The sequence below is a fragment of the Malus domestica genome, chromosome 10, assembly GCF_042453785.1.
Source record: "Malus domestica chromosome 10, GDT2T_hap1".
Lineage (NCBI taxonomy): Eukaryota > Viridiplantae > Streptophyta > Magnoliopsida > Rosales > Rosaceae > Malus > Malus domestica.
Window position 1 is genome coordinate 10,318,345 of NC_091670.1, and position 72,089 is coordinate 10,390,433.

At 37.4% G+C, this 72,089-nt stretch overlaps 1 protein-coding gene and 4 long non-coding RNA genes across 5 annotated transcripts; 2 read left to right on the plus strand and 3 right to left on the minus strand.

The window, feature by feature from the left end:
- Positions 1 to 12,152: 12,152 nt before the first annotated feature.
- Positions 12,153 to 12,874, minus strand: LOC139189040 (uncharacterized). Its single transcript, XR_011572515.1, has 2 exons — positions 12,666 to 12,874; positions 12,153 to 12,572 (listed from the first exon to the last, which is right to left on the minus strand). It is a non-coding gene; the product is annotated as an uncharacterized lncRNA (long non-coding RNA).
- Positions 12,875 to 29,537: 16,663 nt separating this feature from the next.
- LOC139189041 (uncharacterized) lies at positions 29,538 to 32,572 on the minus strand. The gene is made up of 2 exons (XR_011572516.1): positions 32,431 to 32,572; positions 29,538 to 29,946 (listed from the first exon to the last, which is right to left on the minus strand). It is a non-coding gene; the product is annotated as an uncharacterized lncRNA (long non-coding RNA).
- Positions 32,397 to 33,485, plus strand: LOC108172553 (uncharacterized). The gene is made up of 2 exons (XR_001789120.3): positions 32,397 to 32,534; positions 33,070 to 33,485. It is a non-coding gene; the product is annotated as an uncharacterized lncRNA (long non-coding RNA).
- A 6,274-nt stretch (positions 33,486 to 39,759) lies between these two features.
- Positions 39,760 to 41,029, minus strand: LOC103440403 (glycine-rich RNA-binding protein GRP1A-like). Its single transcript, XM_008379079.4, has 2 exons — positions 40,696 to 41,029; positions 39,760 to 40,395 (listed from the first exon to the last, which is right to left on the minus strand). Exons 1-2 carry the CDS (start codon positions 40,945 to 40,947, stop codon positions 39,994 to 39,996), a joined length of 654 nt encoding a protein of 217 aa, XP_008377301.3. The 5' UTR covers positions 40,948 to 41,029; the 3' UTR covers positions 39,760 to 39,993.
- A 27,310-nt stretch (positions 41,030 to 68,339) lies between these two features.
- On the plus strand, positions 68,340 to 69,578 carry LOC139188785 (uncharacterized). Its single transcript, XR_011572074.1, has 4 exons — positions 68,340 to 68,601; positions 68,685 to 68,782; positions 68,866 to 68,963; positions 69,139 to 69,578. It is a non-coding gene; the product is annotated as an uncharacterized lncRNA (long non-coding RNA).
- The last annotated feature ends 2,511 nt before the right edge of the window (positions 69,579 to 72,089 follow it).

Below are 72,089 nucleotides of genomic sequence, written 5' to 3' on the forward strand. Positions count from 1 at the left end.
CAATTTGATCGTTATCCATGAACGAACCTGATTTTGGTTGGGCAAATTGTGGTTGGGGTTGTGTTGGTACGTATAGCCTTGGAAACATCCCAGGGGGTGGTGGTCGAAATCCTCCTTGTTGTGGAAGTTGTTGAGGCTCCCTCTATTTCATGTTTGGATGATCTTTCCAGCCCGGATTGTAAGTATTAGCATATGGATCATATTTGGGCTGGTTTTGGCCTTGAAACCCAATGGCTTTGGCACTTTCCCATCCTCAATTCTCAATCAATTAAGGGCATTTTTCAGATTGGTGTCATTGTATAGAGCACATGCCATAAATTGTGTTTTCTTGCACTTTGGGTCTTTCAACAACCTGTGACATAAGAAGAGTGAGATTAGCCAATTGAGATTGAATTTCAGAAATTACACTTACCTCATTCACATGTTGCGGCCGTGGGGGTTCTTTCTGTCCAACTCCTTCGTATTGTTATGCATTCAAGGCTTGGTTGGCAATTTGGGTCTTGGCAGGTGTTTTGTCAACCAAAGCTCATCCCGCTGAGGCATCTAGCATTTGTCTTTCAATGGGAAGAAGTCATTCGTAGAAATATTGAAGGAGAAGCTTTTCTTTCATTTGATGTTGAGGACATGATGCAACGAGAGTCTTGAAACGCTCATAATACGCTGGAAAGAATTCTCCTTGATTTTGTTAAATGCCACTAATTCTCTTCCTCAAAGAATGACTCTTGACGTTGGAAAGAACTTCTCTAAGAATGCTCTCTTCATGCTTTCCCAAGAAGTGACTGTTCCAGATGCCAATTCATACAACCAATCCTTAGCCTTTTCCAAAAGAGAGAATGGAAAAGCAAGTAAATTAAAGACTTAAATAAGTTTGCACAAAATTGGGGGAAAATATGGGTGAATGGCTAGCTACAAGGTCCTTCTCCACACATGACACGCTTGCATACAAAACGATTTCCAATTGCTTTTCCATTAAACCATGAACCTCAACACCCCAGATTAACCGTGAACAGCACTAATTAACCCTCAGATTTTCCTTAAGTCATTGAATTGCATGGATAACACATCGGCAACCAAATTATTCTTCAATAGTTCCCTACATGAACAGCATAATAGAGATACAATAAAAAATCATTAAGCTTTGTGAAAATCATTAAGCTTTGTGAAAATCATAAGCATTGACAAGGCATTCGTAACTATAAACAGCATGATACTCCTGCCAGGAATCTACTTGACACGATTGTGACTAGCAACCTCGACTACTTATGAATATAAGTTCATAACATTTAGGTGAAATGATAAGCTCATATTTATATATATTTTACATCAAACTCACTTGTCTTTTCTTAGTTAGCTCCGTATATTTTTGAGCTATTTACTTTGTTTTTGTGTTTTCTAGGATTTGTCAATCAAAGAAAAGAAAAATAGCACAAGTGGGATTTTAAGTAACAAATTTGTCAAAACTGCCTGTGCAGGTCAACTGACTTTGGAAGCAAGTTGTGAACAGCTCAAAATGAATTACAGAATGAGCTTTATATGCTTGGAAAGCTACGGATGTCTATTTTCTGGAGCATTTCGTGGATTGTTAATATCATTTTTGTAGAAGAAATGATCGTTTTAACACTGAAAGGTTCAGAAGAGACTGAGCAGTTTGTAACTGCAATGAAAGCAATAAACCCAATAAATCTAGCAGCCAAAACTGATGCAGCCAAGAACAAGCCAGTTGATACCTATTCAAATATCAGAGGAAATGGAAATAAAGATGAGGATTAAGTGGGAGAAATTGGCATAAAGGATACCCAAAGAGTTACAATTGTTTTACCATTTCCTCTCACTTATTGCCATCACTAAATGGCTGTTAGTGGGTGAGTTAAGGAGAAGAAAATGGGGCAGCAAGTTAAAAAGGGGAAAGGCTGCAGGTTGCAGGTTGAAAAAAAAAAGAGAGGAAAAAAAACATAAAAGAAAGAGGACAAGGCAGCTTTGCGGAAAGGAAGGAAAGGAAGAAGGAAATCTTGGCATTCTCTCCTCTCGGTTTTATCTTCTCAAACTTATGTCTTTCTTTTGGTTTTATTTGATAATAATGTGTAACTAAATTTTTAGTAGTTAGGGGCTGTTTTGAAGCCCCGAATATGACTGCAAGTTTGTTATGACATTTTGTTTGAATTACTTTTATGAATGGATGAAAATTGATTCACTACTTGTCTCATTGATGAATTCTTTATGTGTTTTCTACGGATGCATACTTAGTAAGCATATCTAGGATTCTAACGCTATGAATATATGTGTGCCTGCTCTTGTCGAATGAGGACCTACATATGTTCTAAAGTAGTACTTGTTAATTGCGATTAACATGTGAACCAATTTCTAGGATAAGTAAGACAACACCAGTACTTACGATGCCTAGTGATGACTCAAACTCTTTTCGTTCTTAATGATTTCTACTTGTTAAATCTATGAACATGCCATTCTAGATTGCATGCTAGGGACTAAGTTAAGTTGAAAACGCCATTCTCTTAACGTACTACATAAGAAAGAGTAATAGGTTGATTTATAACATTGAGCCAACTTGAGCATCTTCATCCTGAAATAAAAGGAATTTGAATGAAACATAACATGTTTGCATGATTATTTGGTGGTGGATAGCAATTCCCCTAACTCGTTTTTCTTAATTTGTGAACTACTTAAACTTTGTTTCTGTCCTGTTTTCGTTTGATTTAATTTAAATAGCAAATCAACTCCACAAATCCTAAAAATTTGTGTGAGTGTAGCTCTGTGTGTCTAGTGTGTTTATATAAAATTTCATAGACTTTAGATAAGTGTAAGTCAGTCTAATAATTATTTTTCGGTGGCTGGTTAGTAGGGACAGCAACCAGTTTTTGTGACATTTTAAGTAGTTAGATAAAACAATCTTCTGCGGGAAAGACCCTTATTTTCATATGCTACAATTGACAAATCTTAGTGTTATTAAGGAAAATCAATAGGACATTTGTGTGCTACTTTGTGGTGTGCTTTTAATTCTATCATGAAACTCCCTTATATGCTAGCTTCAAATTCATGCATGCAAACTAAATATGCATCCTTAATCCACAAACAAGAACAAGTTCTGAATCAAACAATTAAGTAAATTGCATTCACGATTTATAGAATCACAACTGGAAGTAATCAATTCATATTGCAAATATATTCATGGCTTTGAATTTCCCCCTAGCGAAAACGAGTTTAGCTCCTCATGTTCGCAAAACAAAGATAATTAAACTTAAACATTGAAAACAAAAGATGGATTACATCTAAGAATGTTCCAGCAATCCAACTTGAATGGCAAGCACATCCAAGGGTCCTCCTTCTTCTTTGTTGCAGCACAAGGTGTGGGTGAAGGTTTGAGTGATGAATTGTATGAAGGAATGGTTGAAAGTATGAATGGTAGTGAATGGATGATTGAATGGTGCGGCTAAGGCATTTATTTATAGGGGAAGGAAAGGACACGGCTGGGAATTAATTTGGGAAGAGTTTAAGACTCCAAATCCTCCAAGAAAAGGGTAACAAATCAGAATCCCAAGAGGAAAAGGGTAAGTGAGGTGCGGCAAGGAAAAAAGGAAAGGGGAATCCCTTGCCGTGCAAGGGAAAGGGTTTCTAGAGGGCATTGGTGCGGCATCCCTTTGCGGCTGGGATTAGGTCTTCTAGAACCTAACATTAAGTGTCCAAATATATTTGGGAACCCTCCTTTCAGCTGTAAGTTAGTTGGATTAGGATTAGGAAAGTGCTGGAACAAAATAAGGTAACTTAACTAATGTTTCCTCTTTTCTTGTTGATCTCCTTATCTTCTTTAAATTAATTCTTCTTTCTCTTTAACACATTCCTAGCCTTTTCAGTCTTCAATTTCATTCATCCACCTTGCTCCAAACATGTGATATCCATTCCAAGCCCAAAAATGCTCTAAAAGGCACCAAAATGCACTTTCTTACTACTTTAGTCATTTGGATCTACAAACACACGAAAATAACTTAAAATACTAAAATAACTAGGAACTAATAACATAAATGCAAGAAAAAGCTAACTAAGTCATATAAATATGCTCCTATATATATATATATATAGATTAAAAAAGAGTGTAGGAAATGGAGGGGTTCGAGAGTAGGGGTACTGGGAAGTATTCATGAGGCTACCTCTTTTATGCTTCAAGATCTCAATTAATTGTTGTTTTTTCATGGTTAAGAGCAATGGGGAATTTTTTTGTCATTAAGGGTATATTAGTACTTTTACATTAAGTTTTGGTTAGAATTATCATAAAACTAAAATAATGGCTATAATTCTTTATGGGATCTAAAATATGTTTTTCCAAATTTCCCCACACACACACACACACACACACACACACACACATTTATATATATTATTTCATCGTCAGGCTCACTAATTTTTGGGGTTAGTATTTTTAATCTTGCTTATGGGGTTATGCTGCGTTTGGCTACTGTGGAATTGTACCTACTCAATTGAAGTAAAGTTTGATATTTATTTACTTGATGACTTCTAGGAATAGTGAAGATCTAAAAGATAAATGGAGAATTAAATCTAATATTCATTTCGATTAACTAGTTAATTAAATAGATTAATGTCTAGTGAGTTTGTAATTTGTTTCTACAATTAGGTCAAGCAAATGCAGTTCTGTTTCAGAAACAGCAGCTGTTACAGTAAATAAATCTAATATTCATTTCGATTAACTAGTTAATTAAATAGATTAATGTCTAGTGAGTTTGTAATTTGTTTCTACAATTAGGTCAAGCAAATGCAGTTCTGTTTCAGAAACAGCAGCTGTTACAGTAAATAAATCTAATATTCATTTCGATTAACTAATTAATTAAATAGATTAATGTCTAGTGAGTTTGTAATTTGTTTCTACAATTAGGTCAAGCAAATGCAGTTCTGTTTCAGAAACAGCATCTGTTACAGTAAATAGCTCAATTGTTTCTGGTGGATTGGTGCTCCTTTTCATTTCTTTTTTTGGTTTAGGGCAATGTCGTAGATAGACACCTACATTGTAGTGGACCTAGATATACAACAGGAAGATGAGTTAATTTTGTTTCTCTAAAAATTCAGCGTCGTTATTACTCAAATATAAACTGTTAGTTGCAGATTTTTGTAGCATTATTGCAACTTCATATCCTTAGTTTATGTAATTTGTCTACTTGGGTTGACATAGAAAGACCAAAAAATTAAACACAATTACCTATCAGATACGCCGTGGAACAGTATCCCTACTTTCATATTCAGCTTCTCTTACCTTAGAATATTTGAAACCTTGCAGAGTGTCACCTCAACCTTTTTTCTTCCCTCAACTCCATATGGAAAAACTTGAATGAACAAAAACTCCCTAGCTAGGAATCGGTACAAGAATTATTGAAACATAATTAATTGGACAATACATAAGAAAATTTTAGTTGTCAGTTATAAAAGAAGGGTTACAAAATAATAGCAGCAAGTTCTCATCTAAAAAATGTAGCTCGGATTGAGTAAAACATTAACATGTGAGAAAGCAACTTCTGGTTAGAAAGCTTTCCATGTAGGACTATCCAAGCCATCTTCAAGCCCCAACTGGTATGGATCTCCAAAGGGCAATGCAAGAATCATATGTCTGTAAAAATATTTTTCAAAACACTTCTAATTAGGCTACAATCTTTGTTAAAATTTGTTTTAGCACTCGTCCTTCTTGATTTTATTGTTTTTGTGCTTAAACTAGCAATGGTATATACTATATATAACAGAATTTAAATGAATATGAATAAATACTCGGATTGTAAAATAGTGTATAATAGTAGTGCTCTTTATTAATTAACTCACCGGGGTTAGTTGCTAGGAATCGTATGGCAACCCATTCACCAGACAGCACACCCACGGTATTTCTTTCAACGGCGTTGATCAAATTAAAGTTTGCAGAGTCCTTATTCCGGTCAAAGTTCCCGAACCGTTACCCAACAACAAAGAAATTAAATCCATGCAGATGAAAGGGGTCGCTTTCGGCGCCCAGAATGCTTGTGTCTTGCATGACCAACTCCGCCCTATTGTTCTATGGAAGTACCATTAGTTTTGTACTACCATAGTATCATTAGTTAGGATGCCTGTATAGTCAAATGGAATTATAGGACTGCTTGGAAAGTCAGGGCTCTCGTTAAGTGGAATTACAGGACTGCTTGGAAAGTCAGGGCTCTAAACCCCATTCGATTGCCTGGAGAAGTTCGCTTGAAGTAGAGCAGTCGTTGTGTTGAAGGAATGAAGTGTGTCCCGATGGGTTTAGGGTGTATCTCTAGGGTAAGCTTTTTTTTTTGGTCAACGATCTCTAGGGTAAGCTTAAGGCTATATTGTTGTGAATCAGTTTTTCCTTAATTTAAGGGAAGTGACTGATTAGTGTAAAGTAGATAAAGCTTTTCCTTGATCTAAGGAAGGTGACTGATTGGGTTAAGTAGGTTAGCTCTAGTTGGCTGTGATAGACAGCCTTCTTTTATTCCTCCTAGTCAGCTGCTTGCAGTAGCTAACTATCCGGACCTCTTCTTCTTCTCCTCTCTCATATATAACTTGTCACTTGTACATTTGAATATATGAAAATACATTGAAACTTAAAGCTAGAAAATCTACACGTTGGCATTGCAAAAGAAACGTTATTAACTGAAGCTGCAAACATTGTTCCATTAGATCCCCGAAAGGTTTGGTTATTGTTGCTGCAGGGGTTCGTTCCAAGGCCTATTGTGAAGAAAAAGTGTTTGTTAACCTTATGGGGGACATTAGCAGGAAATTGTGCATTGGCTAATTATTTGTATCATATTTACGGATTGAAAACATCTTTTATGTGAAATTGAATGACACACATATCCCAGTAATCAACCTTGGATGCTAATTTTAGATTTTAATGCCATTACTAGTTTAAATGAAAAAGTAAGGGATCAACGAGTAGTCACAAACTACATGTTACAATTTGTGGACTTCCAGAATCGAGGAGCCTTTCAAGTCTTAATGCTTCTTGAGTTCCTTTTACGTGGACTAATAGTCATAAAGATAATATTGTTATCTTTGAAAAGCTTGATAGAGTTATGGCCAACTCTTAGTGGTTGTATACATTCCCCAAGTATAGGGTTCATAAGGCCATCTCCAACCGAGGGTTGGCCAGAGGGCTCGTTTTAGCCCTCTGGTCCTCCAAGATATTAATATTTTAATGAACAGTACAAGGCCATATTTGCCTCCATCTCCAATCGAGAGCCAAAGGGCCATATGACTCATTTTAGCCCTGTCACAAAAAATCGTCTCCAACCAAAGGACATAGGGCCAAACATAATTTATTATTTAAAAACTACAAGTTAAATTCAAATTTAACAGCTAAGTGACATTAGCATGATGTCAGCTAGCAGTTGGTAGCTGACTTCATGCTGACATTAGCTAGCCGTTGGATTTGAATTTATTTTTGCTATAAATAGGGTGGATATTGGGCTATAATTCACACAACTTTGAATTCAATCTATTTCAATTCAATCTCTTTCAATTCAATCTTTTTCAATTCAAGTTTGCCTTTTAATCCAAGAACTAGTAGTATCTCTATAAATGAGTACATGAGGCACTATAGAATGATACGTTCTCGTGCTACAAACAAGTACCTACAACAGGATCTTGTTGCACATCTTTGGGCCAAAAGAAGCATGGAGTAGGCGTTTAAGTTTTATGTTTTTAAAAATATTGTAAGTTTCATGCTGTTAAATGTTTTTTTTTATGTTGTATAATTTGTATGTTGGTTAATGTTATTTAATGTTGTTTCATATTGTTTAATGTTGTTTCATGTTACTTAATTTAATTTAATGTTGTATAATGGCTTAGGACATTATAGGAAAAAAAAATATAATTTAAAAAAAATATGAAACAAATTTTGTGAAATAACAGTTATAGGAAAAAAAAATAGAAGTTAAAATAAAATGAAACAAATTTTGTGAAATAGAAGTTACAGGAAAAAATGGAATTAAAAAAAATATATGAAACAAATTTTGTAAAATAAAAGTTATAGAAAAAAAATAGAATTTAAAAAAATATTAAAAATAGAAGTTATAGGAAAAATTTTGTAAATAAAAAATAATAATAAAACTGTAAAAAAAAAAAATCAAATGCACAGCTAGCTGACGTCAGCTAGCCGTTGCATTTGAATTTTAGCTTTAGCATTGGCCAGCCTCGAGCTGGCTAGCTACATGCAGCCAGCCCTCCAGCCCTTTCAGATTCCATGGGGCCCTCTCAGATTCCACGAGCCCTCTGGCCTAGCCTCGGTTGGAGACGGTTTTTTGGTTATTTTCGGCAATTTGGCCCTCTGGTCCCTTTAGTTGGAGATGGCCTAACTTTCCTATTTTTGGCTCTAACCATAGCCCCGTTAAACTAACTTTTTTGGACAAGACTGCTAACTTCTAAACAAATTTCAAATTTGAAGCTATTTGGCTTAATGATCCTGATTGTACTAATTTGGTTAAAGAAAGTTGGTTGGCCAATTTCCAGGGTCATCTAAACGATATGTTCAGAGCTTGTGATAATTCCTTTAAATTCAAAGCGAAAGCATGGAGTAAAAATATCTTCGGTAATGTGACAAAGAAGATAAAAGAGCTCCTAAGTGAACTGGCAACTGTTCAGGACTGTATGAAGAATCCTAATAGGAATGATTGGTTGGAGAAGGAAAGGAAATTAAATGATTCCCTTGTTGCTTTGTACATGGATGACGAAATTCTCTGGGCTCAAAGACTTAAGGCTAACTGGTTGCAGCTTGGGGATAGAAATACCAGGTACTTCCATACCTAAATCACTATAAGGAAAAGAAGAAATGAAATCATAAAAATTAAAGATGATCATGGTAACTGGTGGGAAAAAAAGGTAAACGTATGGAGGATCTATTTATTCAAAAGTTTAAACAAAGGCTCACCAGCACCATTCAAAGTCACAGAGATAATAAGGTGGATGAATCCATAAGTGTTCTAAATCCTGTATCTCAGTAGAACAACAATTTGCTCATAAGGCCTGTAACTGAGGCTAAAAATTTTTAGGCTGTGAAAGCTATTGGGAGCTTAAAAGCTCCTAGTCCTGATGGTCTCCACGCTATCTTCTATCATGAATGTTAGGGTCATGTTAAGGGCTAGTAAACCTATCCTTAAAAATGGAATGAGATGGATTGTTGGAAATGGTAAAAACATAATGTTTTGGTCCCATAACTAAATTTTTCCTTTCCCATTGTCCACTCCTATTCAAGATCAATTAATAAACTCTTTAAATTAAAATATGAAAGTTAGTGATGTCATGGTAGAGAAAATATAGAACAATGAGTTAATCCTTCCAGTGCTGCCTAACGATGTAGCAAATAAAATTTTTGCCATCTCTAGCCCTTTAAATGATATGGAGGATGAGTTTATCTGGGACCATCTTTTAATGGAAATTTATCAATTAAATTAACTACTTGGATTCAAATTGATGATGCTCACAGTAAACTTTTCAACGATTTATTCAAGAAAGTGTGAAAACTTAGTATTCCACATAAAGTTAAATTTTTTGCTTGGTTGCTTATAAGAAATAGATTGTCTACTTACAAGAGATTAGATAAGTATCATCATAATGGCCAAACTCTTTGCCCTTTATGCAATATTGTAGAGAATGATCAACTACACTGTTTTGTTTACTATAATCATGCTTAAGAAGTTTGGAAGCTTTGTAATAACATGCGTCCACCGCCACCACCCCCCCCCCCTTCCCCTCCCATTACCAATATGAATGATTGGTTAGTGGGGATGTTAGCTTTAGATAAAATGATCTTTCTGACCTTAGAAAAATCTCAATTCTTTGTTGGCAAATGTGAAATGATAGAAATAATTTTGTTTTTAAACAGATTAAACCTTATCCAACTTTCTGTCTGATGACAACGACTATAATTGGAAAAGATTTCCTAAAGGCTAATTTGAAACAGAAACCAAGCAAGACTAAGCAACACCATTAGATGGAAAATGCCTACAGAAGGCTTTTATAAGCTCAATTTTGATGGGTCAGTGGAGGACACTTTTGCTGCTATGGGTTTTAAAATAAAAAATCATTAGGGGTGTGCTCGCTCGACATCTTGGACCAATCACTATCACCATGGAAGAAGCTTAGGCTCTCCGGGATGCTCTGGCTTTGGCCAAATAACGTCAAATCAGGAAAATTGTGGTCGAAAAGGGACTCAAAGGTTGTCTTTGATGCAGTTTTTGGAAAGTGTACAGTACCATGGAGAATTAAGTCCATCGTTTAGGACATTAAATGGCTTACCTCATCGTTTGAGCTAGTAGAATGGAACCATTTCTACAACGAAGCAAACTTCATGGTGGATGCTATCACTTCCCTTGAGCATAATTGTACTAATTTATATATGTGGGATGGGTGTGTTCCTCACCAAGCCAGAAAAAAAAAGCTCTCTTGTATTATTCTCGAGGCCTTGGGTGTCATTGAAGTTTCTATTTAATTTAATCTTCTTTCTTCCTAAAATAAATTAACACAAATACATGTGTGAATGACTATATACAATTGATATAATATGGTCATGTGCATGGTCTAAAATATCCATAATATCCCGATATTTCCATCGAAATTTCCGTGTTTTTGGACTACAGATATTTTTTTGGACTACCGATATTTCCGATATCATCGATATTTAGACCTTGCTAAGTCACTCATGTATCTTACCATGCAATGTATAAAGTGTAAAATATTGTACTAATTCATTATATATAAATGATTATGGTGTGTTTAAACTTCTTTCATTAATTACTACATATTTTCTACACTCACAATGTTTGCCAGCTCGCTATCTAATCAACTTAAATCAGTTATACCTATCATGCAATGCATTTCCTTCCAATTTTTTGTGTTAAACTAATAGATAATTGACTAAATAAACATCGTGCAAAGTTTCAATAAAAATTTCCAATTTTTTCTTATAATTTCCGTAGTTTTTATTCAATTTTTATCGATATCGATAATATCTCGATATTTCCATCGAAATTTCCGTGTTTTTGGACTACCGATATTTCCGATATCATCGATATTTAATACCTTGGTCATGTGTGGGAAAAATTAGGAATTCTCAAAGGAATGAGCTAAATATAAAATAACAAAAGGAAAGGAAAAATAATGCAGATCAACGGCCACCAATTTAATAACGGAAGCACAACACAAAATTTAAAGACCATCAGAAAAGAGGTAATCGGCTTAGTTGTACTTGAAAATGATTGTTATTATGTTGCTTTGGGCTTTTGGATGATGGGTTATGGTAAAGCCTCGTTTGGGCCAAAAGTCTTATCTTGGACTATAATAGCCTATTTCACTTCAGTTGTTAATTACTTGCGCCCAAATCTACTTGGACCATAACATGTGTCTTAATTGTTACTTAGTACTACAGTATAGTGATATTCTTCTTTACTTGTAAGTGACAGGTCTTAGATTCGATTCTCGCTAAATGCAAATTTGAACCACATTATTGCTAACTCATTGTGAGGCTTAGCCCACTCCCTCACCCCGTTAGTGTAGATAATATCGTTTGTTCCAAAAAAAACATATGTCTTTATTTTATCTTAAAGTTTTTCTAGAGTTGAGGAATTGGTTGCAACTTTTGTTTCTTAAATTTTGTGTTCTAAACTCTCTTTTATTTGTCATACATATATACAATAATGTCGCTTTGAATATATTAAGTCATTCCGGAACCTCTTCTAACTAACGAACACATACCTCCTTTCACTCTCCCTATTATCAACTTATCACTAGGCAAAAAGAGGCGTCACATTTGGTTTATGACTAATTGTTAAATTGAGCAATGAGCATTGAAAATAGCTTATTTTCAACAGGTAAAAAAGACTAACCGTTATGCCTCATGTAAATACAAGACCAGGACCGACTGTGAGATTTTGGAGGCATGAGGTAGGCCAATGAAAGGGGGCCCTTGTGTTCTTAGGCAATCTTACGTTTTTTTTTCCTTTTATTTTTTATTTTTTATCAATTAGGCAATCTTACGTTGTACGTTGATGTACGTTGCTTTTTGGGTTAAAAATCACTAATTTATTATTATAGAATGCCTTAGATGATACAAGACTTAAAAAATCACAATAATAAATTATTGAAAAACACATTAATTTCATAGTTTCTATTTGATTACCTTAAATCGCAATCTTGTAGATCTTGTGAGATTTGATTTCCACCAATAGAATAGAGAGATTGAAATTTGAAAGAAAAGAGAGAATTGCAAGAGACTTTGGGTGCGTTTGTTTGGGCTCGTTAACTCTTACTGGACTCGCGTGGATTATTTCCACCGCTAGAAGTCTTAGCGAGACCCAGAAACCCATGAGACTGCTAAGACATTCGTTGCATTTTCATCTTCTCGCCTTCCTCTCTGCATCGCATCCTCCCTCTCCTCTCTTTGCTCGCGTCGCCAACATCGTATCGTCTGGTAGTTTTGATTCTCCCGTCGCGTCCTCTATGCACTTTGGTCTCGACGTCGTCCGATTCACTCCGAGCTTGCATGCACCCTCGCTGGTAGACAAAGCCCAAATTTCCTGGAATTACAAAATCCATTCAAATCGCAAAACCCACACTTAAAATGCAAATCCCAAAATTGAATTGCAAAATCAAGTTCGTCTGAAGCTCACCATCTGCACATCTTTTTCAATCGTGAAACACAGATTTATGCGGAACAACTTTTCAAGATAATAATAATAATAATAATAATAATAATAATAATAATAATAATAATAATAATAATAATAATAATAATAATAATAAAAAGAGAGAAACAGGGAGAGCTTTTTTGAGAGAAAGTGTTCTTGAAAAAGGGGAGAAATGAAAAGAAACCAGAAAAGAGGGAGAGCATTCAGAGATGGTTCTGGAAAAAGGGAAGAAAGGAAAATGAACCAAAAAAGAGGAATAGGGGTGGGCGCGGTGCGATGGGCTGCGGTGCGGTGCGGTGTGGTTTTGAAGTTAAAATCGAAATGAAATCAAACTGTTTGGTTCGGTTCGGTGTAGTTTTAAAAGGTTTCGGTTTGATTTTTGAGAAAAAAATGTACAATTTAAAATATACATCTATTTATACATAAGATGGTCTTATTTTCCTCATATATTAATTAATGAATATGCAGCAACAACAATGCAGCAAAAAACAGTGGCAAAACTGCAAAAAAAGTGCAGCAAAAAGCAGCAGCAAAACTGCAAAAAACAGAAAAACAGCAACAAAAAACTGCACCAAAACTGGAGCAAAAAACTCAGTAAAACTGCAACAAAAACTGCAGCAAAACTGCACCAAATTTGCACCAAAACTGCACCAAAAAACTGCACCAGGTTGCACTGTCGCAAACTTACAGAGATGCAAGCAGAAGTAACCAGGTCGCATAATTAAAGATGAGTTTCAAGAAGACGAGTTAAGGAAAAGATGAGTTTTAAGAAGATGAGTTAAGGAGATGAAGATGTGTTTCAGCCTTCAGGAGTCGAAGTGCAAAACTAAATGATAATGATAGTCTAGTAACCTAGTTGAACTAATTAAAAGTTTAAAATATAACATTTATTTATTAATTTTATTATATGGTGCGGTTTCGGTTTCGGTGCGGTTTTGAAAACCCAAAACCGAAACCAAACCGTTTTCTTTGCCGCGGTTTGGTTTCGAAACCAAAACCGTTTCAAAACCACAAAACCAACCGTTCGGTGAGGTTCAATTCGATTCGTGTTTCGGTTTCGGTTTTCGGTTCCAAGTGCCCACCCCTAAAGAGGAAGAGCTTTCGTGAAAAGAAAAGAATGTTCTAAAAATAAAAAATAAAGAAAAGAAAAAAAGAAAAGGTTATTTTGCTTGTTAATTCGGCACTGCACCAAATGCTTCACTAAGTTAATTTAGGTTATTTAGTCTAAGCCAGTTTAACTTGGTCCCTAAACTTAGAGCTGGTTTGGTATTGCTATACTTTGAAAAAAAAACTGCTTCTGTTGTGCTATGAGAATAAGCTCATTTTTGCTGCTTCACGTTTTCAGTTTTTTTTTTATTAACAGAAGACACCTCAACATGTTAGTTAGACACCTTAGCATTTGATTAGCTCAGTGGTTAAGTTTTATCTAAATATAACAACTGTGATTTTAAAGACTATATATATTTGGATAATCACTTGTATTTTGTAAGTATTCATGTCAGTAAATACAACTTGCTCTCCAAGATCTTTTCTCTCTCTAACATTTCATTCTCTTTCTTGTTCTTCACACTTTGTTTCCATTGTTGAATCTTTGAGTTCTTGAGATCATGATTTCTCTCTAGTTATCATGGTATCCAGAGCTTAGGTTTCAATAAATCTAAGAGGAGGATCCTGGTTGGTTCATCTGGCGCTGCGATAGCTGTTTGGCGGTGGATTTGGTGGTTGTTTGGCTGGAATTTCAATTGTTGTTGGCAATCGATTTCTTTGTGTTTTCGTCACATCAGGTTTCGATTTCTTTACTGGTTAATGCTACCTGTGTTCGATATTTGTGAAATTTTTTGAATTATCTGTTTGTGTTGTTGAATGCGATGATTCTGTGTTGGTAATTTTCTAAGGCACAAAGCCTCTAAGTAATTGTTTGGGAATTTTTCATTCATCTGATCAATTCAAATTCGAGCACGAAACTCCTTGTTATCTGCAATTTGTATGTGATTTGTCTCCCTGCAGTGATTTTGTTGAAGACTGGACATTTGAGTTTGTGATGAGTTTTGTGGATTGTTCTTTGTTTTCTTTTGGCATGAAACCTGTTGATGTTAATTGTTGGCACGAAGCCTGTTGCTACTCATTGGTGGCACGAAGCCTGTTGATACTCATTGGTGGCATAAAGCCCGATTTATTCATCAATTTCTTGAGCACGAAGCTCTCTACAAAAGTTTTTTTTTTTTTTTTTGTGTTTAGCTATTCGATCGAAAATTCTTTTGAAGCATGGCGATGAATTCTATCAAGATGGACAGTTTATTGGGCATGTTAACTATGCGATTACAAGATGATAATTTTGTGAAATGGTCCTTTCAATTTTGATCTATTCTTGAAGGTTATGACCTATTTGAGCATTTTGATGGTTCCTTTGTGTGTCCGTCGAAGTTTGTGGTTACTAAGGAGACTGGGATTACTACTGAGATTACAAAAGCCGATAAGGAGTGGATTAAACAAGATAGAGCTCTTGTGAGTCTATTACTTGCTACACTTGGTGATGAAGCTGTTGAGTATGTTGTTGGTTGCAAAACTGCTCATGAAGACTGGACGAATCTTCAAGACCGGTATGCTACTGTGTCTAGGGCTCAAATTAATCATTTGAAGACTGAGCTTCACACTATCAAGAAATGGGCTAATAGTGTAGAGAAGTATATGCTCAGACTTAAGGCTTTTAAAGATCAATTAATTGCAGCTAGTGAAGTAACATTTGAGAATGATCTAATTATAGTTACTTTGGCTGGCTTACCTGCTGAGTTCAACATGATTCGAACTATGATTGTAGCTTGTGAGACTCCAATTTCCTTTAAGGAATTTAGGGCATAATTGTTAGCTGCTAAAAGAACTGCTAAAGATCTCATTCTACTTTGACTTTTCCAATGTCCGACATGTATTGCCATGGTGAATCTTCTAATGCTGCTCAAAACTCTTAGAGGTCTTCATAATATTTTGATGAAGGTTATGGTTATGTTGGTCAAAGTCGTGCTGAATCTTCGAGTAATGGTTCCAGACCAAATGGTGGGCTAATTTCTCAAGCTCAATTGCCTCCATTTCATCAATAGGGAAATGGTCATTTTCAAAATCAAAGGAATTATCAAAATTATGGCAGCAATAATGGAAGATTTAATAATCGACCCAGATCTAATAGAGGTAACAATGGCAGATTTTCTAGGAATTCCACCATGCCTTCTAATAATTTTGGTAACAGTGGAGGAATTGGAATGGCAACATTGGTTCTAAGTCTACTCTGATTCCTAAATGTCAAATTTGTAATAAGCGTGGGCATACTGCACCAAATTGCTTCTCTTGGTATTTTGCAAGTTCTAGCACTGTTCCTTCAATTCTAGAGTGTCAAATATGTGGGAAACGAGGGCATACTGCTCTTAACTGCTACCACAGGAGCAATTATGCTTATCAGGATGCTCAACCACCATATTGTCTCACTGCTATTACTGCACAAACAAAACCAAGTTTTGCTTCTTCATAACCAAATTGGGTGCTAGACACAGGTCACATGATAGTAGATTTGGATAACTTGACTCTGGTGGCCCCTTTTGAAGGAAATGAACGAATTACAGTGGGTAATGGTTAAGGACTTCCGGTTGCTTGGGTTCCATTTTCACTCCTTCGAAACTATTAACTTTGCAAATGGTTTTACATGTTCCTAAATTCGTTGCTAGTCTATTATTTGTTGATAGACTGTGTAAAGATAACCATTGTTATGTTATTCTTGATGAGTTTGGTTTTTGGGTGCAGGACAAGGCAACAAAGAAAATCATCGAAAGAGGAAGGAGTAGTAGTAGTGGCTTGTATTACATCCCTCAGCAACATTTTTTCCAGTATTCTCAGCTTTTGGACACTCCACCACATGCTTTTTTAGGGAAGCTTGTGAAGTCTTCTATTTGGCATCATCGACTTGTTCTATAACCACGAGTTCAGCTATTTCATCTGTACTTGATTCCACTTTGCAAAAGTTATCTCATACCATAGTGTCTGTTGTTTTACCAAGGCATTTGAATGAGTTTGAGGAACAATTATCAAATATGGGAGTGCCATCTTTGTCTTCTCAAAGTTCCAGTGTATCTGCCAGTTTAGATAGCATCTCAGCACAAGTTACTACTCCTACTACTACTCTACTAGCAACTTCTTCTTCCTCTCAAGTGTTGCTTATCCATACTCAGACCCCAACTCAAGTATCTTTTTCTTTTCCTGAGCCATGATAGGAGCATATTTATGCAACTTAGTTAGCTTGTCTCTTGGTATTTACTTAGTTTAATTCTAGTTATTTTAGTACTTTAAGCTATTTTCGTGTGTTTGTAGGTTCAAATAACAAAGTTACCAACAAAGTGCTATTTGGAGCCTTTTGGAGCCTTTTTGGGCCAAGATTGGATAGTGCAAGCATGGAGACATAAGGATGGATGTTTTTGAAGATTTGAAGGCTAAAAATCAGCATGTGTGTGTGCAAGTGTGTTGACCTACAACTCCAAACATCCATCAATTACACCCATTACATCCACTCATTACCAAACACTCATCCACTACACCCATTACATCCACTCATTACCAAACATCCATCCACTACACCCATTACATCCACTCATTACCAAACACTCGTCCACTACACCCATTACATCTACTCATTACCAAACATCCATCCACTACACCCATTACATCCACTCATTACCAAACACTCACCCACTACACTTATTACCAAACACTACACATTACCCACTACACCCATTACATCCACTCATTACCAAACACTACTCATTACCAAACACTCGTCCACTACACCCATTACATCCACTCATTACCAAACATCCACCCACTACAACCATTTCATTACCAAACATCCACCCACTACAACGATTACATCCACTCATTACCAAACATCCACCCACTACAACCATTACATCCACTCATTACCAAACATTCATCCACCACACCCATTACATCCACTCATTACCACAACACTTATCACTACCACCTTAATTAGACGGTGGTCCTCCCTAGCCTATAAATACATCCACCCTTCACCATAACAATGGGGAAGAAAACGAGAGAGAACACAATCCACCCATCCACCCTTCACCATAACTCACCTATATCCATCCACCACCATAATTTACCACTCATCCATCAAACCACACCTTGTGCCACAAAAAAGAGAAAAAGGAGGACCCTTGGACGTGTTTGCCATTCAAGTTGGATTGTTGAAGCGTTTTTAGGTGTTTTCTTTCTTTTGTTTTCAATGTGTAAATTTGTTTATCTTTGCTTTGTAAGTATGAGGAACTAAACCCCCCCCTTAGCTAGGGGGAATTCGAAACCATGTTCATGCTTGCAATATGATTTGATTACCTTCAGTTATGATTTCATAAGTTGTGAATTCAATTTGTTTAACTGCTTGATTGATAACTTATTCGTGTATGTTTATTAAGAGTGCACACTTAGTTTGCATGCATGAATATGATGCTAGAGTATAAGGGAGTTTCACCTAATAGTTACAAACTTATATTCACAAGTAGTGGAGGTCGCTTATAAACGATCGCGTTAAATAAATTTTTGGCAGGAGTTTCATGCTCATCATAGTAACGAATGCCTCGTCAATACTTATAGTTTTCATAATGCTTAATGATCTTTGATTGTATCTTTATTGTGCTTTTCACGTAAAAAACTTTTGAAGAATGCTTGAATTGTTGTATGCGCTTTCCTATCAAATTCAATAACTTAAGGAGAACTTGAAGGTTAATTTAAGCGGACTTAATTAACCTGGGGTGTTGAGTTTCATGATTGATCGAAAGAACAACTGAAAATTGGTTTATGTGCAAATATGTCATGTGTGGAGAAGAACCTCTTAGCTAGCCTTCCATCCATTCAATTTACTCAAATTCGTGCAGATTTCATTAGTTCTTTAATTTACTTGTTTTGTTTTCAAATTCGTCAAAACCAAAACCCCCTTTACTTTAAAGTGTTTTGTTAGTCAAAATCTGTTTTGATTTGTGTTTTAGGTGTCCCAAAAGTGTGTTAGAGTCCAAGTCTGCCCAGTTTGTGTTTTTAGGCAGATTGAGCGTTTTTAGCTTGTTTTGAGTCCTTTGAGTTTGTTTTAAATTCTTTGAGTCTAGTTTAGTGTTTTTAACTTTGTTTATATGTTTTTAAGTCAGTTTAGAGGTTTTAGTAAGCCTTCCTAATCCCCGGTTTAGAACGATCCCTACTTGCATTTATACTACAATTTGACAACAAAAGGGTTTAATTTGTGTGTTAAGTTAAAATTCGCATCAAGCCATCTCATACATCTACAGAGTTTGATACTCAAATTACTCATTCAAATCATGAACATGATGTGTCTAACACTGTTGTGCCTAGTAATGTAGTAGTTGTTTCTTCTGATCATAATATGGTTACAAGGTTGAAAAGTAGTGCAATCCAAAGAAGGAACTATGCAGCTTATCATGCATCTTTATCTGATAATGAGTTTACCCTTCTTTCACATACTGATGATGTAGTCTTTTGTGGTTTTACTTCTGTGTTGGATACTCATGATTCTTCTGAGCCTTCTCATTATAAAAAGGCAGTTCTATCTCAGCACTGGCGCAATGCTATGACAGAAGAATTTAATGCTCTTCACAAACAAGTTACTTGGGAGTTGGTACCTTATCCAAAAAATAAAAATGTCATAGGTAGCAAATGGGTGTATAAAATCAAGAAAGATCAAGATGGCAAGATATTGAGGTACAAGGCTCGACTTGTTGCACAAGGATATAGTCAATAACAAGGCTTGGATTATGAAGAAACGTTTAGCCCGGTTGTTCGACATACTACAGTTAGGCTTGTTTTATCTCTTGCTACTATGCATAAGTGGGACTTAAGGCAATTAGACGTGAAATATGCATTTTTACATGGTGAATTACAAGAAGAGGTGTTTATGAAACTAACTCAAGGGTTTCAAGATCCTTTATATCCTAACCATGTTTGCAAACTTCTCAAATCTTTGTATGGTTTAAAACAGGCACCACGAGCCTGGAATGCAAAGTTTACCAGTTATCTTCCTACTTTGAAGTTTCAGTCTTCTCACTCTGATCTGAGCTTGTTTGTGAAATTCTGTGATGGTGATGTAGTAATTCTTCTTTTATATGTCGACGACATTATTATTACAGCAAGCAATTGATGATTTGGCCTCTGTATTTGACATGAAGGACATGGGCAAACTCACTTATTTTCTGGGACTTCAAGTTACCTACAGAGAAAATGGGGATATTTTTCTTAGGCAGTCAAAGTATGTCATTGATCTTCTTAATAAGGCAGGTATGGTGCATTGTAGGCCTTGCTCCACTCCTAGTAAACCTCATACACAGTTATTGAAGGATGAAGGAGAATCATTGTCTGATCCCACAGTTTATAGAAGTTTGGTTTGTGCATTGCAATATTTGACCTTTACTAGGCTAGATATTGCATATGCAGTCAATTATGCTTGTCAATTCATGAATAACCCAATAGAAGATCATTTCTGTTTGGTGAAGCTGTGCATACTTAGGTATTTGAAGGGTACTTTGACCTGTGGCATTACTTATTCAGCTACTGGAAAATTGGAGTTGCTTGCCTATAGTAATGCTGACGCAGCTGATATCAATACTAGACGATCAACAACTAGATATGTTGTTTTCCTAGGATCTAATCTCATTTCTTGGCAGTCAAAGAAGCAAGGCAATGTGTCTAGGAGTTCAACAGAGGCTGAATATAAAGCATTGGTTAATGCAACAGCTGACATTGCTTGGATTCGACTGGTTCTTAATGATCTTCATATGTTTCTTCCTTGTGCTCCTGTGTTGCATTGTGATATTCTGTCTACATTAACTTTGTGTTCTAATCCAGTCTTTCACACTCGGATTAAACACTTAGACACTGATTTTCATTTTCTTCGTGAAAGAGTACAAAAAGGGGATATGGAGGTTCAGTACATTCTTATAGATGCTCAGATTGCAGATGTCTTAACAAAAGGATTACACAATCCTTTGTTTGTTCGTCATTGTTCCAATCTCAGACTGGGTTATCCCAGCTGAGATTGAGGGGGAGTATTAACAAAAGACACTTCAACATTTGATTAACTTAGTGGTTAAGTTTTATCTAAATACTATGATTTTAAAGTCTTTAAATATAGTCTTTAAAATCACAGCTGTTATCCAAATATATATAGTCTTTAAAATCATAGTTGTTATATTTAGAATCATGTTTAGCCTCCCTCTCGGTTGGAGATGTTTTTTGTCACATGGCTATGTTTGGCCTATGGTCATTTGGCCCCTTCGGTTGGAGATTGTATGAAATATGGTATGGCACTGTTCATTAAAATATAATTTCTTAGAGGGCTATAGTGTTAAAAAGAGTCATCTGGCCTTCTTTCGGTTGAAGATGGCCTCAGTCTTTCTACTTGGGCATTTTCTATTATATGGAATTAATTTGAAAAAAAAAAAAACATAAATGCATCCTTCGTGTTTCAAATTGAAAACAATTCACAAAAACCAGTTTTTTTCCCCACTAAGCAAGCAGTTTTTTTTTTTTTTTTTGTTATTTATCTTACTTTTATAGTGTGTGTGTATATATATATATATATATCCAAATAGATACATAAAAGAAATTTGGGGCTAGTAAATCAGAGGTCCTAGGCAGTCGCCTTACTCAGCTTCCCTCAAGGCTAGCCCTATGTCACTATAAGAGCATTTCCAACTGTTGCTTATAAGCAAGGGCAAAGGCAATGCAATTGCCCAAAACACCTCCAACAGGACAATAAAAGAAATAAAGGCAAGTGGTGGACCAAGCCATGCTAGCCCAAATGCCCATGTAAGTTAAGCATTGCCTTCCTCAACAGGCATGGCTGACTCAGCCACGGTCTTTACGTTTTTTCCAATTTGTAACACATGTCCAAAATCAGGGTGTGAGCCAACAAAACCTGCAATAGTAGGCCTTGTTGCAACACTAATTGAAGAGCCTAACGGCTCTATGACGTGGCACGATGAGAGCCGTTGGATTTCCAACAACCTGATGATCTGGACTATTGGATTTTCAATGGTAAAGAATTTAAAAAGTTATCGATGCACCATGTTGCACGTTCTAGTGCGTCAGATTCAACAATAAAAAAAATCAAACGGTCAGGAGTAATTTGATTGTTAAAAATGGAAGGAAAAAAAGAAGAAGATGGCGATGCAACAAATACGGAAGAAGATTCATACACAATTTGTCGAGCTGATTCAACGCATATCCAGGTCTGAGCTATCTCTATTGAGTATATGCAAACATCTAAGTAAGTCAACATAGAGAGTTAAAATCTGGGCAAGAAGCCCTCACAAAAGCATAATCTATTTATCAAAATGGCAATAATATAGCCAATAAGGTAATAACATTTTATTATTAATAAATTTCAAATGTGATTAACATGTTATTATTTGGACCATCAGGTAATTAAAAGTAATCATTGATTATGTAATTTATAATGTTGTTTCATAATTCTTTGCTTTGCATTTGAAATTAAATTATTAGAGTTAAACATGGAGTTTTACTTTCAAAGAACAAACTTACAAAGTGCACACTTAAACACTTACAAGGCATATATAAATAAATAATATATATTTGTGAATAATAATCGCCCTTATCTGCGACAACTCGTCCTTAATTTTAAGTTTTATAAATTTTAAAATAGTGATTTTATGAAAATGCCCTTAGAGGCAAGGATGTTTGACTTTCGTTGACCATTCGAAGTCACAATTAATGTTTCCGAATAGATTTTGAAGCTACGAACGCATAGGCAAAAGCCGTTTGCGAGTTCGGATTATAACAGTATAGTTACGGACATTTGAAGTCGTTTCATTAAACAATAGATTTAAAGGAATATAAACTCCCACCTTGTGGGAAAGAGGCCATTCAGGCTAAAGGGAAGGAACCAATCAGTTAAATGGTGGAGGACCAATCAGAATTTAGGGGGGAGTGAGCAACCAATCAAAGAGAAGGAGGAAAAAAAAGAAAAGAAATGAAGCTTTCCTTCTCGACGACTTGTGCACCTGCACAGGGCTCAACCAATTCCGCCAACTTTCGCCATTTTCCCCATCAAACCGCCATCATCCAACACCTGCAATCCTTTCCACAACCTCCCCTCTACCATCTCCACCCAAATTCGAAGGTTTTTAAGTCCAAAACCGTGTAGAACCTCACCGGAGCACCGGAGGTGCTTGACGGTGATTCCTCCGATCCAGTGAGTTTCACCACCCACCACTACCCTTAATCAACTCCCCTTAGACCCAGGAATAAGATCCAACCAGTGATAGGGGCGTTGGAACACCGGCAAAGTCGAATCGATGAACACCTATTATAGGGTTTCAGACGGGTTCGTGGCGATTTGAGGTTTTTTCGGCCAAATTGGACTTGGCCACATATATAAAACTTGCTCTACTCATTGAGATCTTCATTTAATTGAAATTTGAGAATTTTTAGAAATAGTTTATTTTTCCGGCGAGTTGGGACGGTCGACTGTCGTTTGCAGCGGCATGTGGGCCGAGGCACCCCCTAACCTTCCTAAGCTAAGTTTGATACCCCAATTCCATATGTGAAGTCAGATTGATGAAATCTCATCGTTTGAACATAGTTTTGATAGAGACCGCTACTTGATCCTTGTATGAATTGACGAACCGACCGTTGGATCATCACCAAAATTTAATATATTATAGTATGTAATATTTTAGGATATTAGAAACTTACGGATTGGGAATCCAACTTATGGATCTTCCTAAAATGGATTTGTAAGTTCGTAAAATAAAACGTTGACCGCCACTTGAATTTGCAATTGGTGGAGATCCAACCATTGGATCGTAATGAAACTTTAGTATGATGTTCTAGAAGCATAATGTGGATCTTTTGAAGTTACGGATCAAAAATCTAAGTTGCGGATCTTCCGGATTGAGTTACGTAGGATTATGGACCCTACCGCCAACCTTTGACCGATGATTGAATTTTGGTCAATGGGTTTCAAATCATTCTAGAACGTCCTTAGGGGATGTGTTTTATGTAAGTTACGTGTTCTATCGATAAGAATTCTAAGACGTTATTTGATATTTATTCTAGGCGACGATTGTTCGTGATGCCTCGATATTCGTGCTAGGGAGTTGTAGCCCGGACCTCAGGTGAGTGGGTCTTTTTCTTTTTATAGTGTATAGATAGATATATATATATATACACACACACACACACACACATATATATATATATGGTTGATAGTTTCCACAAATGATTTTGAATTGATTTATGCATATCATGCTATGATTAAATATTGTTATTAAAAACTTTGCATTGTTATGAAATTGTGAAATGCCAAACGATCCTACGGGATGCGCAGGTTTGATCAGGTGAGTTTAATTTGTGATTGGAATTGTTGCACCATATTGGCATGCATAAATTCATTTAGTGCTCATCATTGTTGCACCCCAGTGTTAGTCATCCTGTCCTGGGCCAGGGCACAGCCTTCACGTGTATGTTCACCTCCCGCATCGCACACTTACCTTGGATCCAAGTAGGTGCTAGCCTATCGTATAGACTCGATTAGGCAGTTTGATGCGAAAATTAACTTAACACACAAATTAAACCCTCTTGTTGTCAAATTGTAGTAATAATGCAAGTATGGATCGTTCTAAACCGAGGATTATGAGGGCTTGCTAAAACCTCTAAACTAACTCAAAAACATAAAAACAAAGTTAAAAACATTTGAATAGACTTAAAGAACTCAAAACAGGTTCACAAGACTCAAAATAATTTAAAGACACTCGAAACTGCCTAAAAACACAAACTAGGCAGTTTCTGACTCTAACACAACTTTGGACGAAATTTGGGTTTTGACTTGACTCAGAACACTCTAAAACACAAACAAAACATATTTTAAACACTTTGAAACAAGAAAGTAAAAGGGGGATTTAGTTTTGATGAATTTGAAACAAATAAACAAGTTATAAAACTAGGCAGATTGTAAAACGAATTTAAGAAATAAGATAATGGATGGATTAGTTAGAGGTCCGTTCTTCACACATGACACACTTGTATATGAATTGATTTCCAATTGCTTTTCAATAAACTATGATGCTCAACACCCCAGATTAATTAGATACGCTTAAATTAATCCTCAGATTTTCCTAATTTCATTGAATTGGATGATTGCATACAACAACCCAAAGCATTCCCCACAAGTTCCCTACATGAATTGCATAATAGAGATACAAGCAAGAATCATTAAGTTCTATGAAAATCATAAGCATTGACGAAACACTTGTAACTATGAATTGCATGAAACTTATGCCAAGAATTCAATTAACGCGATTGTGATAAACAACCTTCACTACTCATGAATATAAACTTGTAACGATTAGGTGAAACTCATTTATATTCTAGCATCTAATTCATGCATGAAAACTAAGTATGCATGAAAACTAAGTATGCATCCTTAAATAACATACAAGAATCAGTTATGAATAAAATAGATAATTGAATTGCAATCACAACTTATCAAATCACAATTGGAAGAAATCAATTTAAATCTCAAGCATGTTCATGGCTTCAAACTTCCCCCTAACTAAATAGTGGTTTAGCCACTCATAATTGCAACAAAATTAGAAAATAACAAAGTAGACATTGAAAGCAAGAACGAAGTACACCTAAAACGCTCCAAAGTTCCAAGCTTGAAACGCCAAGGGCCTTTGTTTTCACCACCTTGTTGTAGCATAAGTGTCTAGGATGTGTATGGATATATGGATAGAATGGATTTGCATGACATAGAAAATGGAAATGTATGGAGATGTGTTTGAATGTATGGATGAAATGGAATGGAGCTCAAGGCAAGGGACTTGTGTTTGTGAATGAAGCTCTTTTGATGGATCAAGATTGTCGTTCTTTGGAAGGGGGGTGGTGGATGTATTTATAGGCTAGGGAGAGGACCACTCCATTTCCTTTGCATGTGCAGATTGCATGGGTGTGTGCTGTCCATGTTTCTCCTTTCCTTTTCCACCCATTTTCTGAACCTTTCAGTGTTACAATGCCCATAACCTCTTCTAGAAAAATGATATTAACAATCCGTAAATTGTTCTAGAAAATAGACATCCGTAGCTTTCCAGGCATATAAGGCTCATTCTCTCATTCATTATACGATGTTCGTAACATGCTTTCAAAGTCAGCTAATCTGCACAGGCAGTTTTGACGAATTTGTTGGCTGTCCATGTTTCTCCTTTCCTTTGCATGTGGTTGTGTCTTCTCTTTCTAGCTGTGCATTTCCACTTGATCCAAAGCCAAATGAGTGCAATCATAACCCCATTTGCTGCTGAGTGTTGATGACAAAGCAAAACACAAAACAAGTGCCTTTACTTTCTCATTTTATTAGCCAAATCCGCTTAGCCCTTTTCTAAACCTTTAAGTGTTACAATGCCCATAACTTCTTCTAGAAAAATGATATTAACAATCCGTAAATTTCTCCAGAAAATAGACATCCGTAGCTTTCCAGCCATATAAGGATCATTTTCTCATTCATTATGAGATGTTCGTAACATGCTTCCAAAGTCAGCTAATCTGCACAGGCAGTTTTGACGAATTTGTTGGTTGTCCATGTTTCTTCTTTCCTTTTGCACACACATGCTTCATCATTTCAGCCAAAATCAACACATGTTCTCCATCACATGGCAGCTATGATGTTTGTTAGTTGTAGGTCACACACTTGCACACACATATGTTGAATTCTAATCTTCCCAAAACGTCCATCCTCATGTCTCCAAGTGCATGCAATCCATTTCAGCCCAAAATTGCTCCAAAATGCACCAAAATGCACTTTTCTTGCCAACTTTGTTATTAGGACCTAACAACATACGAAAATGGCTTAAAACACTCTTATAAGCAATAACTAACTAAGTAAGTGCAAGAAAACATGTTAACTAAGTCGCATAAATATGCTCCTATCACAGTTCCGACTCATAGATGACCCACGATTTATCGCTAGCCATCACGTGATCATAGGACTAAAGCGTATATATTTACACCCAGCTTGTCGTACAGGTCACACTAGGTGACTCCGACTCGTGTGCTAGCATAGACTGATGAGCAATAGGTCCATTCATACATGTCACATTAGGTGACTCCAACTGGCACGCTAGTTGATTATTCACACCTGACTTACATTTATTTTTATTGAGATATTGTGACATGGCATGCTTTTGTTGTCACTGCTTTTATGCATTGGTTCTTTATGTTTACGTAGTGTTATTTTCTGGAAACTATACATGTTTTACGGCAAGGGGTTATAATGTTTTCATTGAAACTTTATTTTTAGGCCCACTCATCCTTGTTTTTCATCCCTCCAGGTTTTAGCAGCAGAACTTTGTATCGACGAGGATTCTTGGCAATTCTCAATATAGGTGGCTACCTTTGAGGGTATAATCATTATCCTATCTTACTGTATTTCACTTATGCTCTGACATCACGTGTGAAATGGGTTCATTCTCGCTCATCGCGCACTCTTGTATTTAGGCACTTTTAGGTTTAAATTTATTCACATTTTCCATCACACTACACTTTATAACTTCGTCACCTTCCAGGTGTCGGCCAGCACAACATGATTTGGAGTCCAAGTAGACATTCCGGATCGAGGTGTGTCATTATCCTTGTTGATCTAGTGGAGTTACACAATGACAATTACTTTCCAAAAGGGCAATTGCCTTACTCCAACGAGTGTAACTGCTCTAAAGTATCTCATTTAGCATAAAGAATTATGAGTAAATGGGCTTAAACTTTGGTGCTCTCAAGTAGTCCAAAGTCTCAATTAAAGAGCTTTTCATAGGGTTTATAGAGATTGGCAACCTTCCACAAATCAACTCCTCTTAAATCGTATGTATTGGTTCCATATGAACTTGGTTGGTGTAAGGTTTAAACAAACGTTTTCGAATGATTCATGTCTATGTAGCCATTTGCAATTCACCTCAATCATTTAATCATTTCAAATTCCTCTATTTAATATTGCACAATGCATTTCTAACTAAAGTAGCCTAAATTCATTGGTATTTGATAACCTTCATTCAAATACAATAATAAATCTAGTATTGTCTCTAGCATTGGTTTTAGCCTTCGGGTCTTTCACGTGAGAAGCAGTTATATGAGACGGGTTCATCATTACATGATTTTTTTTTATCTAATAATGTGTTGTTATGTAAAAGTTTTTCTTTACATGGCAACATATTATTATATTGAGACATCATGTCATGTAACAGTAAACTCATTTCATATAAATTGCTCATTTTTTTTACTCCATTATCCTTTTTCGCTTGGGCACCATAAAGAAGTCATCCAATGATCGATGATCATAAAAATTAATAAAAAGATAATCTTTAGAATTAAAGTGGAATTTGAAATGGAATCAAATTTGAATTGAGATCCAAACCTTCGTATTAAACTAGAACAAGTTCACTAAATAAAGGTGAGGCCAACCACCAACCAATATTTATACAAAAATAATCGCATTCCACTCCGACCCTACCGAATTCTTCAGGCCATTAACCACCATTGAATAAACAGTACAGAAAATCATAAAGTAATTATGCTCTTAAACCGAAAAGAAATCGAGAGTAATTAATAATTAGTGCCAAGATATCATTAATATTATTTTTAAGGATTCGGACGCGTATAGTGATATATTCTATCATTACGTCTCTCAGATTCCGCATCGATTGGTGCGAGATATTCTATCGTCAATGTTTCTCGGACACTTTCTTGTTAAACCCATTTACTACAACTAGGGATTAAATTTTTTGCCAAATTACCAACCATATTATACTAAAGTTCTGTAAAAAAATTTGTATCATTGGTAATGATACGATATTTGTATCGTACCATACATTTTTGGAAGATAATAGTATTCAAAATCATTACCAATTATATACCATACTGTAACACTACTATTAATATTATATAATTTATTTATTCATTTATATATATTTACGTATTATTATAATTATATATGCACTTTATATTTTTTTTCCTAGTCATTTATCCAATCATCTCACATTCTAACCTCTACTTTCCCAATAAAAAAACATAAGCCTTCTTACGCTGCGACTCTTCATCTTTTCACTCATCTAGCCACCGACTTCATCTATGTTGCTCTAGTTTCGGCGACTGTCTCTCCGGAGTCCACCTCATCTTCTCCTTTATCAAATTGGGATGTCTTTCTCCCTGGCTTTGTCTATCAAGTTAATTTTTGTTTAATTTTAAAGAATGTAAAGATGAAATTTAAGAATCTTTGTACTATTTTTTTAGGGATATTGGGTTCTTTGAGCAATTCTTCCATCTGTTTACTTCTTTGTTTCTTTAATGAATCTTTATAAAATTCTCATAATTAAATAAAAAAGTTTTAGAAACCCAAAAGGAGTGACCCAAACACGTTTGGGCCTTGAATTGGGTTGGAAAAAAAATCAAATTTTGGCCCAAAAGAATGACCCAAAACAAAGTGGTAATTACCATTACCATATCATGTCAACCGAACTATTTGGCATGCCGAAATTTGGTATATCGAAAGTTTGGCACAGTAATGATAATAGATTTTATCATACCAAAAGTTTGGTACGGTAATTGATACATGGGTTTTGGTACGATAATTGTACCAATACCACCCCTAACTACAACTATCCAATCAAAGACTAATCCCGTTTCATGAGAGAATTATGACTAATATCAATTTCACGAGAAATTTTTCAAGGTGACAGGAACCCACATAACCATGGACACTTTATGTATCCATTTAATCGGAGGATGTCACATGCCTAACCGAAGAATCTACCTAATTTATTTTTAATGAAATTACGCTGTCTGTTCTATTAATAAATCCACAAGGTTTATCTTTTAAAATGTTAATTAAATTAGAACTAAAACAGAAAAATAAAAATAAAAATCTCCAATCCAAATAACCCCGTCCCCGGCGAGACACACCACCCCCGATCCCACCACCACCACCTCTGATCCCGTTCAAATCTGGTACCGCCACCACCTCCCTCTCTTGCTCTTCCTCATAGACGAACAATAACAGGCACAGTGGCAGACGTCGACGCTATTCTACCCCTCCCCGAACCCATGCGGACCATCTTCCTCATTGTCATCTTCATCAGCATGATTTTCAAGTTTTTCTTTGACGTGCTATCTTTGCTTCTTGTTGGGTTTTTTTGTAAGATGTAATCTGAAAATCAACAAGTTACTAGGATTACAGATATAACAAATATAACTACAATAAATCAATCAAACAATTAAAGGGAAATAAACTTATCTTCCAAAGCAGAGGAAGAAGACGCTATGACTGCTAGGGTTTCATAGGTTGTCTTCTACTTCCAGTACTTCAAAATGTCTCTCTACCGTGAATAGGGTTTGGCATGATTGAGAGTACAAGCATATGGAAGCAGGAACTTAACTGTGGTATTTATATCATTAGGGTTTTCATCACATCCGACCTATCATTGGCTATGAAGATCTACCCTATCTCTCTAGTATTTAAGTCCCACCATGATACGATACCTTTGTAATAAATCTATCAGATTTCCTCTAGGTTAATTGCAAGGGACAAGACTCCATAATCCTTATTAGGTTAGGACTATCGGATCACTTTGGTTGCTAACCACTCGATAGACAATTGGCTTACAACAAAAAGATCCAATACAACATTCATTGTCATTCACAATCTTATATTCTCCCACTTGAATGTCAATAATTCATCCTAACAAAATAAGAACTCATTGTGATCACTGAGTCTTCATAAGTATGCAATAACCTTTCCTAGCAACCTGTCACTTTGAATCGAATGCCGAACCAAAGAAAAACAAAGAACAACTTGGTCTGTTCCTTGCACTCCAAGATCACATACACATTCAACTTAAAGCACTTTGTTGCTAACAAAGTCATGGTGTCAAGAGCTAATAGTCAAAACATTAGCTCACAATAGTCAAACTGAAAATATGAAAATATATTTCAGTACAAAAGTAGTTCACAAAAGAACTCAACAACGTTGGTAACAACATCCAACTTCTCTGTCAATTTAGAATATGATAAGAGAACAAGTAAAATATGACATACTATTTACAAAATCAGAACCTCTTATTAAAACTTATGAACAAAACTTAAACAAAATTTACTCTTAAAATATCAGCCACTAACACTTCAAAATTTTAACACAAAAGGTAATCTCTTACTCCCACTGATTAGTAGAGATAAACAAATTATTACTCCCACTGATTAAGAGAGTAAAAAAAAACTTTATAAATGCCTATAAAATGAAACTGACACCTTTCAAATACTCCCATTAGCAAAACATTAGTCATGGGATCTAAAACATAAAATTTGTGAGCTCAACATCTTTATTTTAGATATTTGTAGGGAAGTGATTCTCGTGACTGAAAAACTATACAAAATTATTTGGTCAGTTTTGTTCATCTAACAATTGACAGAAATAGAAAACTTTAACTGAATGTTTTCTAATGCATCAAAAGCATATAATTCTAGAATCATCTTTGGATAGAAACTAATTATATTAGGTTTGTATAGCTAAAACATAAAATACAAGGGCAAATGTATATAGCTTCAACACTTTTGAGCAGATGAAGTATATGCAATCTTGTCAATTTCATGTTTCACCATACATTGATTTATAGTTGTACTGAAAAAGAAAACACTTTTGAGCAGATTAATTATTCATCAATAACATATAAATCACAAGTCCAATTTCTTGAACAACATACAAGAATTAATAAGCAAAACACTTTTGAGCAGAATATACTCATTAACCCTTCTTGAATTTCCTACAAGATTAGTTGCATATATAACAAATAAAATATAAATAAGTATGATAATGTACGTTTTATCTACCAAAACTATGACCATTAAAAGCATGCAAAATTGATGAGTGTGAAGCCCATAATACATTATTTCTCCCACTTGGGCAAACACTCAAAATTGCAAGATTAAACACTAGAGAAAGTGATTTTCATTTAACAAAATATATGCAAGTTGAATCAATCAAGATCAAATACATAATTTTTTTTTTTAAAGTAGGTTAGAATTAAAAAGTTCCATAAATAAAAACTTATGCAATGACTACAAATTTTATTTTATTTTAGTGTATGAGAGAAGACTCACATATGTGTTAAAGATTAGGTCATCAATTAAAATGAAACCTAATAAGAGAATCTGTTGATGCACAAATATCAGCGAGGACTTTGGTACAACAGAAAGTGTCAGGTTTGTGACCTTCGCTTGGTTGCTTCGATCACTTTTGAAGATAAGTACGTAAATGAATAGGGACAGGGAAGCAAACACAAGATGTACGTGGTTCACCCAGATCGGCTACGTCCACGGAGTAGAGGAGTTCTCATCTACGATGCATGGACACGGGGAAAACTCAACGTATCCCGTATCTGACACGCAGGGATACGGATACGTACAAAATACGTATGGATACGCGCCCGATACGTATCGGAACGAAGGTATACGTTCTTTATTACCAAGATACGCGTATCATATTGTCGAGATACGCGTATCATATTTTTCGGATACGTTTCAAGCAAAATCAGAGGATAATCAGAAAAAAAATCCAATAGATCCGCACAGAATCGTGATTGATTCGAATTAGATAACTTAAACGATTGTTTAACTAAAAACCAAAACGATTTCGAACCTCAGAAATCAGACTCATCTGCAATTGCTCCGTCCGTCCGTCGTCTCTATCGTCTCCGTCTGCAACTGCTCCATCGTCTCCATCGTCTCCGTCTGCAACTCCTGGTGAGAGCCTTCGACTTTGTTTTCACTTTGTTAATTTTGAAGCTCAATCTGATTGCAGAACCCCTCTGAAATTGAAAGAAACATGCTGCTCTGTTTTTATTCGAAGCTAAAAGCCCCATTTCTGCTTTAAGCCATTGACTAATTCAATGTATCTGTTATGCAAAATTGAAAAAGCCAAAACCCAATTTTGCTTTCTGTATAATATATTATTTTGATCTTCGAAGATCAATCAATGGGGTCAGATGGTGTGCAATCAGTAATCACTTATCTGTTATACAAAATAATATTATATACAAAATACTCGTGCCCACTTTTGCTTTCTGTATATAATATTATTTTGTATTTTGTATATTATAAATAATATACTATTGTGCTTTCATGATATTTAGATTATAATATTTTATGGATTTCATGATGTATTTTTTAATCTCTTAAGTTAATATAAATTTCTCGTGTAATAGTCTCTGTCTATACAGTGGATTGACTCTTATTGTTTATATATTTGATTCTTACAATTTACATGTTGATAATTTAGGAAAATGAATCATCCTGATAATCATGCGAATGCTAATGTCAACCTAGTTGAGAATGTTGAAAATGATCATGGTACACTATGGAAGTATGTCAAAAAGCTCGAAAGAGTGGAAAATGGAAGAGGAGGTAGTGTGTTTCAATGCAACTATTGTCAAAAGATTTTCAGAGGATCTTACTCTAGGGTCAAGTTTCATTTGTTAAAAGTGTCTGGAAATGGGATCGTCTCTTGCAATAAGGTTACTGATGAAGCTCTTGCAGAAATGAAAAAGCTAGCTCAAGAATGAGGGACTCTTTCTTTTTATTTTTTAAGTCGTTTGGATGTTCTTTTTAGTTTTTCAAGTTTGAAGACTAATTTGTTTAGTGGATTATCTTTTAAATGTTTGAAGTTTATCGAAATAAATTTGAACTTGAATAGTATATTTGAATGCTTATTTTATAATATTTAGATATATTTATTTATTTATATTATTTTTAATTGCCGTATCCTTGCCGTATCGTGTCTTCATTTTTAGAAATTTGACGTATCCCCGTGTCGTGTCGTATCGTATCTCCGTATCCGTGTCCGTGTCCATGCATCATAGGTTCTCATTAATTGTGAAGGGTTTACACAAATACATAGGTTCAAGCTCTCATTTTGTGAGTTCTAGTGAATAGTTTAGTACAAAATGACATTAGAGATTATTGTGGGAGAATGATCCCTATTTATAGAAGAGAGTTTCTAGTTTTGTTCTAACATTGACACGTGTTGTGTTGTGATTGGCTTCTGATGTTGACACATGTCGAGCTGTGATTGGCTTCTGATGTCGACACGTGTCGCATTGTGATTGGCCTCCTGGTTGAAGGGAAGCTCTTCTGGTCCTTGACGGTATAACGTTGACCGGTGCTCAGTAGTTTCGGGATTGGTCAAGTATGGTACAAACAAAATCCAAACTCAAAATTTATGTTTTAATTCTAAAACAAAGTCGAGTAAAATAAACACTTAGATATCTCAACAACAACAATTTTTTTTTTTAATAATTTTAATCCAATTTAGAACTCACAGAAAATTAAGGCAAAAGATTGGCAAATTTACCTACTCATTCTTGATTCTGCGAGATTCATCATGGAATTAGTCGAGTTGTGGAGGATCGAACCAACTCCAAATTGCATGATTGTTACACCTTCGGGCAGAAACTAATCATGCAAAGAAAATACCTGCATAGCTAGCCAAAACATAAAATACACAAAATACATATAGCTTCAACAGCTTTGGCCAGATGAAAATATGTTAGAAGTACTTTATGATATAATACTATTTTATAATTGGTGAGTGATTTCCTGAAATTCCCATTGGGACAAAAGTATTCACCATATAAATTAGAATTCTGATTTTTCAAAATAATCCTTTAGAACAGTATTAAATAACCGTTTTGTTGGATATTCAATGATTCTCAAAAGATTCAATCAGACACAAAAGTATGTCATTATTGACATTGAACAATAGAGTTCTCGAAAGAGGAAACATGGTTATTCAGGTATTCGATAGAGACCAAAATGATCAATTAGTAAACTAATGCCACTTTCCAATTTTCTCTCAAAAGACAATCATCATAATCAGAATTGATGACCAAACAAAACATTGGTTTAAGCAAAACAAACCAATACATCTTTAAATCAAAATTTAATCAGTGTTGTCTATATAAAATTCATTAGTATTGAGAATTTGCATATAATAAGGACATATCGGAACCATAACCTTGTATAATAATCGGTACCAATAGATGTGCACAAATTAGTGAAACAATATCACATAACAAAACTAGTTTTGAAGTACCAAAATTCAGCAGTACTACTTTAGTTTGCAAATTCACTAAAAACTCAATTCTCTTTAGATTGTCCTGAAAATTTTCAAGTATGAACTAGACATATATGACTACTATTTCGAAAAATTTCATGATTTTTAAAATCTTATAAGTGAGCCAAAAATGAATTCGAAAAGAGAGGTGCTACAGCATTAATATGTGTATTTGATATATCAAAATCTCCTTTTTAAGATAAGAAAACAATTTAAAAATGACACCAAAATGGCCACGGCATTAATATGTGTATTTGAGAAATTTCCCAAAAGCACTTGAGTCTCAACTTTGCAATTTTATGTTTGAAGATAAAAGTCACAAAGGACAAACGTAGCAAACATAAATTGTAATATTATATATATTATATTAAACGAAGGATAAATTAGACTTATTAATCCAACAACTCATATTTGATTTTAGAAAAGAAAGTCTCAACATTAATTGGTCCCAACCATCAGTCATAGAAGCATAAGAGAAAATCAAAAGTTACCAAATTCTTATTCCTGAAGAGGGATGCTTCCAGGCATAACGATAGATGGAAGCGTAAATCAACTTAATTAATATGTATGGGAAAGTTAGTTTGCAAAGCAGTTGGACTTTATATTCAAATTAGTTTAACTAATCAACTAACACACCAAAGTGGCCATACCATTATTCTTGTAAACCATTACTCAAAAATATGCAGCAAACTGGAATAAATGAAATTAAATGCAATTGAGGAAAATCCTCAAAGCCTCATTCTAGGCATTAGGAATGAAGGCCGAGAAAACATAAAATGTGAACATGATATAAGATCACAATGGCTCACTCAAGTTATCTCCTAATGGCAAGTGATTCACATTGAAAAATCTTCGAAAACAACCAAAATTTTAAACCTGATCATTGACACGGTGCGCTAGGAGAAAGAAGCATGCAAAATAATTATTAACTTAAAATGGGATTCCAAAACAAGGAACCCTAACCACTGCCCAGGAGCAACACAAATGCCAACCAAGCGGATCAAAACCAATCTTGATATTAATCATGTTAAAAAAAAATAACAATAGTTAAATTATTTATATGCATATGTGCCAAGCCTTCGAACTTTAAATCCAATGCAAAATTATATATATATATATATATATTTGAGGTATAGCCATATATAAAGCAATCAAATTTGCTTCTTAATTAATCATTATCTCGACATGGCTAAGAAAACTTATCGTTAAGTTTTCCCATGAAAGCCAAAACAAAACCTTTTTTTGATAATTACATGAGAATCATGAAGTTAGAAAAGTAATTATAAAAATACTCTAAAATTAAGCGGAAGCCTCAGGATCGATAAGTAAAAGACCTTTAACTAAAACACAAACTAATTGTGCCTTCAGTTTGTCAAAAATTTGTTCAAACAGATTACCTTTAATCCGAACCCTCAAGCTTTGCAAATTTCTTGGCAGATTTGTATCTACAGACAAAATAATACAACTACACGCAGAAGTAATTTCTGCAAATGGGTCAAATTAAAAATAATAATAATAACATCTAAATAATTATTTGCAAAGCCAATATGATAATCAATCCACATATTGAATTATCAGCAATTAAATCAATGAATCGTATTATTTGCAGAAGCTTTACACATTGTAAAGGATAAAAGTGATGGCATGATACGTTACCATTATATTCAAAACCAACCATGATCGAAATTCTGAATCTTAGACGAGTTGAGTGGCTCTGATACCACATGTAAGATGTAATATGAAAATCAACAAGTTACTAAGATTACAGATATAACAAATATACTACAATAAACCAATCAAACAATTAAAGGGAAATAAACTTATCTTCCAAAGCAGAGGAAGAAGACGCCATGACTGCTAGGGTTTCACAGGTTGTCTTCTACTTCCAATACTTCAAAATGTCTCTCTACTGTGAATAGGGTTTGGCGTGATTGAGAGTACAAGTGTATGGAAGCAGGGACTTAACCATGGTATTTATATCATTAGGGTTTTCATCACATCCGACCTATCATTGGCTGTACCAATCTACCCTATCTCTCTAGTATTTAAGTCCCACCATGATACGATATCTTTGTAATAAATCTATCAGATTTCCTCTAGGTTAATTGCAAGGGATAAGACTCCATAATCCTTATTAGGTTAGGACTATCGGATCACTTTGGTTGCTAACCACTCGATAGACTATTGGCTTACAACAAAAAGATCCAATACAACATTCATTGTCATTCACAGTCTTACATTTTTCTGATAGGGCATGAACTTGCAAGGCAGACGAGCACAGGAGTCGACTCATTGAGTTAATGGCGGCACGAGTTAGAGATTGTAGTGGGGAAGACGGATGAAATAGAATTTGGGAGGAGCGGGGAAGACAGATCGGCCGCCAGGGAGGGGCGCTGTCATTGTGGGTTGTTGGCTCGACTGTCGAGATTTCTATTATTTAGTTTTATATTTTATTTAATTGATTTTCTTAAAAATTAAATCAGGTAGACTTTAGTGGGGCACGTGACATCCTCCGATTAGATGGGTAAACAAAGTGTCTATTGTCACATACAAGTATATGGATTATGATGATCTCCCATTCTCTTTCCATTCCCTTCCATCATTCTTTTCATATTCTCTATTTTGTCTTTCTCTTTCTATAAAAATAATAATAATAATAATATAAGATGTTGATGTGGCTTAACCGTGACCATTCAAATAAGAGGGGAGGGTAAAAAAAAGGGAGTATTTTTGCTCATCACCATTTAGTGTGGTATATGCTCACCACTTTATTTATCACTATTAGATGAGTTTGAATTTCGAAATTGGTGTAGTAGATAGGTATAAATCTCGAAATTCAAACTTATCTAATGGTGATAAATAAAGTGGTGAGCATAAACCACACTAAATGATGGTGAGAAAAAATGCATTCTAAAAAAAAGAGGGGAGAGAATCCTTCTCCCAAGTATATACCACCAATGGTGCAAAGGAGAAAGGACAATGTGAGGAAAGCTAAAATTTTAAATTAAATTTACAAATTAAATAATGTGTAACAAAAAAAAAAATTAATGTGCTTGAAACACAAAGTTGTACACCATGTGTCTCTAACAAGTGGTGAGATTCTTGTGTTGAAAAAATAATAACATAAAACATAAAATTTCCCACCACTTATATAATAACACGTGTACCACTTGCATTACGGGCATAAGGAAAAATTGCTAGTGTCACCAATAGGTGCACGTTAATCAATACTTACATAATAATTTAATCATCAACTACATCGTTTGGTTTAAAAATTTAGTATCCTTAACATTATCCAAAGAGAAATGCTAAGAGACTCAAAGGGTGAGATTCTGCAATTTCACGGTTTGATGTTGATTTGCATGTCAATGTATAAAACAATGTTGATCCAATCACACACAAGTATATACCACCAACGGTACAACTAAGGAGAAGTTTCGAACGATCCCGCTACATCAGGACCCTTTTAGAGCATGTTTACGTACACGTAATGGGAATCAAAACATGAAATTATATTCCGATTACGGACCATTTCTATGTTTACTAAATTTTAAGGAATCAAAAATATAGTGGGACCCACACAAAGTTTGGAATTCAATTCCTCACTTTGGAGGAATTGGATCCCTTGATAGTAAGTGGTATTTGAGTTTCGGAAGAATGAGGGAATGGGGAATCCATTTTTCATACCCATAATGCCCTCACATAATTGCTGAAATTCCAATGATAAAACAAGCACAGGTGCCCAGCGCTAGTCTGTTTCCTTCTCCCTCACTACCGCCCCCTTCCTGTCTTCCCAAGGCCACATACCCACCATCATCTTCTTAGACAACAACGACAGCCATAAAACAAGAATAAGCGAAAGCTGAAGAAGAACCCATTTTAGTTTTTTTTTATTTTAAACAATGCTAAAAACCAAACTCCGGACATTCAAATCAACATGAAATACCCCGTAAACTAAACTTCAAAGAAATTACATCACCACAACCAACACTTCCCATAGGCCTCAAACCAACCGTGAATTTCAAATTGTTGAAAGATGATTGAGGCAGAGATAGAGAGAACGGTTGGGTTGGGGTTTGGGTTAGTTTTTTATTTTTAATTTTATATCAATTGACTTGATTTCCTGTAAGTTTTTATAAAATATTTATTTATAATAAAAGACATTCTAGTAATCATACAAATTTTCATTCCGATCAAGTGAATTAGTAAACAACTTACATTCAAACAAGACCATTTATACTCTGATTCCAGATTTAATGGAAATCTGGATTTCAATTCTCCTCAATTCAATTCAATTCCCCCTCAATCCAATTCTGTCTATTTTGATTAAGGATTAATAAACGAACCCTTAATGTTGAACAAAAGTCAGTACTTTACATTAAGCTAGAACTAAAAAGGCTACTCCTAGTAGAAGTGACAGAATTATTGTTGAGTACGTAGCAAAATTATTAAGCATTTGAGCTAGAACTGTTCGTACATTTTTTATCTGGCCTGGTCGAGCAGTGGTACAGCTACAGAGTACTAATTTATATGCCTAACGTTATAAAACTACAATAATATTTCTCAATTATTTTATAATTTAATTTGTTGACACTTCTCAACTGAATTATGAAAGCACCGCCGCGAGCCCAGGGACAAGATACCTCGAGTCCTGACGCATTCAGGTATTGTCGCATAGATAATCATAAGTAAAGTTCCACCAGAGAGAACCAAATTTGACGAGTTCAGCGGCTTATACTTTTATGGGTATTTGTAGTATGATTTTCTTAGATTTATTATTTACATTAAACGTATTCGTTTAAATTTTTTAGATTAGTGACCGATTAAATATTCAAATTTCAACTCAAATCAGAGATATATGAGAACGAACAACTTTTTCTCAAACACCATTTTTTGTTCTTTGGGAACCAAAATACATGGAAAAGTAAAGATAGGAGCAGCTTCATCGATCAAAATTATCGAGCACAAACACACACACCAATACCATCGAACTACCCGGAAACCAGAACCAGAACAGACCATGACCCTAAAACACAACCAGAAAACGTTAACACTAACATCTCAAAGTCCCAAACCACCTATAACACTAATCTAACTCCTCCAGCTGCCGCCTTCAGCGCCACCACCTCCTCTGGAGTAGCGAGCACCGCCACCTTCACCGCCTCCATAGCCACCCTCACGACGACCACCACCACCTCCGTATCCACCGCCACCACCTCCACGGCTGTACCCACCACCACCGCCTTCACGGCGACCGCCACCTCCGTAGCCACCACCACCACCTCCGTAGCCGCCACCGCCGCCTCCGCGGCTGTAGCCACCTCCGCCACCACCACCACCGGATCCGCGAGACTGAGCCTCGTTGACGGTGATGTTGCGGCCGTCGAGGTTCTGGCCGTTCATGCCTTCGATCGCGTCCCTCATCGCCTGCTCGCTGCCGAAGGTGACGAAGCCGAAGCCCCTGGACCTCCCAGTCTCACGGTCGTTGATGATCTAAAACCACAGAAAACACAGATCGCATCAGATCCACACATCAAACACCAAGATCACATAAAACAATCACAAAAAAATTCAAAAAATAAAAGGAACCGATCGATCGTCAATCTTTGGGAGAGAAAGATTGAGATGAACGTACCCGATTTTGTGAGAGTAATAATAAGAATCATAGATAGTAACAGAGAATCATAGATCAAGTAACACAGAGAGAGAAACAGAATCAGATCAGAGAGAAGAACAGAACGACAGATGGCCGAGGCCGAATCGGGTCAGATCCGATCTCTCCGTCAAACGGACCTTCGATTCGATGATCTCACCATACTGGGAAAAGGCCCTCTCCAGCGCCTCATTGTCGGTGGCCCATGCGAGCCCTCCGACGAAGCAACGGAACTCGATCTCGGCAGAGGCCATGGCTACCAGTAACCCTAGTGACAAATGGGACTCGAATTTTACGTCGAAAGAACAAGAGAACAAGAGAGCACGAGGGCCAGCAATCCCCCAACCCTCGTTAATATAGGCCCTCGGGCACCCTCGACTAGGGTTAACCATTTCCTTGGTGTTTGGTTACCAGGGTTTAAGGTCCAAGCCCAGCGTGTTTGGCTACGCGGTTTACAATTTCACCATACTGAATTTATCTACACGTCGTCGTTTTTGGTTTGTTTTGCGTTGAGGATATTTTTATCCCTTGTTTGGTGGGGAGTGTTATCGCCGTTGCCAAACGGGTAGAGGATAGAGTCGTGTCTTTCGGTTTGCGGAAACCCTGGTTGAAAACGACAAATATAATGAAACGAGGGGACGGGTTAGCTGTAGGGTCCGCTCGTCACGTGACAGTGGATTAGATATTTTAGTGACGCGAAAAATATCTTTTGCATGGAAGTACGGCCTTGCCCCTTTCTTTTGCGTAAATTTCCGTGCCTAGCCACAGCAGTTGGTATCTCCGCCGAGCATCTGACCAATTTTTTTGTCTTTTAATACTGAGAGCCCATATCGATATCTGGAAATTCTTAAACGGATATGTACGATATTTTTCGCAGAACAATCAAATTTAAAAATTGATATGTCATTAAATAAAAATAATTATATTAATTAATATTTAAGTAATATTCTGTTTTTTCAAACTTTAGTAAGAATTAGGAGTGGACAAACGGGTCCTAGATCCATGGGTTGGGACGGGTATAAGCGGTTTGGAACGGGTCCAAAAATTCTAAATAGAAAACAGGGCGGGTCCATGAAATTAGCGAGACAGGACAGATCCAAAATTTTGAGGAAACGGACCCCCGGACCGGACCGTTTCCACCATTGATTTAATACCACTTAAATCTACACCGTTGAAATTGAGTTCCATTTCCCAACCCCATCATAGATTCACAACACATTCTCTCTCTCTCTCTCTCTCTCTCTAATGGCGTGTTTACATAGGCGGAAAGGATATGGCGGAATGGGAATCATTCCCCATTCCTGATTATTGCTCTGTTTACCAACCTAAGCGGAATGAACAATTCTGCGAGTCCCACGTAAAATCAGGAATTCAATTCCTGATATTGTCGGAATTGGATTACCTAGAAGGAGGTAGTATTTGGATTCCGGGGAGAAGGCTCCATCCGGAATCAATTTTCCTTCCCAAAATGCCCTGCACCTTCAGTCCTCCGCCATCCTCTCCAGTAGCTCTCTGCTCATCCGCCACCTCCTCTCGCTCTACCACCTCAAAATCCTCCTCCATAGGATTCGGCAAAATAAAATCAACCCAAAAATAGCAAAGCATACCCAAAGCAAAAATCAAATCTTCAAAAAAACCGAACCCAGTTGCCAATAATAACAGAAAATTCAGCAACAAAAGGAAATGGAAATGACGAAGAAGAGAGCGGTACCAGAGAGGTCGAGGGAGAGGAGCGGGTTCAGGTGAGAGAGACTCGAGCAAGACCCGAATTGGCGCTCAGGTTTGTGGAGTCCCACGCTGAGGCACAGGCCCCGACGCTCGCACGTCGCCGAGGAAGGTGATCTCTCTGCCGGGATGAGGCTATGAGCCGTGGGTTGTTGATGATGCCAATTTGGATGAGGACAACAATGGGTTCTCTTATCTGGGTTAGTAGATAAGCACGGGACTTCAACTATAAAAATCCAAAAATAAAATAATAAAAGTTTTACTAAAAAATAAAAAGTAATAATTGTTCTCTCATCTGAAAAAAAAAAATTGAAAGAATAAAAGATTTACTAAAAATAATTAGCATATAAAATTGATTAATTAAACTAGGGGTATTTTAGTAATCACAATAGTTTTCATTCCGATTCATGTGAATTAGTAAACAGTTATGTAGGTCAATGTCATTCATACTCCGATTCCTGCTAGTTTTAGTAAACAACTTCAAAAGGAATTTGATTCTGATTCCATCTCATTTATATTCCTCCTCAATTCAATTCCTCCTCAATTCAATTCCTCTCAATTTAATTACGGATTAGTAAACGTGCCTTAAGTCTCAATCTCATATTTGGATAACCCTTTGTTCCTATCTTTCTCGCTCATCTCTCCCAATCCCAACTTGATGTCTCTGTCTCCCGACTCCGGTCGTCGAAGATGGTGTCGACGATGACATGAGGCTCCAGATCGGAGATGCTCCAAGGGACCTGAAGGATAGTAGAGATCGAAGATGGACGATGATGGCGCGACGACGATAACGAGCTCGTCGATGATGGTGGGCTCCAGATTGACGAAGATGACGCGAATGACGTGTTTTCCGAGGACGGTCTTGGAGAATACAGTGTTGAATGTGGGTTTTTGGACCTCTGGACTTGACTTGAAGTGGTTTTTGACAACATCAAAGAACCTGGTCCTAGACTATCATCACCCATCACCGTCGGTGCTACAACCACCACCCACCACCACTATCGAGGACAATATCATCCTTGCGAGTTCTGGGTTATGTTATGTTTTTTTTGTTTTTTGTTTTTGTTTTTGGCTGTTTATATGCTGATTGCTATTTCTTTTCAATTTTGATGTTTTGATCATTGTTTGGTTTGTTTTGTCTGTGTGCATGATTAATAGGGTTTGATTTGTTGTTTTTGCATCTGGGTTTGCTTTGATTTATTGCTTGTTGTGCAGCTGTGCTACTTATTCTTGTATGTGGTGAGGAAGACGACCTTAAAGAGGTCGTCCTTTTTATGGCTAAAAGAAAAAAAAATGATATTGGACCCGTGGACCCGGCCCGTTTCAACTCGTTTGGAATGAGTCGGGTTAGGTCCGATTCCCAATTCTGAAATCTCATTACCCGGCTCGGCTCGCCCCGTTACTATTTACCACAGGTAAGGTCTGGTTTGTTGATGCACAAAATTAGAGGTCTTGGAACAACGTAAATCCGACCGTGAATCTGCAAGAAATGTAAATAACACAAGATGTATCGTGGTTCACCCTAAGGTTTGGGCTACGTCCACACTGATTATGTATTTATCTGAGAGGTGAGGGAGAGAACCTCTGTAATGAGAGGAGATGTGAGAGGGGTGAGAAGGCTCCATTAATGGCCTCTTTTAATTGTGAGGGTAACGAGTCCTTTTATAGAACAAGGGCCCCTCACTTATTACATATTTGCCCCTTCCTTTATCACATAATTACATTTAAATCCCCCGAGTATTTGTACAAGATCTAAATACGAGGCCCTAAATATGGTATAAACAGTAGTCCCCCAAGTCTTCAGTCAAGAGAGTCTTTTGGCTGGAGACTTGAAATTCAGTCCATATGTGGGTCGAAGTAACTAGATGTTGTCTTGAACTCAATGCTCGATATGAGGCGGTGCTCAATCTGAAATGATGCTCAACTAGAAGTAGCACATGCTGCTCGACTGCTCGGCTCGTGGCTTATGTTGCCTTGGTTGGCTCGGCTTGTGGCGTTGAAGGTGAAGGAGTCCATTTTATAGAATAAGAGGCTCGTTCCTCAATACATAAATGATGGGCTAGAGTTGATGCTCGCGGCGAGGCGGTTGCTCAGTAGGCGGCGATGCTCTCTAATGATGGTGAATGAGTCCCTTTTATAGAATAAGGGCCCGCTCCTCAATACATAACTATGGGCCAGAGTTGATGCTCTCTAATGGTGGTGAGGGAGTCCCTTTTATAGAACAAGGGCTCTCTCCTCAATACATAAATATGGGTGGTAAGGGAGTCTCTTTTATAAAACAAGGGTTCGCTCCTCAATACATAAATATGGGCTAAAGTTAATGCTCTCTATTGGTGGTGAGAGAGTCCCTTTTATAGAACAAGTGCTCGCTCCTCAATACATAAATATGGGCTAGAGTTGATGCTCTCTAATGGTGGTAAGGGAGTCCCTTTTATAGAACAAGGGCCCGCTCCTCAATACATGAATGATAGGCTAGAGTCCCCCAAGTTTTTTCATGAAGCCCAGTTGAGGCCCAATATATGGTATATAATGTAGTCCCCCAGGTCTTTGGTCAATAGAGTATGTTGGCTGGAGACTTCAAATTGAATCCATGTATGGGTCGAAGTGGCGATTGTTCGGAGGCGGTATTTGTATACCCTGCACTGAAGCTTTGTAGGTGAAGCTTTGCAGGTGAAGCTTTGCAAGTGAAGCTTTGAAGCTAGAGTTCTGTAAATGAAGCTTTTGAAGCTAGAGCTTTTGTAAATGAAGCTTTTGAAGCTAGAGCTCTATAAATGAAGCTTTTGAAGCTAGAGCTCTGTAAATGAAGCTGTTGAAGCTAGAGCTCTATAAATGAAGCTTTTGAAGCTTAGAGCTCTGTAAATGAAGCTTAGAGCTCTGTAAATGAAGCTTTTGAAGCTGATTGACATGAGTGATGCTCATGAATCTTTATGTTGATTGACATGAGTGATGCTCATGGATGTTGTCATGAGTAATGCTCATGAATGTTAACATGAGTGATGCTCATGAATGTTGACATGAATGATGGTCATGAATGTTTATGTATGATTGTCATGAATGATGCTCATGGATGTTTATGTATGAATGACATGAGTAATGCTCATGTATAATTTGGAGTACTGGGCGTACTTTTGATCACCTGGTTGGTGGCATGAATGAGAGTACGGGTTGTACATTTCATCACCTGGTTGGTGTCATGAATGGCTAGTTGCCAAATGATTTTCGAGTACGGGTTATACATTTCATCACCTGGTTGGTAGCATGAATGGCTAGTTGCCAAATGATATTAGAGTACAGGTTGTACATTTCATCACCTGGTTGGTGGTAATAGCGACAGGTTGCCGAATAATTTTAGAGTAGTGGGCGTACTTTTGATCACCTAGTTGGAGCTATTTTGGGCTTATAGGCCTTCGCTCTCTACACAACATTCTAGCCCATTTATTTTGGGCTTTGCTGTTTTTTTTTTTTTACTATTATTACCCTCTGATGAGGTTTATACATATTACCCTCTGATAGGGTTTATACAGATGTCTCTGAAAGATAAAATAAATTACATCATTCTGGTGGGGTGTTTATTCCTTGCTTTTTGCTTTCTGCTTTTGCTTTCTGTTTTGCTTTCTCTTTTCCCTTTTCTCTTTTGCTTTCTCTTTTTCCTTTTGGCAGATGGCAGACAAGAAATGGAGTGCAGTATGGATATCAGGACATATGGCTGACATAATTTGTGGGACCTCATAGGGTTGGCTAGCCTTGGCCGACCCTCCTTCTAGCGCAAAATATATGACCCGTTTGGATATCAAGACAACTCATATGCCATTGTATTCCACTTCTCTCCACCCGCCTTTCCAATTTCACGCATTTGCTTGACACCTGGATTTTGCTTTTGAAAATCTTTACGATAATCCTCCTAGAAATAGAAGAAAGCAGTTGGCGGTGATGCTGTTTTTGAAAATCCTTACGATAAACACTTGGATTTTGCTTTTGAAAATTCTTCGGTATCTTGGAATCAAGTCTTGCACTTTTCTTCTTTACTGAAACGATTCTCTTTCCCTTCGAGTTTATGCTGCTTAACCTTACTGACCTCATTTTCCCCTCACTTTGTTGGACCTTCAACACCATTTCCCTAAAAGAACCAGTCGGTGGAGGAAGAAAACAAGAGTGACTGTTGATAGTTGTTAGTTTTCTTTGCCGTGTTTCTTCGCTTTGGGCCTTACGACGTCGGTGAGGTGGTTCGGCGAGAATGAGTGGGCAGGAAATGGGAGGGACGTGCTGGTCTGCTGGGTTTGCCTAGAAGAACGTACAGAGTCAGAGGCACTCCTTGAGCAATACCGCAATAAACTTATTAGGGCCTCCAAGCGCCACAGCATCACCATCCACTTTGGTCCTCGAAGGTGCATCGACGTGATCTTGTTGCTTTGGCAATGGCGCAGGACCAGGTTTCACTGCATCTTTCGCATCGGCGCAACCACAGTCTCCTATAGTGTTCCCAATTTTTACAACACCAGCAACAAGAGGAAGAGGGTTATTTTATGGCAGTTTTCCATGGAGGGTTTTTTTTAGCAGAGAAACGCCCAAAAAAGGCAGAAGTAGGCGGCAGCAGCAGCAAAAGCAGTTTCTTCAGAGCGTTTTTTTTTTTTAGGGTTGTGTTTGTTGCAAGAATTCAAGCTTATCGGCAAGGATGTACCCCCCCAGAAGCATGATTCACGGTAGAGGTTATGAAGTTTTCATGGTGATGAGATAGAAAAATGAAAGAGAACAGACATAACTTTTCGTGTCGATTCCCACAGACGGCGTCAAATGTTGATGCACAAAATCGGAGGTATTAGAACAATGTAAATCCGACCGTGAATCTGCAAGAAATGTAAATAACACAAGATGTATCGTGGTTCACCCTAAGATTTGGGTTACGTCCACACTGATTATGTATTTATCTGAAAGGTGAGGGAGAGAACCTCTGTAATGAGAGGAGATGTGAGAGGAATGAGAATGCTCTAGAAATGGCATCTCCTAATTGTGAGGGTGATGAGTCATTTTATAGAATAAGGGCTCCTCACTTATTACACATTTGCCCATTCCTTTATCACATAATTACATTTAAGTCCTCCGAGTATTTGTACAAGATCTAAATATGAAGCCCTAAATATGGTATAAACATAGTTCCTCTAAATTTGGGCTCGGCCCGTGCCCACCCCTAGTAAGAACATCTCCAAAGGAGAAGGAAATGTCAAATTTTAAACATAAAATTTGAATTTGACAGCCTATGTGGCATTTTGACATCTTTCAAAATTTTACTCTTCACCCGGTATGTCAAATTAAATATTATTTTATTACACTATTTTCTTTTCTTATTATTTTATTAAACTATTATTTTCTGGGTTTGGAATGAAGACTCCAGAGTCCCAACCCACCCCCACTCCTACACGTAGAGAAAGAGAGAGAGAGAGCTCCCATTTCCTTCCAGAGACAAACGAAAGAGGTAAGCAAGCACACACTCAATTCTCACCCTCTATTTTCAATTACGTATTCTTTGAATTTCCATCCAATTTTAAGTTTTAACCAAATATCAGATGCTTTTCCATTCATCATGACGATGTCTGGTCTGATCGATTCCCCTTTTCCATAAATACTGCTTGGTTGCTGAGAAAAGCATAAGAAAAGTCATCAAACCAAAAAAAAAAAAAAAAAAAAAGAGCTTAAGAAATTAAATTATGGATTGTTGACTTTATATAGGGTTTTTGGAAATTAAAGTTAAAGCCTTTGAATGGTTTCAAGAATTTTTATTTGAGGTATCCTTTAAGTATTCTCCTTTAATTTTTCTCTGTTCAGTTTGGTTGTCAAGAAAATTAAAGCGTCATCGCCTCTTTCTTCGTCTCACCTTTCTTCGACTCCTTAACGAAGAGCTCTACCAGCTTCCGGTTGTTTGGCTTGATCAAACCGTTTGAAATTCGGAGCCTTGGCGGGTCCTGGGCTTGGACTTGAGATGGGTTGAGAGCTTGAGAATGGGGGCGAAATGGGCAAATGACAGCTTGGGAAAAGAGTGAGAAGGGGTAGGGGTGTTGATGAAAAGGGTGCCCATGGACGTCATTGAAGGAGGTGAGAGAGGAGAGTTGCAGATATGATAAAAAAAAATTAATAAAAAAATGTTTGACGTTGCTGTCAAATTTGACAGCAAAGGGAGAGCTGCCATTTCATATCATGCCACATCAGATTTGGCTTTTCAGTTGGAAAGCATTGCAACTGTCTTTTTTTATTGTTATTGTTGATTTGGACATTTTGACATCTCTTTTGGAGATGCTCTAACAATTCAATCACCAAACAACAACATTATTTGATCTGGTTAGCATTATCTAATTTGTGTCATCACATAAAAGAATAAATTAAATTACACTAAACTATCTTAGTTTTCGGTCACACTACAATTTCATACCTCATTTTTTAAATGTTGAAATGTCATATGTCAACTTATGAATTCGTTATTATGTCAAACATCTGTTACAAAATCTGTTAAGTAAATCGTTAAGTGATGACATGATAGCAATGAGCTTCACATTTGTGCTAACGTATCACCTATCTTATGCCTCGTGGCCAAACAACTCATAAAAAAATATTTTAATTATAAAGATATTTTTTTGTCAAAATTATTAAAGATAATTCACTTCATTTAATACTTTATTTTAAAAAAAAAGAAAACAAACCCACATCCTGAGTTCTTACCACACACCCCCACCCACATTCCTTTCCCCTCACCCCTCTCTTTGCCTTCCTCTTTGTTAGCCGTAGCCATTTCTCTCTCTAGCAACCTACATATCAATGGAGGCTGGTGGGAGGCGTGGTGGTCCTCGATGGAATTGAGATCCTTGTAATGGGATTTTGAGTTTTTATGATGGTAGGGATTAAGGTTGTTCGAGAGGGTAGTGTCGACAAGCTCGAGATCGAGTCAGTTGCCGAAAGGGTGGGGTCGATGAACTCGTGGTCGGGTTGGTCGCTGAGGGTTTTGAGGACAGAATAGGTATAGAAGACATCAGAGACAACGTGTTGAATGGCGGTAAGGACCCTGGGATCGGAGAGGTGGGGCATCTGATTAAGGATGGGGGCTGATCGGAGGGATGGGCGTCGAATTTTGCAGAGGTTGGGAGGGAAACAGTAAAAACAAGGAAAAAGAAAAAACGAGGGAAAAGGAAGGGAAGAAAGGAAAAAGAATTGTTTGAATGTCAGTCCACGTGTCAATCAGTAATTCTCGCACTTGCCACGTCAACAGTTAACAAAGAAAATTGATAGAAAAATTGACGGAGGTCCGACATTGTTACGAATTCGTAAAATAAGGTATGCCATTGCAATGTTTAAAAACTGATGTGGGAGATTGTAGTATGACCCAAAGTTAAGGTAGCTTAGTGTAATTTACCCAAAAAATAATTGACTTGGAATTAGAATACAAAATGAAATGGGAATGGGTACTTTTATACCCAAAGTTAAGGTAACTTAGTGTAATTTACCCAAAAAATAATTGACTCCGAGTTAAAATACGGAATTGAATAGGGTACTTTTATACCCAAAGTTGAAGTACGATATTGTTCTTGATAAACTAACAAATAAGAGTAAATTACATTTTACTCCCTCAGGTTTGGAGTCTATTGCAACCTCATACAATATCTTTAAAACATTTCAATTTCATACATCCGTTAGAAAATCCGTTAAGTAAACCGTTAAGTGATGACGTGGCAAATATGGGATCCACATTTGTGTTGACGTGGCTGCCAAATTTGTGCCATGTGACAAAAAATAATAATTTTTTATGCATTTAAAAGATAATAATTTACCCTAAAATAATTTTTTATGCATTTAAAAGATAATAATTTACCCTAAAATAATCAATCAGATTCAATTTGACAAGGAAAACAAAAAATACAGGGTGGAAAAGGTGTTGGTATTCAGACCATCTTCGTATAAATCAAAATAAGAATAAAAAGATGAGAAAAAAGATGGTGATTTGATTTAAAGGCAGCAACCGCATAATAAAAGAAACACAGAGCAGAGAGAGCTTTTGCACGAAGAGGTCGTTTGTGATTCAATTTAAGATCGAGTTTATAAATATATTGAAAAATAAATAAAGTATATTTAGTAATTGATCCTTATTTGTTAAGAAAATTAAATTAATAGTACATCTAATATTGTACCCTTTTTGATTATTTTATACAGTCACAGCTGTTTTACATAAAAATTTACTAAACACTATAACACCGCTTTATTTGCTAAAATCATTTTTATTAAAAAGTTTATCAAACACTCTACTACTCTATTTCATAGTTATTTATTCTCACACTACATCAAAAACAGTTTTTTTCAAAGCATATTAATACCAAACTAGCCCGTAGTCACCCACATTACATAAATACATCTTGCATCTGGGCCTTTGTGGGCCGTATGTATGACTGTCAGTTTTAGACTTTGGATTGGTGCAAAATGAATGCTCCTATGCAAGTGGTAAATTATCCTGGTGTTTAGAGTCTTTCTCCTCAACTTACTGTGCTTCAAATTTAAACCCTCATTCCTCTCTTAATGCAGATTAGTGTAGATATATAAAATAAAAATTATAAAAATGGATCCTCCTACTAGCCCAAATTGTTCGCCACTTACAAGTATGCTCTTTTGGGTTTCTAAATTCCAATCACAAATGGGTGTCCATACATAATTAGCCCATTAAACAAACAAAGCCTCAAATTTGTGCTGGCTGGCGAGGGTAGCTTTACCTATGTAAAAGAGGATGCTCCCAACTGGCTAAAGGGTTTAGAAAACAACTCATTGAAGCCTACCAAGGGGAATGATAATGAATTTGGGCCTTTGGGCCATTTCACTATGGTATGGTTCAGTGGTTAGAGAGGTTGAAATAACTTTGTGAGTTTTTCTAAACGGCGGAAGTGTGGACTACCGTAGCGAAATCACCAGCTGGTGCCTTTGTGAGTTTTTCTGGCCCGCGGAAGTGTGGATTGCCATGGTGAAATCACCCGCTGGTACCGATTATCTTTCTTCAACCAGTCACTCATGCAAAATGAAGATGCGGGAGAGAATTTCCATCATCGTAGATGTCTTTTTCACAGGTCTGTCATTACGTGAGAGCAATGATAACACAGTTAACCAAATATAATTCTTTCACCATCTATATTTGATGAAGGTGAGTACTCCACAATGAATTCTTTCACCGTCTATATTTACTTTTCAAGTTCTCAGCCACTATCTATCTATATATGTTACTTTCAACTTCAACTCTTTGGTAATATAATATGGTGCCATATCAGCGCCACCTGAAACCCTACTAGTTAAAAACATTTGTTTATGTGCAACTTTTGTTCTTACATATTATTAAACTCCAAATTTGGTTCACAAACATACAAATATACTAAACTCCAAGAATACTTGGTAAACGAGTTTGACCTTAAAAGTTTTAAGTCCAAATTCATTGTACTTTCAAGGTAGCGGAATAACGTCTGTAACACTAAATCAGTGGCGTGGTATGGCCTTATAACACCACAATTGAGAGATGTAAAATATGCATCTTTGGGCATAAAATGAAATAAAAACTTAAATTTATATATTTTTTTACATCTTTTGATGGTGGGTTTTTTGTGTCTTTGTTTTTTTACATTTTTTTGTGGTGGATCCTGCCACTCCAGTACCGAAAATTAAATGACATCTCAAAAGTACATAATTTCCATTAGAGTAGATATCTGATTTACTTTCTATGAAAACATAAAAGAAAATGTAAATATAACTCTTGCGTTTCTAATTGGATGGTGCTCCATACACCAAACTCATGCAAAAAATCTATACACCAAATGATGTGGCACATTCTACAATTTTTAAACTTTTATTAAAATTATTAAACAAATTCTAACTTAAATTGAACTATAAATTTAATTGGTTTGATGCAAAAATTTAGTATGTCTGACGTTATTCTTTCAAATTTGCATCTCCTCGTTGAAGTTGCTCTTAAAGCTACTAAATTTGATCACACAATCAAGAGATTCAAGATAATGACATCTTAATATAGATCTCGTAGTTGTTCAATCTCCTTTAAAAAATAAAACGGAGAGACATTATTGTTTTAGACTTTTGGTAAAAAAAAGATAACAATTCCATTTAGTTATTAGTTGGGATCAAATATGTATTTGTATTTGATTTGTATGTTTCATAGGAGTTGACCCTCTCAATTTCTAATTTATTGAGATTTTACCCAATGAATAAAAGATTTATTATATTTTTCATTTTTGTTACAATACACAATGATTAAGTTAGATACTATAATTGAACTAGGATAACTCGATCCCATTGAAATAGGAAAAATAATAAACTGGGGCAATTGAGTGAGCAGAAAATAATGGGGCCATTCTCAGTATATAATAGAGATGTTCAATGTATCTATAACACATGGCGGTATGCCACATGTTATCATATAAGAGGAGGGATTTTTTTTTTCAAGTATCTCTCTATTTGTATAATGTCATATGACGTATGTGCCTATGTTCCGGACTTAATGAAAAATCTCTCATAATAATTTAAGGATTCAGTAGTTGTGTTCTTTTCCTTCAAGCATTGTGCCCTCATGGGTGAGTTGATCAATTTAAAGCATTCTTATTATTGTTTCTGATAAACCCTAAACATATTTTTAGGAAAACGTAAATAATTTACATTACGAAAAAACGCTTGTAATAAGAAACGTTCAATTTTTCGTTCTCTTGCTATAACTAAGTGATCTCTAAGTGATCTCACCTTTATTGTATGATATCACTCAGCACTCAGAGATGCCGCTGAAGTTATAAGCCTCGAGCAGTAAATATGCGAGAAACATGAGTGGTATAGAGATCGAATTACTCTTCACTTGTGGCACACAAATTGCATTTTCCATCCTTAAACTAAAAGATAGTTGAAATTAACACTCAAACACTAACAAAACCACCACCAACCTGCCTTCTTAACCTTCCAGGATAAGAAAAATCATGGCCATAAAAGCTGCCCTCTTAACCTTCAGGTATTGTTTGGTATGTGGGACAAAGTGTTCCGTCCCACGTTTGGTGCGCTAAAAATAGTGGAACATGCTGTCTTGCGGAACGAAATTTGGTTACTTTTTCGTTTCACTTTCCTCCCTGGAATGACTTGTTCCACGCCCATAGAACACAAAATTATAATTTTTTTGGACAATAATACCCCTCGTATTTTTCATTAATTCCACTATCTACCCTCCCTCTCTCTCCCGTAGCATCCCTCTCTTCTACCTTCCCTCTATCCTGTAGCCTCCTCCTCCTCCTCCTCCACCACAAACCCAGCTGCATCTTCCTCGACCTCAACGCTGGGGAGTTCGCGGCGGTTCCTCTTCATCGATTTTTTTTTTGCAAAAATAGGAATTAAAAATGTTAATTAGGAAAAAAATAAATAATTAGTTGGAAGGGATCGATGCAGGAGGAGTTGTGGTTGTGATTGCCTTGGCAGCGCCAACAGCTTCGGCCCACCACTAGCTCATGATCTTGGATTTGGAATTCTCTGAGAAATTGTAAATTACTTTCACAAATTTTTTGATTGGATTTCTAACTTGGAGTCATCGATTTACAACATTTCTGCGCCATATACCCAGAAAACAAAATCTCAATCTGCAGGACAAAAAGATCTTTGCTTATTTGCTGTTAGGTTTGAAAATCTTAGTGAGATAGAGATTTTGGGAAACTTTTGTTTTGTTGGGGTTTGCTAGATCAACAAAATAAAGATTGAAAGTCTTTTCAAAACGGGTAATGGGGAAGAAGACCAGGGAAGAAGAAGATGAACAGTTCATCTTCTTATTTTTCTCTTTTATTTTTTAAGTTTTAATTATATAAAAATAAAAATTATTTTTATTATTAAATATTTTAAATCTACATAGAAATATTTAATTAGATTTATGAGACCTACTTAGATTTTAGATTGGTGCTTTTGACGTAGTTTTCAACTGATGATTATTTATTCAAAAAACTGATGCTTCAGTTCATTTTACCATTTAATCATACCCTTAAATTGAATATGAACAAGTTAAAAAAAACCGTTCCTTTTCGTTCCACGTTTAAACATTGTACCAAACAACAGGCGGAACAAGGGTAAATTAGTCATTTAAACTTTTGGTTCTGTACCGTCATACACTTACCAAACGCAGAACGGAACAATTGTCCCATTCCGTCCTGCGCGTACCAAACATAAGGTTTCGTTTCATCCCATTCCGTCCCGTTCCGTCTCGTCCCGTCTGCATACCAAACGGTAAGAATAAGAAAAATCATGGCCATAAGAGCATTTCCACCCATTGTCTTTGGGCAAGGCCAAGGGCGGGTTCCAGCGGTCCAAATCCAAGAGGGCAAGTGGTGGGCCAAGCCATGCTACCCAACTACCCATGCAATTTAATCTTGGCCTTACGCCAGTAGGCATGGCTGATGTTAGTCACGTTTGGTTTTTTTATTGTGTCTAGCGTGTGTATTACACACGCAAGGGAGGAGAGTGGGCTGACAACATCTGTTGTCGTGGGGCCTGTTGCAGTAGCTCTAACAGAAGAGCCTAACGACTTTATGACGCAGCCTAATGATAATTGTTGGATTTCCAACGACTTGATGATCTAGACCGTTGGATTTTCAATGGTAAAAAATAATTAAAAAACTCGTTCTGCCATGTGGCACGTTCTGGTACGTTGGATTCAACAATAAGAAAAATAAAAACACTAGGATTAATTCAATCAGTAAAAATAAGAAAAAAAGGAATATTTATAATTTTTTTTATTTTATAAATGCCCAACCATCTTATTCATTCGCTTTTATTTTTAATTAAGGGTAAATTACATAAAACTACCTCAACTATGGGTCAAACCACAATCTCATACCTTATATTTCAAACATTGTAATGTCATACCTTAACTTATGAATTCGTTACAATGTCAGACCTCCGTTAAAATTTCTGTCAATTTGGCTGTGAACTGCTGATGTGACAGGTAAAGGACCCACTCACTCACCAACTGGAATTAAAAATAAAAAATTATTAAATTATTAATTTTTTATTAAATGTAAAATTAATTTAAAAAAAAAAAAACACTATCTCCTTCCTATTGGTCCCCTTCATTTCCTCATCTTCATCCTCCTATTTCCTAACCCAAATCCTAGTTGTAGAACCCATTTCTTCTTCCGAGCCCAAACCCCTAAGCAACAGTAGCAACTTGAATACGATTTCCAAAATTTCCTCCTCGACGACGCTGCGCTAGCAAGCGGTGGATCCTATGTCAACCTGTTTGGACCCAAAATGTTATTTTGGGCCGAGCTCAAAAATATTCTTGGCCCAATGGTTTTTATTTAAAGTCTTGTCATGGGCTGGCCCTGTCGAGGTTGGCTGAATCCTGCTACAAAAAGGATTATTTCGGATAAAGGTGAAGTAGTCGAATCCTGGTATAATAAGGAATCTCAAAGCTAAAGTACTAGGGATTAAGAGATGAACCAGGTTTGTTAGAAGGTTTGGTTTAAAGTCCTATGAAGATTAGGATTGGTCGAAGTTTGATCGGACTGGGTTGAGGAGTCCTAATCTGAGTATATCTTTAGTTTGGCCAGAAGCAGGCTTGATGCTATAAATACAAGACACCGCGCAAATTCTCGCTCTCTCCAATTCACACACAAACTGCCCTGTGCAAACTCTCGCTCTACGCGAAACCTCTCAACAACCTTGACATTTTTATTTTCTTTTTCCCGCCGACACATATTCAGTTTGGATAAACAACACTGTGAAGGCAACTGGCGACATCTTCAGTTTCGATAAACATCACTGGAGCCGTAGAATCAGCTGATCAGGGAGCACCTTTAGTTTGGATAAACAACACTATTTCTCAGCCGATTGATTACCTATCTAAGTCTCGGTCGACAAGGATTTTCGAGTCCTTAGTAGAGGTCATCTCATCAGCCTTCTCAGCGAAGTGAGGTGTTACCAAGTTATTACATTCGGCACATTGAAAACCGAATTTGATATTGAACTTCTCAAAACTAGCAGCCTTGTCTTCAGGCTCTAGAACCTGAAGGCTGAGACATGTTCCTTCCTTGGCCGCAGTCGCAAGATCAAGAAGTCAGTAGCGCACCCAACGCAACATCAACACATTTTACTCATCGGTTGAGCTCGGCCGTCGAGTTGGCACGCCCCGCACACAACTGAATAACGTAGTTAGCTTATTAATTACTCGGCCTGTACGCCACGTAGGCTTGATAGTTTTTAGGGTCAACATTTTAGCACGCCCAGTGGGACCTAGTGTTAAAGGGAGGATAATAGAGGATTGATATGTTCAATGATGACATACTTGGAATTCGTCGTCTGATAAGGCCTTTGGGCCAAAGAAATATTTGAAGATTCCTTCGGCCGAGTGAGCAGAAAGAGGGAGGGAAGCCAGTTCCAGGTCCATTGCCTTAGAAGGGTTGAAGCTTGAGACCTCTGACTGCAATGTCGAGAAATATACCTGCAACTAGAGTTAGAAGACCTAGAGCTGGCCGTTTTGATGGGGGTCGATCTTCTTCACAGAAGTATCTGCTAAACACCAATTGAGATTAGCAAGGATGGCCGGGCTGAGAGCCAAGACATGACTGCTGGCCAGGGTTTCGACAACTGACATGTTCGATTTGACATAGAAAATATACTTGTTGTACCAATAGAATAAGAAGGCCTTATGTTCCCCCTTCTTGAGAGCTTCATTTTTTAAGCCGGCGAAGTGGGTAATCAGGGTGTTATAGTTAAAGAAGTTCTTGTGCAGCTTCTACGCGTCTTCTTTCGACGACCTTTGATCTCCTTGCATCAAGGCTTCTACGGAGCGATCTTCGAAGATGGTTTTCAAGTCCAGGTTGAATTTGTACCTGGAGAGTGCAATATCGATTGGGAGGCTTGTTGGAGAAGTGCCAAGTATGGTCGTGATGTCTAACACCGTTGGACTAGGGAGGTCGAAGGGAATAACCATCATGTTGGCCGAGCACCAAAAGCTTATAGTAGCCATCACAAGTTTTCGGTCCAAATTCATCTCTATGGTTGAGAGTTTGATGGCATAAAAAGTGCCAAGAGACATCCATTTGTCTCCAAAGTAGTTGAGGGCCAGACACCTTGAGGTTTAGCCGATTCCCATTTTGACCAATCGTACCTTTGGAACAAGGGTTTCAAGCAGTGTGCCTTCTGCATTTTGATGATAGTTTATGGTAGGGCTGGTTCGGGTCGGGATCCTGAATAGAAACCTCTAACCCGAATCCCAAACTAAAACATTTCAGAATGGGATTTTATATCCCAAAACTGAACCGAAACTATTCATTTCCCGAAAGTGTTTCAGGATTTTCAGGTCACTTTAGGAAAACTTTACTATGGTCTACTTCATTCTACAAAATTTTTGTTTTAGATATTCCTCAAGTCGTTTGAATATTGGTGAGAATGCTCCTGCAATTAACATAGAACCATATCTTATACATTTTCTATTGCAAAACATTTGGAGAGAAGATACTTTGACAAAACACATAGAACCATATCCTGCATGTAGGTCCTGCACTTACCTACCATAATTTGAAACCCACAGTCTTTAAACCCTCACACATTCGACAAAATACTTAGAAATCAAGTTAATCAACATGAAATTTGACCTTAAACACTAATGAACAAAACCTCAGTGAAAATCAGAAACCCTTACCTGGATTTTGGGACTCGATTGGTGTCGAATTTGAGTCTTATTTCCTGCGTCTGCGTGAGTCGATGGAAGACGATGAGTGGCGTGGATTCGATGGAGGAGCGGAGCGGCGGGAGCAAGAGTGGTAGGAATGTGGGTGAGACTGTGAGAGTGTCTGAGTGTAAGTAAGACTGAGAGAAACTGAGAGAGTGAGTGAGAGTGACTGAGAGAGAGTCTGAGAGACCTAACAAATGAACTAACTCAATGGACGGTTGGATTAGATCTTAACAAATCCAACGATTCAAGTAATTTCTAATTAAAAATTAAAAATAAATAAATAATATATATATATATATATATATATATATATATATATATATAATATTTGGTTCGGTTTGGGATTACCGAACGCTTTCAAAGCTGTGGCCAAATCCTAAACCGAAACTTTCAGGATAGGTTCAGTTTCGTGTACTGAATTTTTCGGGAAATTCAGTTCGGGCATTTTTCATTCAAATTTCTAGACGAGTTTGGGATGGTTCGAGATTTTCAGGAAAAAAATTCACCCTTAGTTTATGGGACATCATCCTTGAAAAGTGGGCCGAGAGTTTGATGGAGAACGTTTGGTTCATCCTTGAATCGGATGGTTTTGATGGTATTCCCATCAGTGATGCTTTAGCACTTGTTGCATTCCTCGACGAACTTAGTAATAAATTTATTGGCAGCCATTGAGGGTGAAGGTTTTCTGGGATTGAAAATATGGTTTCTTTTCTGAGTTTGAAGGCAATTGGTAGGAGATTCGAGAATTTTGAGAGCGTAAAATTCGAATGAAGGAGAGTTGAGTATTTATAGGCATTTTGGGAGGAAGATCAACAATTTAGTTTTAAAAATGCGGGATAAAATCAATCGGAGGATTTTGTAATCATGATGAATATTCAAAGAATCCAGGTGAAGAAACTGAAGAACTCGTGGATTGAGGATGCACATTTGCATATGACGGCGAATTTAATGGCAAAGAGACGTTTTGATGGTTGCACATTTCGAATGTCATTATTAAATGCAGACGAGTAAGCTGAGAAATTGCCACATGGCGGAGCATCTGACAAAATTAAGATTGTGCAATCATGCTTCATAAATGCACTTGAGTGGATAAAATATTCGAGCCCTTTCGTTGTCTTTCAAAGATATACTAAGGGCTTGATTTCACTTCTTCAAGGTTGAGACTAGGCCAGAAGTTTTAGGCCGAAGACCTCAGAAGCGAGGGGACAGTGTTTGGACCCAAAATGTTATTTTGGGCCGAGCTCAAAAATATTCTTGGCCCAATGGTGTATATTTAAAGTCTTGCATTGGGCCGGCCCTGTCGAGGTTGGCCAAATCCTGCTACAAAGAGGATTATTTTGGATAAAGGTGAACTAGTCAAATCCTGGTATAATAAGGAGTCTCAAAGCTAAAGTACTAGGGATTGGGAGATGAACTTGGTTTGTTTGAAGGTTTGGTTCAGAGTCCTATGGAGATTAAGATCGGTCCAAGTTTAATCGGATTGGGTTTAGGAGTCCTAATCCGAGTATATCTCTAGTTTGGCCAGAAGCAGGCTCGTTGCTATAAATACAAGACATCGTGAAAATTCTCGCTTTCCCCAATTCAACACACAAACTGCCTTGCGCAAACTCTCGCTCTACGTCAAAGCTTTCAACAACCTTGAGATTTTTATTTTCTTTTTCCCGTCGACACATCTTTAGTTTGGATAAACAGCATTGTGAAGGTAACTGATGACATCTTTAATTTGGATAAACAGTATTGGAGCCGTAGAATCAGCCGATCAAGGAGCACCTTTAGTTTGGATAAACAGCATTGCTTCTCGGCCGACTGATTACCTATCCAAGTCTCGGTCTATAAGGATTTTCGAGTCCTTGTTTGTATAGGTCATCTCATCAGCCTTCTTGGTAAAGTAAGGTCTTACTAGGTTACTACATTCAGCACATTTAAAGCTAAATCTGAAATTGAATTTCGCAAAACTAGCAACCTTGTCTTCAGGCTCTAGAACCCGAAGGTTGAGACGTGTTCCTTCCTCGGTCGCAGTTGTAAGATCAAGAAGTCAATAGTGCGCTTAAGACAACATCAACACATTTCACTCCCCGCCCGAGCTCGGTTGACGAGTTGGCATGCCCCGTACACAACCGAAGGACGTAGTTAGTTTATTAATTACTCGGCCTGCGTGCCATGTAGGCTTAGTAATTTTTAGGGTCAACACAACCTTACAAGGTCGTCCATCTCAAGCTCCGATCTTCTCCTCGCATAAAACCCTTTAAATTTGGAATCTTAGCAACCAGCCATTATTTTCCACCAAATTGGCATTCTCGATAACGCCTGGCAGAGGCGATTACCTCTTGGTCGTCTTTGCTCCCAGAGATTTGGGGTTTAGATTATCGGATAAGGGCCCATTTGGGATTAACGGTGATAATCAGTTTGTGGGTATTGAATTTGATACTGAAATTGAATGGAGATAGGAAAAGGAGATGAGAATGAAGGGACGAACAATAAGGAGGGAGAGTTTTTTTTTCTCCTTAATTAAATATTTTTCAAATACAAAATTAATAATTTTTTATTCCAGTTGACAAAGGAGTGGACTCCACTCCTACCACTTCATCATTTAACAGCCAAATTGACAAAAAATTTAACGAATGTCTGACATTGCAACGAATACATAAGTTAAGGTATGACATTGTAATGTTTAAAACATGAGGAATGCGAATGTAGTTCTCCCTAAAGTTGAGGTAGTTTTGTGTAATTTACCCTTTGATTAATTAGCTTGTTGTAATGCTATGTTTTGCTTTGTATTTGAAATTAAATTATTGGAGTTAAATAAGGAATTTTATTTTTAAAGAACAAAGATACAAAGTTCACACTAAAACACACTTACAAGGAATAAAAATATATATTTGTTATTAGTAATCGCCTTTACGCTTACCCAACGGATGGAGTTACACAAAGACAATTACTTTTGAGAGCGACAATTACATGTTATTACCCTTGCCCTCCTCCAACGGGTGGAATGGCTCTAAGGGCTGCTATCCAATAAATATGTTTGATCATACACATTTCTGCGTAACCTCATAAAGTTTGTACCATAATTGAACCATCTCTCCATCCATAATCTGATTGATGGCAAGTTATGCTATTTTCTAGTGAAACATTACCATGAATATTTGTCCACATGTCTTGCACCACTCTTTATAAGATGTAAGGACACCGTGATCATTGTGATGGGCATATGGTTCCCGTGTGTTGAATATTGGACATTTCCTTTAGAATAAGAAGCAAAAAAGGAAAATATATTGTCACGTTTGAGCTAACTATGTATATTTATGATTTTGTTCGTACTATTACTTAGAGTGATTATGATGGTGTTTAGTGGAGACATATATTAACCACACCTAATAGGAAAATGACATGTGCACAATATGCTCAATGTGATGGTTTTACTCTTGACGTCGTGGGTAGACAACAACATTACCTAAAGGGAATAAGACGTCATATGCCTAAGGATTATGAAATTTTATGCCCACTAATTGACCATGGGCTTTCCCACCTGCCCATAATACGACGTACCATAGGGACATAACCAGTTCAGTGATGGCAAAGCACCGACTCTCCAAAGTGTGCCCTTGAGTATCCAATGCATATGCGTTTACCAACATGGACCTTTAAGACTACTAGCTAGCAGGATTGCAGAGACTAACTTGCATCATTAATGACTGCCTAGTATGCTCTGTAACCTCCCCTCCCAACTGCATGCTAGGTTTTTTTTTTCCTATAAATAATCAGGTCAAACAGACAAAATGGTAATCGTCACTTACTACTCAGAACTCTCCAAAGTTCTATTTTTCTCTCCACTACTTTTCTGACTTACGCATTAGAGGCCTTTTGGCAAATACCCTCCCCATTTTTTCTGGATGTTAGGCTAACATTGTTTCTTCTCTTGTAAGTGAAATTTTGTCAAATCAGCCATGTACGAAATTTGCATCCATAATTGGTGCTTGCATTATGAAAAAAATTGAGTAATACTCAATGCGTGCTTGGATATCTGAGTGAAGAAAGTAAATTCCAAAATCTTTCTTTAGTGTTCTTCTTTCTTCGTTCATTGTTAATCATCGATCACGGCCCCAAACGTGAATGCATCATTTTCATCAATCATAGCCCCCCGCAAACTTTTTATCCGATGACTATGTCGCCACGAATTGGGATTATCGTAACTTCATCGAGGCCTGAAATCATCACCACGGTTGTGGTTGCGACGCCGTGCCATAGCCACGCCCGTGGAGCAACAGTAACAGTAGCAAAGTCAGCAGGCGGGGCGGTGCGGCCCTACCATGTTCTGCTAACTCTCGCCGAATAGCCACCGCCAGTCGGCAGCCACCCTACCGAAATGTTGGCATTGGTTCAGCCGCCTCCTATTGAATGACGCTAAACACACAACACCCCATCCCCTACCCTTCCCTCCCTCGATGGCAGTCCCAATTTGAATCAATTCCGCAGCTCGAGCTGGTTAATCAACTATATTCATAATTGTATTCTATTTTACAATATAGAATACTAGATTTTAATCCTTAAATAAGATGAAGCTTAGAAAAATGTACAAGATTAAAAATTGATTTTAGTCCCTAGACTCTATTTAATGCCAACATATGTATTCAATGTCTCTCTTTTTTATTTATATTTTTATGGTGTTCATAAATTAAATTTTATGAAAATATTATAAGTTTTAATTCTCATTATGGTAGGCATCTTATATAATAAAATATTTTCGTAGAGATTTTTCGGACACTTATGTTTTTGCATTTTTTCTTATGTGTCACTAATTCATTGCAATATATTTAGGTACGAACATTTTGGTAAACTAGGTTAGTATAATATGTTTAGGTACGGACATTTTGATACACTAGTTTAATATAATATATTTATGAGTAAACTGTCGATTTGCCCCCTAAACTTTTACCTAGCTTTCGATTTCCTCCCTGAACTTTTCGATTGGAAAATTAAGGACTCAAACTAATTTTTTAGCCAATTTGCCCCTACCGTTAGTTTTTCAAACATTCCATCCATATTTCTGTTAAGTGAGACCATGTGCACAACATGTGAGGGTAGTTAAGTCATTTCACTCTTAAAAATGATTAAAAAACTGAAAATAATTTTTTTTTAAAAAACTTTCCCTCTATTTTTTTCCCTCTAATTTGTATCCTCAATTTTATTTTTCACTCACTCCTATGCATGAGAAATGACATACGATGTTATTGTCTTCAAAAGTATCTAAGTTAGTCTTTTTCTTGAAGCATGTACTACCATTTTTATTTTCTCTAACAAATTAATAATTTGACAAATGCTCATGGTGTTAAATGTGCAAGAATGCAGTTGAAATATCCATCATTTGATTCTAGGTTGAGTTGTGCACTTTCTTCTCTTTTGTAGTAATTAATTTATTATTTGAAAACATTGTACTTTGAGGAGGCAAGCAAAGCTTTGTGGAACTGTGTGGGTATGATATGCTTTTTTTTTTTTTTTTTTTTTGTGATTTGGTTGGATACTATTGCTAGAAAATTGGAGGAATAGTTAGGATTAGTGCAGTTAGCCGATCTTTGGAGTTTTGATGTTGGTGATTGGAGTAGTTTTTTTCTTTGACTTGTTGTAGTTTTTACTAAATGGCGGACATGTTAACTGTTGGAAACTATTTTTTTAACTCTTCTAACTCTTCTACTAGTAAAGTCTTAATGTCTCTAAAATGAAGCGCAACACGTAACATGCTTATATTAATGCACTGCTTTGGAGACAATAACACCATGAGCATTTTGTCAAATTATTAATTTCTTAAAGAAAATAAAACCATATGTCATTTCTCATGCATAGGAATAAGTGAAAAATAAAATTGAGAATAGGAATTAGAGGGAAAAAATAGAGGGAAAGTTAAAAAAAAAAATATATTTTCAGTTTTTTAATCATTTTTAAGAGTGAAATGACTTAACTACCCTCACATGTTGTGCACATGGTCTCACTTAACAGAAATATGGATGGAATGTTTGAAAAACTAACGGTAGGGGGCAAATTGGCTAAAAAAATTAGTTTGAGTCCTTAATTTTCCAATCGAAAAGTTCAAGGGGAAATCGAAAACTAGGTGAAAGTTTAGGGGGCAAATCGACAGTTTACTCATATATTTATATACCAACATTTCGTTACGTTAGTTTAGTATCATATATTTTGGTACGGAATTTTTGGTACACTTATATTTTTGCATATTTTCTTATGTGCCACTAATTCACTACAATATATTTAGATATGGACATTTCGGTACACTGATTAGTAAAATATATTATGATATAGACGTTTAAGTACACTAATTAGATGAAGTTAAATAAAATTTGTTGATGCACAAAATCAGCGAAGACTTTGGTACAACAGAAAGTGTCAGGTTTTGTGACCTTCGCTTGGTTGCTTGGTTGCTTCAGTCACTAGTGAGGATAAGTACGTAAATGAATAGAGACAGAGAAGCAAACACAGGATGTACGTGGTTCACCCAGATTGGCTACGTCCACGGAGTAGAGGAGTTCTTATTAGTAGTGAAGGGCTTACACAAGTACAAAGGATCAAGCTCTCAATTTAGTGAGTTCTTGTGAATGATTTAACACAAAATGGCATTAGGCAATATTGTGGGGGAATGACCCCTATTTATAGAAAAACTTGTAGCTTTGTCACATTGACATGTGTCATGTTATGATTGGTTCTTGATGTCGACACGTGCTGCGCTCTGATTGGCTTCTAATCTTGACACGTGTCGAGTAGTGATTGGCCTCCTGGTCGGAGGGGAACTCTTCTGGGTCCTTGACAATATAGCGTTGGCCGGTGCTCGGTAGTTTCGGGATTGGTCAAGTATGGTACAAACAGTGCTCCCCTAAGTTCCCGAGTGAGGGAAACTCCTCGGTTGGGGACTTGCAAGATCTAATCCCTTGAGTAATCACGAAACTTCTAAGTACCGAAGTGTGGTCTGATCTTCATATGCCCTTCTCTGGAAGTACCTTTCCTCCATCCGGGAATGGTGTACTTAGCTGATGTTGACGCACAAGGTAATGTATCAATTTCACTTGAAGCTTAGTTGTAGTTTCGGGCTTAGTCAAGTGTGATACAAACCCTATAGTAGGAGTCCCCCAAGTCGCCGAGCTAGGAGATCTGCCGAAAGAGGTGACAGACAAGGTAAGCAGTCAAACTTCCAAGTAAGCAACCCAGGATCAGAGGTTTGACTTTGGCTTCCGGTTGATTGTTCTCCTTCTCCTTGTCTCTCATTCAACTGCCAGGATAAGGAGAAGCAAATGGATAAGAGATGATATGAGATACTTTTGCTTTTGAAGAAGTAACTTTCCACAGACTTATTCTTGAACTGTGCTGGAGGGTTTTCTGGTGCCCTTCAGAGTATAAGGCCGACTCAAAAATTTGAGGGTCAAAACAAGTCCATCAAATCTAGAGTACGTTCGACCTTGATGATATGGGATACTTTTGCTGTTGACGGAATAATGAATGTGGTATGGAAAGGTGTCGTGCTGTAGTGATCTGTTTCAGCCCACCGTTGAACCTTCTGCTTCAATCTTTTGCATGGCAGAAGTGGTGTGCAACCTTTGCATTTAAATGGTCCTTCAGAACATTCCTTCGTAGTGACTCATCCCCGCTTGGCAGCTTCAGTGTAAAGAGCCAATATCCGATCAACTGTCATGAGGTATTTGCCGGTGGAATTCGTGACCTTGACAGCAGTTGAGGATGAGTACTCGAGAGCAATGCTAAGTAAGCAACCAGGCAAAGGCTCCAGGCAGTCAGTTCCAAATTGGAGGTTTGATTTCAGGTTCCGACTGACTGCTCTCTTTCTCCTTGTCCTGCAGGTGTGGACAAGGACAAAGACAAAGATAGGGAGAAAGCATGATATGGGATACTCTTGCTTTCGACCCTGATGATATGAGATACTCTTGTTCTTGGTGTGGCTTATTTGCTGAGGTATTATCGGGGGGAAATAAAGCTGAGTATTTCGAGAGGTTATGTTGAGGGTGCCTTTTCGAATGCGAGAAAGGGTTGAGCATTTTTGCAGGTTTGCCTGTCCGTTGAGGAGGGAGGTCAATGTATATAGGGATTTCCCAATAACAAGTAGTAATGCTATTCCTTTACCCTTCTTGGTCACAACAATGTAGTGGGAGCTGCCAGCTTCACGTGTTTTAATTTTGTCAGAGCACTTTGAAAAAATGGTATGTGGTATCTGGAAAGCTGATGTTACGTGTGAAGATTACAGACAAGCTTTATCTAAGGAAATCTGGCTCTCGAAGTTCTGAGAGTTGTGCCTCTTCGGTTTTCGAACAAGCAATCCCATCGAGGATCTGACTCTCGAGATTCGGAAAGCGGTGCTACTCCGGTTTTTTAGAAAGTAATTATGTTGGGAGTCTTTTCTCGAATGTGAGTAAAGGTTGGACGTTCTTGCCAACCTGTCTTGCCGCAAAACCCGGAGGTCGACACACATAGGGACTTTCCAGTTGTCAAGCAGTGGTGCTGTTCCTTTACCCTTATGGGTAATAGTAGGGTAGCTGGAACTTCGAAATTCTCGTGCCTAAACTTTGTCAGAGATCTTTGACAAAGTTATATGTGGTACCCGAGGAGTTGATGGTGCATATGGAGAGCGGTGATTGAACAGTAAGATTCACGTGCTTTCTACTTCACCAGAAATCTTCGACAGATTGCCCGTAATTTCCGCAAAGCTGAGTGTGCATGTGACAGGTGCTGACGAGGCTGAAAAAGCAGGTGCTTCTTCGATTTCTGAGATCGGCCCTCGTGGTCTCTGAGCAGCCCAGCTTTTGAGAAAGCAAACGCCTCTTCGATTTCTGAGATCGGCCCTCGTGGTCTCTGAGCAGCCCAGCTTTTGAGAAAGCAAACGCCTCTTCGATTTATGAAGCTCCGTCGAGTGCAGATTTTTATAGAGGCTGGCATTAAGTTCCACAGCACACTTGAATCTCTACCAGTAGAAGCTCATTTCTTGCATTTCTAAGATCTTGATTTGTCTGACCTCTTCCTTCTTCAACACATTTGAAAATGTCTGGACCCTCCGACCGTCGTTTTGACTTGAACCTTGGAGAAGAGACAGCCACGCCTTCTCCAGACAACATATGGCGCCCATCCTTCATATCCCTTACTGGTCCTCTTACCGTTGGGGATTCTGTGATGAAGAATGATATGACCGCTGCAGTGGTGGCCAGGAACCTTCTCACTCCCAAAGATAATAGACTACTTTCCAAACGGTCTGATGAGTTGGCTGTTAAGGACTCTCTGGCTCTTAGTGTTCAGTGTGCAGGTTCTGTGTTTAATATGGCCCAACGCCTATTTGCTAGAACCCGCCAAGTTGAATCATTGGCTGCTGAAGTGATGAGTCTCAAACAGGAGATTAGAGGGCTCAAGCATGAGAATAAGCAGTTGCACCGGCTCGCCCATGACTATGCTACAAACATGAAGAGGAAGCTTGACCAGATGAAGGAATCTGATGGTACGGTTTTACTTGATCATCAGCGGTTTGTGGGTTTGTTCCAAAGGCATTTATTGCCTTCGTCCTCTAGGGTTGTACCTGGTAATGAAGCTTCAAATGATGAACCTCCAATGGCTCCTCCTTCTGGGGTTTTGTCAAGTACTGAGGCTCCGGATAACCACCCTCCGGTGCTTTCTCTTTCTGGGGCTCTACCGACTGCTGAGACTTCCCCTAAGTAACCTTTGTGAAGGCTCCCTTTTGTTTGTTTATTTTGACTCATGTATATGTACATATTTGTGGCTTATCGAAAATATTAATAAATAAGCTTTGCTTCATTTCAACATATTGTGTTAAATACACCAAAGCCTTCTTCATAAAGTTCTTTGAATTTTTGCTTTTGTTGAAACCTGTATTGTTGAAGCTTTGTGAGTGAAGCATGTAGTTTGAGGTAGTGTTCCCTTAATTTCCCGAGTGAGGAAAACTTCTCGGTTGGAGACTTGAAAAATCCAAGTCACTGAGTGGTTGTGAGACTGCCGAGTATCAACGTGCAGTAGCATATGGTGGGAGTCCCCCAAGTCTTCAGGCGAAGAGAGTTGCCGAATGAGGTGTCTCGCGTGTTACTAATTTGTCAAAGTAACGAATCCTTGTTTCGATGTCACACATTCGTATATGCTTTATCTAAAAATATTTCCAACTTTTGTGTGTTTGATGCTGCATGCTATTGACTAGACAAGATCAAGTGCAATTAGTAGCTTTTCTCTCTTTTTCATCTTTTCTTTGGTGGAATTGCTTTTCGTTTCCACTAATCAGCCTGAGTGGATGCAAGATAACACCATCTCTATAGCTCAGATTGCAAAGTCGTCTTCATGAAAGTTTTTCCTTATCTTGTGAACTACAACATATCCAAATTTGAGATCCATCGGAGTAGTACAACTTCAGAAATTCAAGTATGATGAGTAACTGTTCATCAATGTTCTGTTAATCCGTCAGACTTGTTGTGAGCTTCGAAACTCCATTTTCTCTTGTTCAGATCAACATACTTTCTTCATCGAAGTTGTTCCTTAACTTGTGAACTACAACATATCCAAATTTGAGGTCCCTCGGAGCAGTATAACTCCAGAAATCCAGGTATGATGAGTGACTGTTTATCATTTGTCTGTCAACCCGTCAGATTTGTTGTGAGCTTTGAAACTCTATTTTCTCTTGCTCAGATCAGCATGCTTTCTTCATTGAAGTTGTTCCTCAGCTTGTGAACTACAACATATCCAAATTTGAGATCCCTCGGAGCAGTATAACTCCAGAAATCCAGGTATGATGAATGACTGGTTATTATTTTTCTGTCAACCCGTCAGATTTGTTGGGAGCTTCGAAACTCCATTTTCTCTTGTTCAGATCGGTATGCTTTCTTCATTGAAGTTGTTCCTCAGCTCGTGAACTACAACATATCCAAATTTGAGATCCCGCGGAGCAGTATAACTCCAGAAATCCAGGTATGATGAATGACTGGTTATTATTTTTCTGTCAACCCGTCAGATTTGTTGTGAGCTTCGAAACTCCATTTTCTATTGTTCAGATCGGCATGCTTTCTTCAGTGAAGTTGTTCCTCATCGACTCTTTCATAACATATCAAAAATTCAGGATGAACTAACGGTTAAATATTTCCAGATCTTCGAAACATCACAACAGCTTCGAAATCTGCAAGAAGCCGACTATCATGTTTGGAGCTTCAACACTTTAATTTCCGTCGCTCAAACAGAAACGATTCCTTCTTGAAAGTTGTTCATATGCTCAAAAACTATATGGTTTCCAAAATTCAGCTCCATTGGAGAAGAGCAGAGGTTGCAGAAATTTGATAGATGAAAGGAGGCGGAAGAGGGAGAGAAAGAAAAAGTCTCTTGGGTTGGATTTCTATTTTGGGGCAGATTCCAATTTTTGTAGCACCTTCATTATTGATGAATTGCTTGTACTTTTGTCCATTATGAAACTTGGGACTTTGGCTTGTTGTTGGATCTATTATAATATGTTTGGGAACATATATAAGTGAATAAATAAGAAGGAAAATTTTGGGCCCTTGTGGGTGTAAAACAAAAAATGTTTATGTTTAACCAAGTGTTTTTGTACAAGTTCAAGGGCATCTTGGGTTTTGTGAACAAAATTTGTTTATTTGGAGCAAGGTTTTGTGTTGAAGCTTTGTAGGTGAAGCTTTGGTGTTGAAGCTTTCTAGGTGAAGTTTTGATGGTGAAGCTTTGTAGATGAAGCTTTCTGGGTGAAGCTTTGATGGTGAAGCTTTGTAGATGAAGCTTTGTAGATGAAGCTTTCGAGGTGAAGCTTTGATGGTGAAGCTTTGTAGATGAAAGTATGTAGAGGGAGCTTTCTAGGTGAAGATTTTTTAGGTGAAGCTTTGTAGGTGAAGCTTTTTTAAGTGAAGCTTTTCGGGTGAAGTTTTTTTTTTTGGGTGAAGCTTTGTGGGTGAAGCTTTTTAGGTGAAGCTTTGTGGGTGAAGCTTTGGAGGTGAAGCTTTTCGGGTGAAGCTTTGGAGGTGAAGCTTTTCGGGTGAAGCTTTTTGGCTGAAGCTTTTTAGGTGAAGCTTTGTGGGTGAAGCTTTGGAGGTGAAGCTTTTCGGGTGAAGCTTGTTGGATGAAGCTGTTTTTTTTTTTTTTTTTTTTTTTTTGGGCGCTTGACACGGTCTTCATTTGCTTGTTTTGTAGTGACTGTGGAAGACGGATTGCTTTCTGATTGAGAAGGGTTCTGGCATCGCTTGCTATGAATGTAAAAGAGTGAGGGCTGAGTTGGCTAAATTACCTCTTTATTGAATTCATTGCCAAATGGCTTTCATTACATAGGATGCCGAACGGCTATAGCTCAACACTTGTACATCGTGAGTCTATTTGTAGTAGTACTTCAAGTGATCAGCGTTCCATGGATGGCCAAGGGTCTTGCCATCAGAGCTTCTAAGTGTGTAAGAGCCAGGGCGACTGATGCCAATGACTTCATACGGTCCATCCCAGTTTGGACTAAGTGTGCCTTCACTCGGGACTCTGTCGCAGAGTAATCTTTTCTTTAAGACCCAATCTCCTATTTTGAAAGAACGAGGCTTGACCCTAGAGTCATAATAGTTGGAGATGCGCTGCTTGTAGGCGACATTCCTCAAGTGAGCTTGGTTTCTGTGTTCCTCGACTAAATCCAAGTTGAGGGTGAGTTGTTTGTCATTTTCACTTTGAATGTAGTTCTGGACTCGGAATGTTGCTTGCTCGAGCTCAACAGGGACAACCGCCTCTGTGCCAAAGGCAAGTGAGAATGGAGTTTCTCCTGTTGAAGTCCGATATGAAGTGCGATATGACCAAAGAACTTGGGGTACAAATTCTGGCCAACAACCTTTAGCTTTGTCCAGGCTGGTTTTCAAAGTGCGCTTGATTATTTTGTTGATGGCCTCAACTTGTCCATTAGACTAGGGATGAGCTGGAGAGGCAAAGCATAAGTTGATGTTGAACTTAGAGCAGAACAACCTGAACTTCTTGTTGTCAAACTGTCGCCCATTGTCAGTGACTATCGCATTGGGAATGCCGAATCTACAAAGGATGTTCTTCCACACGAAGTCTTCTATCTTTGCCTCAGTAATGGTTGCCAAGGGTTCTACTTCGGCCCACTTTGTGAAGTAGTCCACTGCAACGACTGCGTAACAGACTTTGCCCTTCCCTGCCGGCATTGGGCCGATCAAATCAAGTCCCCACTGGGCGAAGGGCCAAGGGCTGATCATAGGAGTAAGAGGCTCTGGAGGGGAATGAGGAATAGTTGCATATCGTTGACATTTGTCACATGAGCGGGATACTTTGATGGCATCCTGGTGGAGTGTTGGCCAGTAATATCCTTGGCGAAAAGTCTTGTGTGCTAGGGACCGAGATCCAGCATGATCTCCACAGACTCCCTCATGTATTTCCCGAAGGACGATTTCCGCCTCGGCAGGCGTAAGACACCTTAAGTATGGCAGGCTAAAACCTCGCTATTGTGGCGATACCCTTGACGCGGGTTTGACCCACTGCATTAACTGCCTGGGGGCGAGCGCTATTGTGGCGATACCCTTGGTTATCGGGATAGTGTCCCTTACTCTTTTTACTGAAAGGAGAGTGGTGAGCATGGAAATCCTTCCTCTTGCCTTGAAATTGATATGTCTGTTGATTCGGCGAAGCATTATGCAAGGCATGGGGAGGTGCCACTGTTGTTTGGAAAGTCGAGGTCTTCTCATTTAGGTGAGTCTGGCTTCCACCTCCCACTTGTTGATAAATGATGGTTGTAGGGGGTTTCTCCTGATATGTCTTTGCCTCGGCGGAGGCATGGTTATAAGCCTGCGCCATCACCTCAGAGTAAGTCTTCCAAGTATTGGCATTGATCATGTATTTAAAGAAACAATCACGTAGGCCTGCCGTGAAGGCTTTGAGGGCAGTCTTGTCGTCTGCCTCGGCACACCGGGAGTATTCATGGCTGAAGCGGCCAGCATACATACGTAATGACTCGTCTGGCTTCTGGCGGATAGTGTACAGGTCATCTGCAGAGTGCAAGCGATCGGTTTGGAAAATGTGTTGGGAAACAAATAGTTTCATCAATTCCTCAAATGAGTC

What these genes read in the sequence shown, in the direction of transcription:
- LOC103440403 (XM_008379079.4), bottom strand. Translation starts at nt 40,947, where the DNA reads ATGGTTAACCCTAGTCGAGGGTGCCCGAGGGCCTATATTAACGAGGGT. An exon ending in GTGAGATCATCGAATCGAAG is followed by an intron (nt 40,396 to 40,695) that starts GTCCGTTTGACG and finishes CTGTGGTTTTAG; the next exon opens with ATCATCAACGACCGTGAGAC.